General features: G+C 39.0%; 2 protein-coding genes across 3 annotated transcripts; both read right to left on the reverse strand.

Moving 5' to 3' along the window:
- Window positions 1-16,015: 16,015 nt before the first annotated feature.
- On the reverse strand, window positions 16,016-16,762 carry LOC145036247 (secreted RxLR effector protein 161-like). Its single transcript, XM_078984703.1, has 2 exons — window positions 16,318-16,762; window positions 16,016-16,131 (listed from the first exon to the last, which is right to left on the reverse strand). The coding sequence occupies exons 1-2, from the start codon at window positions 16,760-16,762 to the stop codon at window positions 16,016-16,018; spliced, it is 561 nt and encodes a 186-aa protein (XP_078840829.1).
- A 21,041-nt stretch (window positions 16,763-37,803) lies between these two features.
- On the reverse strand, window positions 37,804-38,936 carry LOC145037610 (protein NDR1-like). Of its 2 annotated transcripts, XM_078986316.1 has the most exons (2): window positions 38,327-38,936; window positions 37,804-38,233 (listed from the first exon to the last, which is right to left on the reverse strand). In XM_078986316.1, exons 1-2 carry the CDS (start codon window positions 38,556-38,558, stop codon window positions 37,902-37,904), a joined length of 564 nt encoding a protein of 187 aa, XP_078842442.1. In that variant the 5' UTR covers window positions 38,559-38,936; the 3' UTR covers window positions 37,804-37,901. The 2 variants fall into 2 exon arrangements, with proteins under 2 accessions (XP_078842442.1, XP_078842441.1); XM_078986315.1 differs by having other exon boundaries at window positions 37,804-38,935.
- Between the last annotated feature and the right edge of the window lie 33,153 nt (window positions 38,937-72,089).

Consider the following 72,089-nt stretch of genomic DNA (forward strand, 5'->3'; position numbering starts at 1 on the left):
TAGTCCCTAGTTACCGGTTGAAAGATACCGATGTTGATTACCGGTTGAAAGATACCGATGATGGTTATCGGTTGAAAGATACCGATGAAGGTTACCGGTTGAAAGATACCGACCATATTGTATGGTATGTGGTATGATGGGGGAACTCACTAATCTTTGTGCTTACAGTTTTGGTTTTGGTTTCAGGTACCTCTTCATCGAAGGCAAAAGAGTCGGTGGTGTAGTAGCACATCACACACACACACACACATGTTTCCGCAAGGAGTTTTTGTGACTGTACTCTGATTTTTAATACTTATGATGTTATGGTTTGAAATACAACATTATGATTTTGTAATGGAATGTTTTATTGACAAGGTTTTGGTAAAATGTTTATTAAATGCGTAAATTCAAAAGTGAAATTTTTGGCCTTGAAATTTGGATTGGTACAATTTATTATTCTTCTATTGTTTTTATTTATTTTGATTCACGTAATGAAAAATATAAACACAAAAAAACAGAAACTCAAACATCAAATTCTAATAAACTCTAATATATTAATACATTTTAAATTTTCATCTTTTTTTGGTTTTTTCGTATTTTTTTTTTAATTTTTTTGTATTATTTTTTTAATTTTTTTCATATTATTTTTTAATTATTTTCTATTTTTATTTTTTTTGTTTCGTTTTATTTTTCATCAACTTGGTAACTTTTTTTTGACCTTTTCCAAAAAGTGTAAAATGTATGAATATAGTAGAGTTCATTACAATTTTGGTGTTTGAGTTTTTTTATTTTTTTTTTTAGTTTTTTTAATAATTTTGGTTATTTATGGTTTTTATAATTTTTTTTATTTTCATTCGCGTAAATAAAATAGTTATATTTACAAATATAAATAAAGAAAATAAACATAACTTTTTTATTTACACAAATCAAAATAAAAAAAAAGTTACAAAAACCATAAATAACAAAAATTAATAAGAAAAATGCGAAAAAAAAAAACCAAAAAATATGAAATGTGTAAAATGTATCAATATATTAGAGTATTTTACAACTTTGTTGTTTAAGTTTTTTGTTTTTTGTTTTTTTTTTTCATTACTTGAATCAACATAAATAAAAATAAAAGAAGAATAACAAATAACTAAATATATATAAAAAAAACAACAAAAGGCGAAATAATAATAATGATAAATGCAAACATAAAGTTGCTAACAATATTAACTATAGAGCATTAAAGTGAAAAAAAAAACGTAACAACATAAAATTAAAAAAAATAAAGTAACATTAGTGTTTCATTTCATAATTAAGAAAAAAAAAGTTTCGATATGGTTTATCGAATTTAAGTTTATTTACTTGAATCAAAATAAATAAAAACATACATAACTAAAATTATAAAATAAAATGTTAAAAAGATTAAAAAAATATATATCAAGTTGTTGAATATATATATATATATATATATATATATATATATATATATATATACGAAATTTATATTTATAATTTATATATATATACAAAATTTCATATTTAAAAAATTACACGAATGGTTCTTGAGGTTTGTAGTGTATTGCAATATTGGTACAAGGGCAAAATAGTCTTTTTCCTTAAAATCTAACGGTAGAAAAGTTAGATTTAACGGCAGGAGGACCTTTCATGTAATTTTACAAACCACAGGGACCAGTCGCGTGACTTTTTGCTAGGAAGTCCTCAAAGTGCGATATTCTGTAAACCACAGGGACCAATTGTGAAATTTTGTCTTGTTTAAAAGATAATTCCATAATTGGATATTGAAGACCAGGTGCCTATTTAACATCTACCTGGCAATTATCTAAAGGGGATTGATTCTTCCACGCATCCATTGATATTTAAATTTAGGGAAAATGACTTAAGAGGGTAACTACCTCTTATGCGTGTTCACATATTAGCAACTTCTTTTTTGTACATAATAAAGCAACTAACTTGTTTTAACTGTTTAAATTACACCAATATTACCATCTAATATATGTTTTAACCGGTAACTCAAAGGGAAAATGACTTAGGAGGGTAACTACCTCTTATCCGTGTTCACATATTGGCAACTTCTTATTTTTTGTACATAAGAAAGCAACTAACTTGTTTTAACTGTGTAACATCCCAAAAATCATGACCAAAAAATTTCTTTTTAATTTAATACTAAAACCATAATTGTCAAACCATTAATTTAATACTCCGGCATCGGGCCCCGCCCGACATCAGGCCCCGCCTGGCATCGAGCCCCGCTCGGTATACAAATATATCTCTCTTAGGCCCCGCCTGTCTCCGGGGCCCGCCCGCTAAACACATATAATCCTATAACACGCTAACACAGAAAGAAACATACTCTGGTAATAATGAGATGCAGAACATCGTTCGTACTCAGCTAGTGATGAGATACGGGAGCTCGCCTACACTCACCTCTTTACCAGGTACATACAAGTATCACACATACAACAAGTATAATCTAACATGAAAACATTCCTTAGGCACCCGCCCGACATCAGACCCTTTTCTGGAATAACATACTAGAAAACAATGCCTATGGCTAACCCCCGAGTCTTCTTACTCATATACTACAAGGGCTAGCATTATGGACTTAGACCCATTCACACAGTGAGGAGACTCACCTTGCACTGTTGAAGCCCTGGCTGGAACTAGCTGAGTACGGATGAAGTTCTGTATCTCATTATTAACAGAGTATGTTTCTTAGGACAGGGATACAATAGAGTATGTTTCTTTATGTGTTAGCATGTTAGATGATTGTATGTGTTTAGCGGGTGGGGCCCGAAGACAGATGGGGCCTAAGAGAGACAAATATGTATACCGAGCGGGGCTTGATGCCAGGCGGGGCCTGATGTCGGGCGAGGCCCGATGCTGGAGCATTAAATTAATGGTTGACAATTATAGTTTTAGTATTAAATTAAAAACGAAATTTTTGGTCATGATTTTTGGGATGTTACACAGTTAAAACAAGTTAGTTGCTTTCTTATGTACAAAAAATAAGAAGTTGCCAATATGTGAACACGGATAAGAGGTAGTTACTTGTAACACCCCAAAAATACGAGCAAAAAATTTTATTTTTGAAAACATATATTTAGCAAAACATTCGAATTAAAACGTTTACTGATCATAACATTTTATAAAGATATCGCATGTCTGGAAAACATTTCATAAAACATAATAACGTCAGAGTACAAATCCCCAGGAAGATCTCATGATGCGGAATACGAAGCATATGTGTGATGGGCCACTACCGCGCCAGCTCTTTCCCCTTCGAAGAAGAGGTACCTGAAACCAAAACTGAAAACTGTAAGCACGAAGCTTAGTGAGTTCCCCCATCATACCGCATACCATACAATCACATAGCATACACATTGCCAGGCATTTCTGGGGTGCCCGACCTACCCGGTACGGCCAGTCTGGGGTGCCGACCTACCTGTGTCAAGCCATTCTGGGGTGCTGACGACCCATGTCAAGCCATTCTGGGGTGCTGACTACCCTTCGGTCTTGACGACCGAACCTCGTGGACTATTTCACCCCCTACTACTACTATCACATATATTATAACATAACATATTATCAGACATATCCGGGGTGCCTGAACTACCCTTCGGTCCTAGCAACCGAACTCGAGGACTAGTCCCCTCCTACTACCTCTATCGCATATAACATAAAAAGCCAGCATGCAAACATATCATCATATACTGTCAGACGTATCTGGGGTGTCTGACTACATTTCGGTCCTAACAACCGAACTCTACTGCTATCACATACAACATACCATGCTAGCATATAACATATCAGGTAGTAGCAAACCTAGATGATATCACAAAGACAATCATCTATCATACATCTCCTACTGGTAGGCCGGCATTGTGGCCTTAGACCCACCGCTACTGGAAGGTAACTCACCTCGTAGTAGTTGCTGATCTGTGTGGGAATGGTATGTATGTTGTTGCTGCTTCGGAAATCCTATGACTGCAATTCCCACCAAACACTTAGTCAAATACTGCTAACCGCCCTCAGGGTAAATTGTCCATTTACCCTTAACAAGTCATGAGTCAAGTCACAGTCAACTGCCAGTTGACCAGACTCGCCGAGTTTGCTTGCCAACTCGCCGAGTCCCTTTCTCTATACCCAAGTCCAATAGTCCTTCATCCTACTCGCCGAGTTCGCCTTCATCCGAAGAACACTCTAAGTTGTGACTCGCCGAGTTGTATGAACAACTCGTCGAGTTGTTCTTGAGACAAGAAGATTGCCATGAACTCGCCGAGTCATAGCATTGACTCGCCGAGTGACTTCATGAGTGAGTCTGGCTTCCAACCCACTGAGTCATACCCTATGACTCACTACTCCAACTCGCAAACACAAAAAGGGGAACAACCCGGGGACTCGCAACCCGACTCGCCGAGTCAGATGAACGACTCGCCGAGTCTGCCTCATGCAAAAAACTATACACGCGATTTTGCTTGAATCCATTCCATGCCATTCATAGATCTGGGTTCCTAGGGCCTGGTTTACACGTAAAGTTTCCAACTTTATGTGTAGGTAATCACCAATGAAGGTTTTAGGGATCAAAGTGCACCAAAAGGGGTAGATCTAGGACTTTCATGCAATATGACTCCATAAAGGCAGTAGATCCAAGCTCCAGGGACTAAATCATGCCTAGATCTAAAGGCTAACAACTTATTACAACCCACAAAGCACAAACAAGCTTGGAGAATGGCTCAAAAAGGACTTTCATGAAGCTATTAGGGACTATAAGCTTGAAAACAAAGGGGAAACGAGCTATACCTCAAGGAAAACGTTGAGATGTCACAAAAATGCTTGGCCTCCTTCTCCTCTTCTTGATCTACTCTTCTTTCTCCTCAAAAACTTCAAGAACACACCCAAAACACTTCAATCTCACAAGGAAAAAGGCAAAAACGATGTTAGGGGATCTGAGGGTGAATGGGGGCGAGCTTGGGGGGGGGGGGGGGAAATGAGGGTTTAAATAGGGTGAAAACCCTTGAAATTTAGGGTTTCATCAAACAGCGGTGAATCGCCGAGTCCAGAATATGGACTCGCCGAGTCGCCAACTTAAACGTACCCCCGGACCGCGTCCCTCCTCGGTGAGTCGGACCTACAACTCGCCGAGTCCAAGGCTAAAATGACAAATACTTAGATAAATTCTACGTACCAGGAACCAGGTGCTACAAATCTCCCCCACTTATTTTAGACTTCATTCTCGAAGTCTGCCGCTCGATCCTGAAACAGCTCGGGGTAGTGCTCCATCATTTCTTCCACCGGCTCCCAAGTCCATTCCGAACCCTTGCGGTGCTGTCATTGCACTTTCACTAGCTCCACCCTCTTGTTCCTTCAATCCTTCGACTTCCGGTCGAGGATTGCGACTGGGCGCTCAATATAATTCAGGTTGTCGTCAACCTGTATATCCTCTAATGGCACCACTGCTGAATCATCCACGAGACACTTCCGCAGCTGGGAGACATGGAAGGTGTTGTGGATCTGGCTGAGCTCGGCTGGCAGATCCAGCCTATATGCCACCTTGCCCACCCGGGCTACAACCCTGAACGGTCCAATGAATCTCAGGCCCAACTTGCCCCACTTCCTGAATCGAATGACGCCTTTCCAAGGTGACACCTTTAGGAGAACCATATCCCCGACCTGGAACTCCAGGTCTGATCGACGCTTGTCGGCGTAACTTTTCTGCCGACTCTGCGCAGTCTGAAGCCTGCTCCAAACCTGCTTGATTCTCCCGGTCGTCTTGAGCACCACCTCAGTGCTCCCCATGACCCTCTGGCCAACTTCACCCCAGCATATCGTGGTCCTGCACCTTCGACCGTACAACATCTTAAATGGGGGACGGTCAATACTCGCGTGGTAGTTTTTGTTGTACGAGAACTCAGCCAAGGGAAGATAGGTATCCTAGCTACCACTGAAATCTAACACGCACGCCTGCAACATATCCTCCAAAGTCTGGATGCTCGGCTCACTCTGACCATCCGTCTGTGGGTGAAAGGCGGTGCTAAAATGCAGACGAGTGCCCAACTCATCATGAAACCTCTTCCAAAACCTGGAAGTGAACCGCACATCTCGATCTGATATCACTGACACTGGCACCCTGTGCCACGCCACTATCTCCCTGATATAGATATCGGCCAACTTTTTGTTGGATTAATGTCTAAGTCTATAACTATATTTGGTATGTACTTGACTCGACCCGACATGGTCCATTTGGGTTGCACTTCACCAACACAATTTATATGGATAGTCTTTTGAGAATAGTATATTTATGATTAATATTAATATATTATAAGTTCTAATATATTAATATGGAATCTTATTATTTAATTAGTATTGATCAAGAATTAATTTAGAATTAATTAAGTGATCAAAATGAACTAATTAAATATGGACTCTTATATATATGGAATGGGCCAAGTTCATTTATGTTGGGCTAAGCTTTCATGGATAGTCCATGGAGTGTTTAACCCATGGATCATATGAAATGAAAGGTCATGGGTTTAACCCTAGTCTCCATGCTATATAAAGATGTCATTGGTTGGTGAAATTGGCACTAGTGTGGTACACTAAGAAGGGCTAGCTGATTTCACTAGAGAGAACCAAGTATCCATATTCTCTAAAGTTTTCCAAGGTGTTATGGTGATTTGTGATTCCATTTGAGGCTTCCACACTATTGGGGCAAAGCTCTTAAAGCTTGAAGATATCAAGCTACATCAAAAGGTATGTCATCTAACTACTATTTTGTAGTATAAGAACTTCATAATATGCTAGTTAGGATTAAAACCTTGGAAAGTTATTATTTGCATGTATAATAGAGAAAACATAGATCCAATGTTTATAGGGTTGCATGTACACCATAGGAGTGTTAGAATGCTCAAAACCCAACAGTGGTATCAGAGCCAGGTTGTTTTCTGTTATATTAATGCAAATGTTTTATTTTCAAAGTTGAAAAAAAGGGAAAAAAAACATGACGTTTGTCAAATTTTAAGATAATTACTTGTTTTTGTGAAAAACTAATTATTTGTAAAATTTGAATCATTTTCTATATGAGTTGGATTAGGTGAAATTTAGTAGAAGGTAAAATTATATGATTATTTTATTAGTTTTAAAAGTTTGATCTAAAGAGTTTTTTGAAACCTCCATAAGTTATGGATATGAAAAGGTTTTAAAAAAAATTGATTCAAAGTTTTTTATGGAGTTACAAAACTTGGTCTTAATGTTTTAAAGAATTCCATAACTTGTTCTTAAGTTATGGAACATGAAAAGTTTCATCATAAAAGAAACATTAAACACCATAAGTTATGGAATCCAAAAGTTTTTTTGTGTTACCTTGTTTTATGAGTTATTTTTTAGATTAAAGAAAAATATGTGTTAATAGTTTTCAATCCAAATTAATCTAAAAGTTGTTCATAAAATGTGTTTTTGTAACTTGTCCTCAAGTTATATGAAAAGTCACATTTATGAATCTTAAAAACTCATAAAAAATGCCTTAGGTTACAAAAAAAAATGAAAAGTCTTTCCTTATTAAATGGTTTTATGACTCCATAACTTGTCCTCAAGTTATGGAGAACCAAGAGTCTCTTCATTAAATAATAAATAAAAAAAGTGTAACCTTAATTAATTCCATAAGTTATAAAATAAAGAAAAGTTAATTCTTTTATTAGTTTAAAGTCTTCCATAACTTGTCCTCAAGTTATGGAACTTGAAGAGTTTTTGGAATAAAACTACTTTAAACACATAATTTATGGAATTAATTAGTTTTGAATAGTTTCAAAACTTGCCCTCAAGTTTTGGAATTTGAAAAAGTGTTCACTTATGAATACTTTAACTTTTAAAATTCTAAGGGCTAACTTGGAATTAAAGTATTCATAAGTGAACACTTTTTCAAATTCCAAAACTCGAGGGCAGGTTTTGAAACTATTCAAAACTAATTAATTCCATAGTCAACTCGGTTGACCAAATGGTAAAGAGAAAGGCTAAGTCTGAGATAGTCCCGTGTACCATTATCAAAGGGTCCATATGTTTATATTGCCAAAGGAAGGGTCATTAGTTGCGAAGCTGCCAAATTTACCTAAGGATGTTAAAGTTAATAAGTTTGACTCTACTTCAGGTAAAGTCCACTATCTAACTCTGCTAAGTTTCTATTCTGAGATTCTTGATACATGATGTGACTAGGTCACATGGTGATGTTTTAAGAATCAAAGAAAAGGGAAGAAACTTAAAGAAAGAATATGCTGAATCTGATCGGGTAGATAGATTTCTATCGCACAGTTTGAAGATTGGATTCTTGAGCTACTTCTTAGGAGTTATGAGATATTGCTTAAGAATAGATAACAACAAGTTTTCATATGGATTGTAAGGATAAGTTTTTCCGCAAAAATTTTAAAATAAAAGAAAAAAAGTTTATTTTATTTATTTTAAAATATCCTTACAATGGCATTTGAGGGAATTTGTTGCTTATATGATTCCATTAATAGCAAGAGTGAAAATAGGAAATTGATTCTTTCAGTTCTGGTAATGTCTAAATTTACCAAATAAGGAAAGATTCTCATCACCCAAGTTTCAATTGGACCGGAACTTGGAATCATGCAAGTTGTATAGCATGATGAATGAGAACTTTCAAGTATTGGAAAATTAAGACTAATTACTTATTCACATAGATGTGTGAATCAAGTGAAGGACTAAGGGATCGAGTACGCATTCTTGTGCACCGGTCAAGTCCACCACAAAAAAGATTGATAAAACTATTCGTCATAGTTTACAAAAGCTCAGTAAATATGATTATACTTACAAGCTTAAGTGTAATTCTGAGACATTGGGAAAAGATTCCAATGTATGACATAGCGAATAAGAAGAATCAAATTAGGCAGAAGGATAAAAGTTTCTCAAATCTGAAAAGATGGGAGAGTACTTTAGTATCAGTTTTGTGATCATCTTAATGATTAAGAAACCATAGCACAATTAGTTCTCTAAGGAAATCTTAGTGCATTCTTATGACTAAGAAGAGGGATCTTGAATTGTTGAAATGGTTAAATCAAGAAGATGAGTCATACTTCGTTCCAATACAAGTCTTAGAGTCATACTCCAAGATTGTAACTTGAGTGATATGTCTTAAAGAAGGTTTTAAAACACTTGTCAAATGTAAGAGTAAAAGTTTCCTACTCTTGTACATTTGAAATTGGTAAGTTGTGATGTTTTGGATAAAACAAAGACCAACTAAGGCCAATTGTGTGAAGTGTTTGTCTTGATTAGAGTCTGCACTATCTCTTGGATGTTTGACAAGGAAGTCTTATAGGTCAAGGAGACAGTAGGAGTCTAAAAGATCCTGAAAGTGTTCAAGAAGTAATCAAGAACAAAAACTTCTATTTCATCACTAGCACACAACTTGAGGTTTATAACCTATCATGTTGACATATTTTGTGCCCATTCCAGTTAAAGTTGGCTTTGCATATGAGTTCTTAGAGTTCTCAATTGGTTACAAAACAACTTGGAAGCAATGGCAGGCCCTTGAGCTGCCAGGTGGCAAGAAATTAAGATTGAGTTCAGTCCATATGAGCTTGGATTTGTCCTTATCCTTGTCTTGTGACTATGGTTTGACAACTCACATGGATAAGAACACATACACCATTAACTCTAAGTGTCATAAGGTTTCTCTCTGATTCATGAAAATGATGGTGAGGAAACACTTTCACTAAGTAGATTTTAGCTAGATAGCAATTGTGATATTTGCAGTTCTCAAAGTCGTTAGTGGAGCGTGCGTGGTTAACCGGCACACTAACATTGACTTATGAGAAATGGCAAAAGGTCTAAACAATTTAGACTATGATTACGAAATCCCTTTTCATAGTTTTGAAGTTCTTTAGATACACATGTGAGTTATCTAAGAGAGGTGTATGATATTGATAAAGTCTTATCAAGGCAATCTAGTATCAGAAATCTGAACTTTGGTAAGAAAGTCAATAAAGTATTGATTTCTAGAAGTCTAGTTGATTTTTGGGTACATGTCAAAGCTAGTGGGAGCATAAGTGCTATGCTATTAATCATCATGTTAGTGGGAGCATGATAATTATGATAAAGGTTGCAAGTTAGCAATGTTAATTATAGAAAAACAAAAGGTCTCAATTGGGAAAAAGTTGTTTTGCTATAATTAAGGGAGAGGATATTATACTTCATCTCAAATCTAAAAGCTTAGATTGAGGTTTTAATCGTATTTAGTCAACAATATATATGAATTTCATGTTGGAATGGCTCAACATAAGGAAATTCTATATATGGGTCCATTATATGCGTTCTAAAATTCGATTATGATTACGGCATCCCTTTTCATAATCTGAATTATGAGAACTTGATGAGATTTGGAATTGAGTTTGAATGTAATTCTAGAAGTAATTGAGTAAAGTATTGAAACGATGAACACGAGAGTAAATAGAATCTTTGATCAGCTCATATTATGCCTTTCAGTTTATAGAATACAATGAATAAACTGTAAAACTGTGAGTAAAGATCTCCCAGATCACTAGTACATACCCCTATTTATAGGAGAATAAAAGCATAACAAAAATACTAAGGACTAAACGTTAAGCCTTCACTTTATAATGCCTTAGAAAAATAACTATACATACGAAGACCCATACATACGAAGACACAAGATTCTTCGTAACAAACAAACTGACACTTCGACATATTACAACATTTTAGCCCTAACAATCTCCCCCTTTGGAATCAAGGTCGAAGTCTTCAAGTAGTCAGTGCTTGAACGGCATACAGCAGCACTCTTCAGATCTCCGTATACCAAGAGATAACCTTCTTTATCTCTTTCTTGTGTCCTTCTGAGTTTTTCTTGCAGTGGTTCATACGAACAATTAAGTTCGTATATTGAGAATTGTTGTATCTCTCCACTTCACAAGTTTGGAACAAAAATCGTTTAGCTCTTCCAGCTTTATCCTTCCCAGCAAAAACTATCCCTAATGGTTTTAAGCAAATTTCACCATCTTCATACTTCTTCAGCTCATTTTGCTTCTTTGTTGGTGCCATTGGTGCAGTTATATCAATTCCTTTGACTATAGCAAGTTCTACATCTGTTTGAGCCAAGCACTCGAAGTAATTTTCCAAGAATATTTTTATGTGCTTACACCCAAGGCTAAAAACATCAGGCTCAGTATCTTTCAGAAACGAAAATGATTTGTCTTTAAGCATCAAGGCGAAATTGATGACATCATAAGTATTCATCAAAAGAAAGTCTGCCACCGTAAATTCTTGAATTTGTCCGCTTGCTCTTGCAACAACGTATTTGACATTTTCAAACTTCCCTTCAAAAATGACATCTCTTTTGATATATATCACTTTTCTTATCTTCTCCAAAAACCAAATTTCTTCCTGAGCCTTTGCCAACACCGCATGAAATCTAATTTTCATCTTCTTTCCCTCTTCTGTTTCCAGTGACTTTGATTCAACTTTAAACTGTGGCATGACAAAAATCATCTCATTGATTGGAAAATCAAGTTGACTAAAATCAGTATTTGTCACCACGTAGCTTTTCTTAGGAATCTTTTCAAAAGAATACATATGATCAAACATCACCCTGGATTCAATGGTTTCGTAATTATACACTCTTGATGGATCTCCCTTATCAACATTCGAACCTTCTAGAGCCCTTTGTCTCATTATGCTCTGTACATGTCTCATTCTTTCTACTTTAGCTGCAACCTCAGCTTTCTTCTCTTCTTTAGACTTTTCAATAACTATCTCTTTTCCCTTATCCTTTATTTTTGATAAGTCAACTTTTTCTGAAGAAGATCCTCTTGTTTGCTTCCCAATTACTACTCCCTTTGAGATAGGTTTTGGAATTGGAACTGTTGTGATCACAGTTGAAGTAACTGGACCAGCAGAAACAACAGTTGCCTTTGCCACCACCTTCGAAGGGTATATCTTTCCAACTACCTTCGCATCTTCTGTAGTTGTCTTTATTCCTTCGCAAGTTTTCACTTGTTCCCCAGCCTTTGTTTGTTCTATCTTTTCTCCCCCTTGCACCCCTGTGAAAGCAGGTGGGGCATCTGATACTGTTGGTAAAAGGCTGGAAATGCGAAGCAATGGAAAAAGATTCTTGTGTAGAATTGCTTCGAAGTGGGAAAACTTCTGAGAAATAAATTCTTGTGAAATTATCGGAGAGATAGACTTCGAAGATAAGACTTTTAATTCTTTCAACAAACCGACCAACTCTCCAAAGTTTTGTTCTTCTTTGGCAGAAAGAGTTGTCAGCGTTGGATTCATTTGTTCGAAAAGTTTGACACATCTGGTGACAGCATCACAGATGATATCAATTTTCTGATTAGCTGAAGCATAATCCTGTTGTACGATTTGAACTTCCCTTTGCATTTCTTCACGAAGTTCTCTGATTTGAAGATTAACATCCTCCCGTACCTTTTTAACTTCTTGTACAAAGAGCACATGACGCTCCTTCGTAACCATCTTCAAATCTTTCACTTCTCGTACAAAATCAACATTCTGAAAATTAATTCGATTCTCAGTAGAAGTATGATGTTGATCAACTTTTTCAAGAACTCTACTTTCTGAATCCCGAATTAATCTAGAAGCCTTCGAAATTATGCGCCCTTCCATCAATTTCATTAATGAATCAACCTCCAAACTCGTAACCCCAACACTACCCACATCTGCTTGTGATTGCAAGATTGAATTTAATTTTGAATTCAGAATCTTGAATTGCTTCATCGTTATCAGCATGTGATCTGGAAAATCTTCTTCGGAAGTGTCAAAGTGAAGAGCTTCAAACGTTCCTCCAAAACCTTCGTTATTAGTTCCAACATCAGTAGCCATGGTTTCATCAACCGGTGAAGATGGGTTCGGTGGATCAGTAGATTGAGTAGAAAAAATTGTAGTGAACGGTTGATCCATGATATATTGAAAAGTTGGAGAATCAGTAGTTGATGTAACCTAGGGTAAAGAGATAACATGACCTTGTTCAACGGGTCTCGAATCAGCAGGCTTCGAAAGATTAACAGGTGGACTAGTCTTTGCTTCTTCTTGAATATGGACTTCAGGTGTTTCAGGAACTTTCTCTTCTTCCTCAGTCCTTTGGTTCTTCTTTATAAACTTTGCAAGATCCTCAGCCCTTCGCTTTTTCGACAATGGAGAAACACGGGCTGGAATTTCACGAACCATAACACCCTGATGTGTGATTTGAGTTTTCTGAAGAATCTGAGATGAAGATTTTCGCTTGAATTTGAGTCGGCGAAAAACCCCCGTCTTTGATGGAATAATCTCTTTTTCCTGAGATGCTTCGATGGTTGGTGTAGCAGCAACAGTCGTCGAAATGGGAGAAATAATCTGTTGAGAACCTTCTTCGACTGTAGCTGGTTTGACTGTAGGAGATTTCTTCTTCTCAACCTTCACTTTTCTTTCCGAAGACCCAACGTCTGTCTTCTTCGGTTTCTTTGATTTCTTCGTCTCTGCGTCGTATAAAACACCACTAACAACGGTTGTGTCAATTGATTGAAGATATGACACCAACACGTTATTTGTTGGATTCACCTTTTTTAGCATCACATCCGGAATACGAGCAACAGATGTAAAGATGGCAGGATCATCAACAACCTCCTTCGGACTGCCATACATATGGAAAATAGCTTTTTCTTCATCTTCAGGAACTGCAATCCTCTCCTTGGCATAAACATACTGAAGAATAAGACTCCAATATCTGGCACATGAAATCCCCTGCCTGACATTGGTCTTCGAAATGCTTGTCAAGAACTCTGTCCATAACTGTTCAGAGTAATCAACTTGCAAATCATAATAAAGCCCAACCACCATTGCATAGACTTCCATTCGCCCTTTGTCTAGACCCACTGTTCTTCCGGTAAGACAATGAAGAAAAATGCCAAATAAGAAATTCCATACCGTAGGTAAACCAGATTTCTTAAAATCACTGATACGCGTCAATGGAGGTTGATGACCCATTTCGTTGAACATGAACACAACTTGTGAAGAAGTGACTTCCACATACGGACCTATGTTCGGAATTCCCAAAATCTTGCAGAATAACCTCTTGGACACCCGAATACGTGTTTCATTCACCATTGTAAATTTGACACTCCCAATCTCTTTGTTGTACGACGCTGTTGATCCGGCTTTAGACAACCAAGACATCAGAACCGCAAACGAATTAAACATGGCTTTTGATAGAACAGAATTTTGTAAAGCAACCACCAACATCTTGAGTTCATCTGGATACTTGGATAAATCAGACTCCACTTGATAATTTGAACCCTGTATCTTCAATATTGGAACAGAAACAACTTCTTCATTTGTTGGTGATGATGGAATTGAATCTTGCCTGTGAGTCGCCATTGTTGAATGTGAAGAAGATGATTTTTAAAGAAGATGACTTTCAGAGAGAATTTGTAAGAAAGAGAATATTTGATCGCATAAAACGTTATGAACCTCTGAGTTCCCTTTTTATATGTAACCCTAGAATTTTGAATTTCAAGTGGGATGCATTAAATGCTTGCTGACATGGCACCTTGAAATATGGACCTCATTCATCAAAAAGTAACAAACGTAACTGTCAGCACACCTAAAACTTGTATCATATTCGATACGTCACCAAAAGACAAGACTGTTTGGTTTTCCCCAAGAGAAGTGTAATCGTCGGAACCCTTCGGAAGGAATAGAGGTAAGGCTCTTTCACTTTTGGGTTAAAAAGCGAAGTCATATGCCAGAGATTCGAAATCATCAGTCTAAGTTGGTAATACTCAAACCTCAAGGATTTCGTGTGTGCTGTGATCCAAAAATTTAGACAAGAAACAAATGTAAATTTTTTTTTGGAAAATGGTGATGTCAAAAATTTGATTTGACACAAAAGCAGTTAAATCCCGGGCAAAGATTTCTTCGAAAATTATCAAGAGAGATAATCAACAACTTGCTTGGTTTCCCGTGAATTACAATCGACAACTTGTAGAGAAGTTTCGAAGGGTTTCTTTTATAAGGCTAATGGGTGGCTTCGAAAATTTCGTTACATATCAGCCTTAACATAAGGTGATCAATTGTAACCGAAATTATTTGTATGACCAGTGTAGTCAGTGACAAATTGGTATGGAATGATATTCAACGTAACTAGGATTTTCGAAATATACTCACACGGAAATCATATTCATGAAAAAATATTATGCTGGATCTTGTTGGGAACAAACATCGTAGGTTTCGAATGTTTGATCAAGACCACTCAACAAAAATGAATACAACTTGGAGTATAAAAGGTACTAAAACAAATGTTTCGTAAGTTCTGGAACAAAGTTCCCCGTCAATTCCTTGATTTGTTGGATTTTAGGGTTTCACTTTCATCACGGACTCATAATTTCAGATCATAAACACAGAGTTTTTGTATGTCTAGATTTCAATTGGTTTGATCAAAAATCTCTGGGACATACGTCATTGTGTGTGAATTGTGTAAAGAAGTTTAGGATGAAAAAGATTGGTTTATAGATCGAATGTACCTCTGTTATATGTGGACAAAACAGAAAACTCTTAACTCATATGAGAAGAGTAAGGTAGCTATGTTGACTAATGCTAATATAATCCTTGTTGGGAAGCAATTTTCATGAGATAATTTCATCAAGGCTTTCCTCTCACACATTGAGTCATATGAGGCTTGAGTCAACATGCAGCAGCATGCTTCTAGGGACATCCTAACTATTCCAAAGTTTATTGAAATCATACCTTTGTTGAAATGTGTGTGAATGCAAAGATTTTGAATTCAAAGCCATGCAAAGATTTGATTTAGAACAATGACCTCTGAATAAGAATATATTCAAAGAACAAAACAAACGAACACGAAGCATTCGAACAGTTGACTTTGAACAATAGTCTCTGAATACAGACTTCATCAAGGAACAAAACATACGAATGCGAAGCATTCAAAGCGTTGACCATGAACAGTAGCCTCTGAATGCTGAACACCTTTCACTTTTGTCATTATGACACATCACTCTTCACTTTTGTCATATGAAATTGAATTTCCATCAAGCATTCCCAATCCTTCTAGAATGCGAAGAAATAATTTTTCATCCAATGCCTTTGTGAAAATATCTGTGAGCTGTTCTGTTGTTTTCACAAAATGAACTTCAATATTTCCTTCTTCCACATGGTCTTTTATGAAATGATATCTGAGATCAATGTGCTTAGTTTTCGAATGTTGCACAGGATTATGACAAATTCTTATTGCACTTTGTGAATCAAAATATAAAGGAATCTTTTTCATATTTATAGCATAATCACGTAATTGACTTTGAATCCAAATAATTTGTGATGTACACGCAGCTGCAACAACATATTCAGCTTTGGCTGTAGAGATCGAAACACATGTTTGCTTCTTCGATTGCCAACTGACCAATTTTCCATCTAGTAATTGACACCCACCAGTTGTGCTTCTTCGATCAATACTACATCCTCCCAGATCCGCATCTGAATAAGCTTGTAGAAAGAACCCCGTTTTCGAAGGATACCACAAACCTAACGAAGTGGTGCCTTTCAAATATCGAAAAATATTCTTCACCGCTGTTAGATGGGGTTCACGTGGATTCGATTGATACCTTGCACAATTACAAACAGAAAACATAATATTAGGTCGACTCACAGTTAAGTACAATAATGACCCTATCATGCTTCTATACAAAGTAATATCAACAGCAGATTTGTCTAACGAAGGAGTTAACTTTATGCCTGTTGTCATTGGTATTCGTAACCTTGTGCTATTCGTCATTCCAAATTTTTCAAGCAGATTCTTCGTATATTTCTTATGATTAATGAAGATGCCTTCTCTGCTTTGAGGAATACTCAAACCCAAAAAATTATTAATTTTACCCATCATACTGATTTCGAATTTGTTTTTCATCAAGTCTTTGAATTCTTTAGACAAAGCAAGGTCAGTAGAGCCAAAAATTATATCATCAACATAAATTTGAACAAGCATCAGGTGACTCCCAGCTTTCTTTCGAAATAAAGTGGGATCAACTGATCCTTGTTTAAATTTAGATTGTTTCAAAAATGATGTTAATGTTGCATACCATGCTCTTGGTGCTTGTTTTAACCCATACACAGCTTTATCTAAAATATAAACATGATCAGGATGTTCGTTATTTATAAAACCTGGTGGTTGTTCAACATAAACTGTTTCTTCAAGTTCGCCGTTTAGGAATGCACATTTTACATCCATTTGATAAACGTCAAAATCTTTATGAGCTGCATAAGCCAGAAAAATACGAACAGCCTCAAGTCTTGCGACAGGGGCAAAAGTTTCTTCATAATCAATTCCTTCTTGTTGAGAATATCCTTTAACAACAAGTCTGGCCTTATTTCGAATAATATTTCCATCTTTGTCGGTTTTGTTTTTAAAAATCCATTTAAGTCCAACAATTAAAACATTAACAGGTTTAGGAATTAATCTCCAAACCTTGTTTCTTTCAAATTCAGACAATTCAGCTTGCATAGCAACAACCCAATCAGAGTGTTCCATTGCAACCTTAACAGTCTTTAGTTCGATTTTGGAAATAAAAACATTAAACATGCATAGCTCTTGGTGAGTATTCAATACCTCATTTCTTACATGAAGTTGAGCCCTTGTCAATACCCCCGCTTGTGGATCTCCAAGAATTTGTTCTTTTGGATGATTTCTTGTCCACTTATCCAATGGTGGATAATCAGGATCAAAGTCCAAAGGTGCATCTTCGAACATAGCATCAGTTTCTGATCCATTTATGGAACATGCATCCTCAGCATCATCAAAATGCTCCCGTTCTAGTATTGGATCCTTCTCAAGTATTGGCTCCCCCTCGAATATTTGCTCCTCTTCGTGTATTGGCTCCTCTTCGTGGATTGGCTGCTCTTCAACTATTGGCTACCCTTCATCATCAATATTGATAGACATATTATCTGCTTCATAAGAATGCTCCTCCTCAACAAAATTGTTTGAACCCAAGTGCTCCCCCTCCACTGGATCATCAGATCTTTCATTTGGGTTCAGATTCGAAAGCGAGCTTGATTCATCATGAAGCTTCGAATCTTCTGATTGTTGATTATCTGGTGCATTTCTCTCTGCATCAATTGCATAATCTGAAATACCAAAAATTCATTCATAATCAGCATCATCCATTTCTATTGGTTCGTTCTCATTTGAAGAGTTTTGCAAAATAGGATAATTTGCAAATTGATGATCAGTCTTTTTAATATAATAATCATCAAATGTCAAATTGAATGTTTCTTCCACTTTGCGAGTTCTCTTATTTAACACTCTATAAGCTACAGAGTTGTGTGAATATCCCAAGAAAATTCCTTCATCAGCTTTTGTTTGAAACTTCGAAAGATTATCCTTAAAATTCATTATGAAGCATCTGCACCCAAAAATATGGAAAATTTTAACATTAGGTTTTCTATTATTGATGATTTCATAAGGAGTAGCATTAAACCGTCTATGAATGAATGATCGATTTTGAGTAAAGCAAGCAGTTGAAACAACTTCAGCCCAAAGATATTGAGGTAAATTCGAATATGCCAACATTGTTCTTGCGGCTTCGCATAATGATCGATTTCTTCGTTCAACTACACCATTTTGTTGCGGTGTGTATGGAGATGAAAAATTATGCGAAATACCTTTCTCCACCAGAAATGAATCTAAAACACGATTTTTGAATTCAGTTCCATGATCACTTTTAATTTTTCGAACTGGTTTCTTCAACGAAATTTCCATTTTCTTGATAAAATCATCATATGTGAGACTTCGGATTTTAACCTAAGAAAATAAACCCACGTAAATCTTGAAAAATCATCCACAATAACTAAAATGTACCTTTTCTTGTTAAGAGTAGCAACTGTTGAAGGACCACATAAATCAATATGCAAATGTTCTAAGGGTTCAACAATCTTCGAATCTATTATGACTGGATGACCTTGTTTGTGTTGTTTTCCTACTTCACAAGCTGCACACAAACTATCATTATCATATTTAAGAATAGGTAAACCTCTTACCAGATCTTGTACGACAAGTTTGTTGATGTTTCGAAAATTGAGATGTGATAGTCTCCTGTGCCATAACGAACTTGTATCGGCAGCAGCCTTCGAAAGTAGACACACAGCAGGTTTGCCTACAATTGGAATGATGTCCAATGTAAACATATCACCTTTCCATTTTGACTTGAGTAAAACTTCATTTGTCTCAACATTTGAAATGACATTCCCTTCTTCATTAAAAAGAACTTGATTGCCAGTGCCCACAACAAGTTGTGAAACACTTATCAAGTTATGTTGTAAGCCTTCTACATATGCAACTTGATTTACAGTGAATTTTCCATTCGTTATCTTTCCATAACCCTTGACTTTGCATTTATGGTTATTTCCAAACTTAACCACTCCACCATTCTCTAAGCTTCGAAAATCACGCAAACTTTCCTTCTTCCCAGTCATGTGACGTGAGCAACCGCTATCAATATACCATTTGTCATCATATTGCTCGTCATGAAGTACCTGCGATTATTGAAAGAATTTAGGTACCCAAGACTTCTTGGGTCCATTTATATTAGGTGTCCTTTTCAATTGTAAAGTATGACCATTAACCCAATCACAAACTCTAGTTTTGAGACTGTCAACAAATTTAACATTTTCATTCAAAGGGTCAGATATATGAGTTTTTATTGATTTCAAATTTTCACTGACTGTACTCTTCGCATTTTGAGTTTGTGATATGACAACTTTCTCTTTGGTGACTGGCTTCCAAACTTTAACTGAAATATTTGATTCCTTGGATGATAAACTGCCATTCATTAAAGGATTTACATACTTTTCGTATGCCTCATGTATCTGTTCTTTCGAAAACTTACTTGATTGATATATTTTTCCTTTTCCTTCCAACCAATGATCAATATGTCTTTTAGTTGTTATACCCTTCGCATTTGAGGCTTTGTCAGCTTGTTTCTTCGGAAGATTATAACAATTTGCTGAAATTGGAACATAATCCATTTTTGGTTTCGATAGATATGACTCATGATAAGACGTATTTATTTGTGATTTTGAAATTTGTTTTTCAACCTTTTTCTGAAAACTTTTTCTTGGAAGTATTGTTTTTGTTTGATTATTTGAAAACGAAGCATTTTTCTTTTCAAAAACTTGACTCTTTAATTTTCCTCTAAAAACTTTTTCTCCTTTTGAAAAATTTATTGATTTCTTATTTAATGACTCAATGGTTTGCCAAAAAATTGTTGTTCTTGCTTTTCTTTTAGAAATGTTATTTTCTTTTGAAAAATTTTCAACTTGATCCCTAAACTCTCCTTTGAATTCAATTTTATTACTTTGTTAACCTTTTTAAACACTGGTTTAACATCTTCGTTCTTTGGTAACTTATTTTCAGTTGTGTTAATTATCTTCTTTGCAACTTTCGACTTTTCAATCCATATTCTTTTTGGTTTTTGACGTTGAAATGTATATGAATTCTTTGTTAGATTGTTTTCAACCGTGCTTTGATTTGAAAAGAAACCTTCATCAGAAGTTTTCATATTGTCCTCCTCTACCAACTTTTTGAATTCAGGCTTTATATTTTCAACATTACCTGTTGTTACGAAGACTTGGTTTGGGAACACAATATCATCAGTGCATTTGAAGATTGGATAACCCACAATATTTGATTCAAGATAATGAGCACCTTTTTCACTAAGAATTTTCTCAAACTCTTGTGAATCCATATAAACCATATCAACAACCACTCGAGGAATTTCAACTTCTTTCAAACTTTCATTTGTCTTCAAATTTTTGTTTTCTTCCTCATTATCACTATCATCTGTTTGACTATCATGTATTTCCACAAAATCCATATCACAAACTTTCGAAGTTAAGAGTTGATCAGTGTCAATTTTTACCAATAATTCTTCACAATTTTCTTTCCCTTTAAAAGAAGTTGCAACATTTATTACAGACAATTGAGAACAATGTACATCCTCTAAATCACTAATTTCACTAATATTATCAGAATTATCTTCAATATCAGCAAAATTAGATTGAGAATTAGATGTAGAATTCTCAGTCTTTTTCAAAATTCAAATTTGTTCTGATTTAGTTAAGGTCTCATTCACAATTTTTACTAAATCATCAGCATCAAGATAATCTTCGACTTTTGCAATTCCATATCTATACCTATCATCTGGAACTTTGTTAAAATCAGATATTTTTTTTCACAATCATATGAAATACTATCTACCTTAGCTCTGTCATAAGCTAAAAATGGTAGCAACTTTCTATGTTGTTCCTTACTAATCTCACTAGAATGATGCAATTCAGTTAATTTTCCATAAAGTCTTTTTGCAGAATTACAAAAAATATTACGCTGTGCTAATAACAAATTTATTTCTTTAGCTAAAGTCTCCCTATCTGCCATAATATTTGAAATTGGCAATTTTAGATAATCAATCCTAGTGACTTTTGAATCTAACTTCTTTCTTGTCTCTAGTAATTGATCATTTAACTTTTTCGCTTCATTGCTAGCAGACACGACAAGTGAATCAAAGTAAGTAACAGTTTCATCAAAAGATACTAATTCAGAATTATATGCAGAAACTGGAATATTAAAAGATTCAAGAATGTTACGTACCTTTGTTGTCATAGGCGACCTATCAGTAGACTTCTATATGAAGCACTGCCCATGCACTTCGTAAGTCTGTTCTTTATCTGAATCCTCTTCAACCTTTGCAAACATGGCTCCATGTGATGGATTCTTCATATTTTCATCGTCAGAGCCTGAAGACCATATTTGATATGTATCATCTGATTCATTTTCTCCATAAGCCACCAGAGACAGATTCTTTGCTTTTGATTTCACTTCCTCCAACTTCTCAGTATAATAAGATTCATCCTTTGTTTTATTTTTCTTTTCTTCCTTCTTTCTTAACAAACAATCTATTGACAAGTGATTAGCACCATTGCAATAGTGGCAATTAATACCAATGTCACCCTTTAGCTTCTTTTCCATTTTCTCCTCTTCGCTCTTCAAAACCTTCTTTTCTTCTTTCACCTTTTCATCCATTCTACTTTTGTTCTCATAATTTCAATTCGAATCTGATGATTTGTTCTTTGTATTAAAAGGTTTCTTACAAAATTTCTTTACTCTATTATTTAAGTAAAATGCAACATCCTCATCATCAGAATTCATCAGAAAACCTTCTTCTTTATCAGACTTTGATTTTTCACTTTCTTTTTCTGAAACCTTCGAAATTAGTGCCAATGGACCACCAAGACTTGCCATAGCTTCCTCATCTATTTCATTAACCTCATTTTCATGAGATTTCAATTGATTGTACAAGTCATTTAAAGTCGAAGTGTCAAAAGTCTACTGATTTTTCACCATCATACTTACACTTCTCCATTCCTTTCGAAGTCCCATTACAAATATCAAGTTGAACTCCATTGATGACCTTGTGATACCATAACGATTACAATGGTAGATTAACTCGTTGAACCGATCATAGTAAACTTCAATGGATTCAGACTCCTTCTGTTTGAAATCCTTGAGTTCCACTAAACATTGTTTCACAGAAGTGATCTTCGTCTTTTCACTGCCTTGAAATTTGTCTTTGAGATTGTTCCAGATTTCTTTAGGTGTTGTGCAAGTCCTGACATAATTGTACATAACAGGAGGCAAAGCACCTCTTAATTCCCTCATGCACCTCTTCTCCAGCTGTTTCAAACGATTAGATTGATTATCAACCTCCGAACTGCTTGAAGATGCACCGATTGGTTGAACTCTTGCAGGTGGATTGATTTCTCCTGAAATGCAATTCCATAGTTCTTCATCCAATCCGTTCAAATAGTCTTGCATACGATCTACCCACTGATCGTAATATTCTGGAATTAACATCGGAATCTTTGTGGATGATCCAAGCAAATGAGAAAATGATGTCATGGAGTTAAGATTGAATGACGCCATTGTTGTACGGAACAAAACTCAAGAATGTTATGAAAACTTGGAGAATTTGAAATCAAATTGTATATTTCAGATTAGAATCACACTACAAACAAACGATTCACAAAAATTTTCGCAGAATCAAATCCTAGACCTAGATCAAGAAGTATTTTCCACACAAAAAGAACGAAAACTTTTTGAATCAAACAGTAGACTCAAAAACCTTTTTGAACATATGAAAAACAGATCATAGAAAGAATTCTTGCTCTGATACCAATTGATGAGATTTGGAATTGAGTTTGAATGTAATTATAGAAGTAATTAAGTAAAGTATTGAAACGATGAACACGAGAGTAAACAGAATCTTTGATCAGCTCATATTATGCCTTTCAGTTTACAGAATACAATGAATAAACTGTAAAACTGTGAGTAAAGATATTCCAGATCACTAGTACATACCCCTATTTATAGGAGAATAAAAGCATAACAAAAATACTAAGGACTAAACGTTAAGCCTTCACTTTATAACGCCTTAGAAAAATAACTATATATACGAAGATCCATACATACGAAGCCACAAGGTTCTTCGTAACAACCAAACTAACACTTCGACATATTACAACATTTTAGCCCTAACAGAACTTGGCAAATAGAAATAGAAATATTATAGCAAAAGACTGGTTTAGTCTTTATGTGAGACATCATGAATCGTGTCCCATATGCTTTGGATATAGGATCGATTACATGTGCTATATTCATCCGTTCTAAAAGTTTCAAAATGCCTGAGGCATTAAGAAGGGAAACGGTTTAGAACTGGATATGACTAAAAGGATTAAACAATTGTCGAGGACAATCTATGGTTTACCAAAGATTGGGTGCTCAAGGACAATTGGAAGTATAGTGATAATTATGGAAGGACCATATTGACGTAATCTGTAAGGAGGTAGCTCTTGTTCAGAAGTGAAAGTCAAGTGGAATCTAGAAATGTTTCAAAGTTAGAATTTTTCCAATCTGTTTAAGATTAGGAAACTTAATGCAAGAAGGATGTTTCTAAGGAGCTGATCTCCTTTGGAATGCTCTGTAATGGTTGTTGTCAAATCTTTCTGACTTCGTGCATGATCATTACAAAAGGATCAATGCATATAAGTTTAGAATCTAACAGATTTCAGTAAATGGCATGAAGTTGGAATTCTTGCATTTGCAGTAAGGAATTAGGACTGTGAAATGAGAATCATTGGAGTTATGTTCAATTGATCGAGTTCACAAAGTAAGGATCATAGACAAACATAGAGTGCATACTTGGTGTATGGAAAAGCTATTGTTTAAGAAAAACATAGTGTACATGCTTGGAGCATGGGACAACTAGTGTTTTTAATTCAAGTATAAAGTTGATAAAACCGAAACAATGAATAAAGAGTAATCAGTATGGTGATAAATAAAAGTGTTTATTTATATTCATAGGGTTTGATACCATATTAGATTCAATTATTCTTGTGTTTCATTTTGCATGTTTTGACTTCCAGAATAAACTAGGTTATTCTTCCGGAATGACTAAGTTATTCAAACCATCCACAGTCGGTCATATGTTGGAAGTAGATATGAATTACGACTGTCATGGGTTGGCTTGTAGAGGTCTAAGATGTTGGACAAAGGGCTACAACACTCATGAGTGCTCATAAGTTCTGAGTATTGGATTAAACCCACACTCATTGGAATCACTTCATGAATTTTATCACGAGTGATCATGCGACGATAATATCTTATATTCTTCAAACCTAGAGATATGAGTTGTTACTATGAGTTGGTTGTACATTGATTGCACGAAAACGCATTCGGTAACTCGGTGTTATAAAACGTGCCTTTGTGTATGATTCAACAAGTAGCAGAACAAGCCATATGAGTTGAAGTTTATCCATTCCTTTTACCTTCGGGATAAAAGCGATATCTGTGGGCCCCTCGATGATTTAATGATGACACATGTGAGTGCTTGGCCAAGCCAAGACTGATTTGATTTGTTCAATCAGTCATTCGTCATGAATCGGAAATCAGGAAACAACAAATGGACAGAGAGAATGATTATAATCCATGTCTCGGTCCATATGATATCTAGAATGGAGGAATATATGATCCCTTATCTAATGGACAAGTTCGTTGACAAGATCAGAGTTCGATAGCGGCTTTAAGAGCTACGATTGCTAGTTAGGTTTTGAAGTCATACTCAATAATAGTTTTAGACTTATCCAAGTGGGAGACTGTTGGATTAATGTCTAAGTCCATAACTATACTTGGTATGTACTTGACCCGACCTGGCATGGTCCATTTGGGTTGCACTTCACCAACACAATTTATATGGATAGTCTTTTGAGAATATTATATTTATGATTAATATTAATATATTATAAGTTCTAATATATTAATATGGAATCTTATTATTTAATTAGTATTGATCAAGAATTAATTTAGAATTAATTAAGTGATCAAAATGAACTAATTAAATATGGACTCTTATATATATGGAATGGGCCAAGTTCATTTAGGTTGGGCTAAGCTTTCATGGATAGTCCATGGAGTGTTTAACCCATGGATCATATGAAATGAAAGGTCATGGGTTTAACCCTAGTCTCCATGCTATATAAAGATGTCATTGGTTGGTGAAATTGGCACTAGTGTGGTACACTAAGAAGAGCTAGCTGATTTCACTAAAGAGAACTAAGTATCCATATTCTCTAAAGTCCTCCAAGGTGTTATGGTGATTTGTGATTCCATTTGAGGCTTCCACACTATTGGGGCTTAGCTCTTAAAGCTTGAAGATATCAAGCTACATCAAAAGGTATGTCATCTAACTAGTACTTTGTAGTATAAGAACTTCATAATATGCTAGTTAGGATTAAAGCCTTGGAAAGTTCTTATTTGCATGTATAATAGAGAAAACATAGATCCAAGGTTTATAGGGTTGCATGTACACCATAGGAGTGTTAGAATGCTCAAAACCCAACACTTTTCGGCCGAGATACTCTCCGGAATCGGAATAAAATGGGCGCTCATGGTCAACCGATCCACGATGACCCAAATCGAATCTACTCCTCGCGCCGTTCAGGGAAGCTTTGTGATAAAATCCATCATAATATCCTCCCATTTCCACAACGGGATATCCAACGGCTGCATTTTGGCGTGCGGTCTCTGATGCTTGGCCTTGACCTTCCTGCAGGTCAAACACCACTTGACGTACCACGCCACATCCCACTTCATGCAGGGCCACCAATAGTCCAGGCGAAGATCCCGATACATCTTCGTCGCCCCTGAATGAATAGAGAATCGGGATTTGTGCGCCTCCTCCATCAAGATCTGGCACACGCCTCCCTGATACGGCACCCACACCCTACGGTGTAGTGTCAATAATCCCCGACTATCATAATCGAAGGAGGTGACTTGTCCCACTATTCGCTCACTCTTCCGATGCTCCTCCTTCATAGCCTCTTGTTAAGCCTCCCGGATCTGCTCCAACAGGGGAGTCACCACAGTCATCCTCATGCAAACATCCCTGATCGGTGCCGCCTTGCGGCTAAGCGCATCGGCCACCACATTGGCCTTCCCCGGGTGGTAAAGGATCTCGCAATCATAATCCTTCACCACGTCTAACCACCGACGCTGCCTCATGTTCAGATTCGGCTGATCCATGAGGTACCTCAAACTCTTGTGGTCTGTGTAAATGGTATAACGAACCCCGTAAAGGTAATGCCTCCATATCTTGAGGGCGAAGACCACCACCCCAACTCTAAATCGTGCTTCGGTTAGTTCGCCTCTTGAGGCTTCAGCTACCTCGAGGCATAAGCAATGACATGCCCCCTCTGCATCAACACTGTGCCTAAGCCTAAGATCGACGCATCGCAATATACCACAAAATCCTCCACGCCCTCGGGTAGGGATAAGATCGGCGCCTTGCACAATCTCTGCCTCAGAGTCTCGAATGCTGCCTACTGCTTAGGCCCCCATCGAAAGACCACGACTTTCCTAGTCAATTGTGTCAGGGGTACGGCTATCTTGGAGAAGTCCTGAATGAACCTCCAATAGTAGCCTGCTAATCCTAGGAAACTCCGAATCTCAGATGGAGACTTTGGAACCTCCCACCTCATCACGGCCTCCACCTTGGCCGGGTGTACTGAAATCCCGTTCTGGTTGACGAGGTGCCCAAGGAACTGCACCTCGCGCAACCAAAACTCACATTTGGAGAACTTAGCGTACAAGCTCTCCCTCTTCAGGGTCTCCAAAACCTCTCTCAGATGCTCCTCGTGCTCCTCCTGAGTCTTGGAATAAACCAAGATGTCATCAATGAAAACTATCACAGACCGATCCAACATCGGTCTACACACGCGGTTCATGAGGTTCATGAACGCGGCAGGAGCATTGGTAAGCCCAAACGGCATCACCACGAACTCATAATGGCCATAACGCATCCGAAACGAGGTCTTCTATATATCCTCCTCTCTAACCCTCATCTGATGATATCCTGAACACAAATCAATCTTGGAGAACCAAGATGCTCCATGCAACTGATCAAAGAGGTCATCAATCCTCGGGAGTGGGTAACGGTTCTTCACTGTTACCTTATTCAGCTCCCGGTAATCAATACACATCCGGTGCGACCCATCCTTCTTTTTCACAAATAGGATCGGGGCTCCCCAGGGTGAACTGCTCGGACGAATAAATCCCTTGTCTAGCAGCTCCTGCAGCTGCGTAGACAACTCCTGCATCTCGGGAGGAGCCAACCGATAGGGTGCCTTGGCTATCGGAGTCGCACCAGGAACTAGGTTGATCCTTAACTCTACCTAACGCTCCGGAGGTATTCCAGGAAGCTCCTCCGGGAACACATCAGCATAGTCTCGCACCACTGGAACCTCACTCACTGTCGCCTTACCCGTCTCCCAGGTATCCATAACGTACGCGACATACCCCGCGCTTCCCTGCTGAAGGTAGCGCCTAGCTCTCGCTGCTTAACATACTATAGGTCCACGCTCTGGCCTCTCTCCGTGGATCACCAACTCTCCCCCGCTTGGGGTCCTGACCCGCACTAGCTGTTGTGCGCAATCTATCACCGCCCCATTAGGGCTCAACTAATCCATGCCTATAATCACCTTGTTCCCCCGCAATGGTATGGGAACCAAATCCACCAAATAACGCTCCTCAAATAACCTCAAAACACAATCCCTGAACATTGTTGATGCTTGCACCGATCGATCATCGGCAATCTCTACCTCTAAAGGGCAATCCAACATGCCCGAGGACTCAGTAAACCAATTGCTAAGCGCAAGGGAAACAAATGACCGGGTGGCACCCGAGTCGAACAACACCTGAACCGGAATACCGTTCACATGGAATGATCCTAATGCATATACACAGAGCACATATCAATAACATAACATCATAAAATAAAGTAGAGGGAAAGAATCATACCCGTCACCAGATCGGGTGCGGCGCGTGCCTCTTCTGCAGTCAGCTGAAACGCCCGGCTCCTCACCACTGGAGCCTCTGCCTTGCCCTGCTGGCCATCTGTAATCCGTAGGGTAGCTGGAGCTGGCGCCTTAACCGGTGTTGGTGATGTCAACTGGGGGAAATTGGCCTTCTTGTGGCCCCTCTGGTTGCAGTGGAAACACAGCAACTCAGACGTATGTATCACAGGTGCAGGGTGGTACAATCCCTACTGAAATATCCCATCTTACCGCACTTATAGCAGCCCGACGATCCCAATCTACATGCCCCCTCATGAGGCCTACCGCATTTCCTGCAACGGCTCGGTCCTGACTGGCCTTTCGGCCTACAATTTGATCCCTTAGGCTTCTTCCCCGAAGCCCCTTCTGTCTGTCCCTCCTCAGTCTTCCTCTTCCGAACGTGCTCCAGATCTATCTCTCTCTCCCTCGCCCTGGCAATCGTAGAGTCCAAGGTAGGGCAAGCTGAAAAACTGACATGCTCTCGAATATCAGCTCGGAGCATGTCATGGTAGCGGGTCCTCCTCATGTCCTCATCACCCGCATACTAGGGCACTAATAATGCCCTCTCCCGGAACTTGGCGGTGATCTCCGCCATAGTCTCCGTCATCTGTCTCATATCCAAAAACTCTCTGTCCAGCTGCTAAAGCTCGACAGCCGGCGCAAACTCTGCCCTGAACCTGGTCGCAAAGTCCGACCATGTCATAGCCTCGACAGCCAAGGCTCCCAACGAGTCGCTTACGGACTCCCACCAATCCCTAGCTCGATCACGTAAACACCTTGCTGCATATCTCACCTTCGAACCCTCAGGGAAGAAGCTAATCGTCTGTGCAGACTCAATGTATGCAATCCATCGTCTGGAAGCTATAGGGTCCTTCGCCCCATGAAAATATGGTGCACCACTGCCCCGAAAGTCCTTGAAGGACAGTGTGCGGGGTCCTGACTGGCCAGATGTCATGTCGCTCCTGAATGCCCGGAGGCGATCCTCCATCATCTCCAATATCCCTTCCTTGATCGACCCGAAGATAATGGGGGTCGACTCAAGGATGCCTCTGGTGATCTCTGACGCGATGAACTCACGTAGCCCCTCATCTACTGGCTCGGAACCTGGTCCCGAACCCGATCCCTCTCCTGTACTGCCAACTGTTGGCCTCGGGCGTAGTACCACCATTCTGAAATACAAAGAAATAACATTTGTTTGTGATATTGATACCCCTAGAGGGATCACACCCACTACAAGTTCCCTGGTCTTATCTTAGCCTTCCTCGGTTCGGGTACGGATCCTCTGCTTTCAGTATTACGGGCCTATACTACCTTCCACATCTATCCGTACCTTCCCTAAAGACCGCCTTGACTCAACCAGGTCCCTTCCATTACCGTTGATCACTGCTACTCTTATCCTAGGCTTTCCCTAGGAAACCTTTGACCCACCCATCCCAGTCCTCAGCTGTTGATGGTCTCTTTGTGATGCCATTTAGCTATTACCTAAATACAATCACATGTGACGAGGCTCGGATAATCCTTCGAGTAAAGGACTCATCCCTACAACGGTTAGGACTCAAACAAGAGCTACGCAATAGGGTCAAATCCAACACTCTGAGATTATTCAACCCTAATCACATGTAACTTTAATGTATCCACTTAACAGCTAACTCCCATCACTCAAAGCCCATATAGCACAAAGCAAACAACATTTAGACATAAAGAAAACAATCTCAAGCAACTCTATCATCGTAGAGAAAAACTGAACTAGCATACAATGCTAAACTCGTACTATCAGGAATAACCTAAACAGGCTACCCTACTATTGTCTACTCAATTCTAGCATGCAACTCTTTCATATACTGAAGCACATAAAGCAGGCACATAAGGCATCACTCATAGATCCTTAGTCCTATTCTAGCATGCTGTTCTACAGAAACTGATAAACATAAATAACTTGTATGGGTACATTGGGGAATACTTATTTGAGCTCGGTCGGTCGCGCACATCACACACTTTGTTCTTTCTTAAAACCCTTTACTTAGCCATTTAGAAAACATTTTCTCTTTCCAAAATCTTTTAATCCCTCGATTTGAGTTCAAACACCCCCGAAGGTGTGTCCGAATCCCTCAAACCAGGGCTCTGATACCAACTTGTAACACCCCAAAAATATGAGCCAAAAATTTCATTTTTTAAAACATATATTTAGCGAAACATTCGAATTAAAACATTTACTGATCATAACATTTTATAAAGATATCGCATGTCTGGAAAACATTTCATAAAACATAATAACGTCAGAGTACAAATCCCCAGGAAGATCTCATGATGCGGAATACGAAGCATGTGTGTGACGGGCCGCTACCGCGCCAGCTCTTTCCCCTTCGAAGAAGAGGTACCTGAAACCAAAACTAAAAACTGTAAGCACGAAGCTTAGTGAGTTCCCCCATCATACCGCATACCATACAATCACATATCATACATATTGCCAGGCATTTCTGGGGTGCCCGACCTACCCGGTATGGCCATTCTGGGGTGCCGACCTACCCGTGTCAAGCCATTCTGGGGTGCTGACTACCCTTCGGTCCTGACGACCGAACCTCGGGGACTATTTCACCCCGTACTGCTACTATCACATATATCATAACATAACATATTATCAGACATATCTGGGGTGCCTGAACTACCCTTCGGTTCTAGCAACCGAACTCGAGGACTAGTCCCCTCCTACTACCTCTATCGCATATAACATAAAAAGGCAGCATGCAAACATATCATCATATACTATCAGACGTATCTGGGGTGTCTGACTACCCTTCGGTCCTAACAACCGAACTCTACTTCTATCACATACAACATACCATGCTATCATATAACATATCAGGTAGTAGCAAACCTAGATGATATCACAAAGACAATCATCTATCATACATCTCCTACTGGTGGGCCGGCATTGTGGCCTTAGACCCACCGCTACTGGAAGGTAACTCACCTCGTAGTAGTTGCTGATCTGTGTGGGAATGGTATGTCTGCTGCTGCTGCTTCGGAAATCCTATGACTGCAATTCCCACCAAACACTTAGTCAAATACTGCTAACCGCCCTCAGGGTAAATTGTCCATTCACCCTTAACAAGTCATGAGTCAAGTCACAGTCAACTGCCAGTTGACCAGACTCGCCGAGTTTGCTTGCCAACTCGCCGAGTCCCTTTCTCTATACCCAAGTCCAATAGTCCTTCATCCTACTCGCTGAGTTGTATGAACAACTCACCGAGTTCTCCTTCATCCGAAGAACACTCTAAGCTGTGACTCGCCGAGTTGTATGAACAACTCGTCGAGTTGTTCTTGAGACAAGAAGATTGCCATGAACTCGCCGAGTCATGGCATTGACTCGCCGAGTGACTTCATGAGTGAGTCTGGCTTCCAACCCACTGAGTCATACCTTATGACTCACTACTCCAACTCGCAAACACAAAAAGGGGAACAACCCGACTCGCCGAGTCAGATGAATGACTCGTCGAGTCTGCCTCATGAAAACAACTATACACGCAATTTTGCTTGAATCCATTCCATGCCATTCATAGATCTGGGTTCCTAGGGCCTGGTTTACACGTAAAGTTTCCAACTTTATGTGTAGGTAATCACCAATGAAGGTTTTAGGGATCAAAGTGCACTAAAAGGGGTAGATCTAGGACTTTCATGCAATATGACTCCATAAAGGCAGTAGATCCCAGCTCCAGGGACTAAATCATGCCTAGATCTAAAGGCTAACAACTTATTACAACCCACAAAGCACAAACAAGCTTGGAGAATGGCTCAAAAAGGACTTTCATGAAGCTATTAGGGACTACAAGCTTGAAAACAGAGGGGAAACGAGCTATACCTCAAGGAAAACGTTGAGATGTCACAAAAATGCTTGGCCTCCTTCTCCTCTTCTTGATCTACTCTTCTTTCTCCTCAAAAACTTCAAGAACACACCCAAAACACTTCAATCTCACAAGGAAAAGGGCAAAAACGATGTTGGGGGCTCTGAGGGTGAATGGGGGCAAGCTTGGGGCGGAAATAAGGGTTTAAATAGGGTGCAAACCCTTGAAATTTATGGTTTCATCAAACAGCGGTGACTCGCCGAGTCGCCAACTTAAACGTACCCCCGGACCGCGTCCCTACTCGGCGAGTCGGACCTACAACTCGCCGAGTCCAAGGCTAAAATGACAAATACTTAGATAAATTTTACGTACCAGGAACCAGGTGCTACATTACCCTCCATAGTCATTTTCCCTTTGAGTTACCGGTTAAAACATGTATTAGCCGGTAATATTTGTATAATTTAAACAGTTAAAACAAGTTAGTTGCTTTATTATGTACAAAAAAGAATAAGTTGGCAATATGTGAACACGGATAAGAGGTAGTTACCCTCCTAAGTCATTATCCCTTAAATTTATTAACAGTTATACCCTGATACCATTTTTACTTTCTTCCTCTATCCCTCACACACAAAACAACACAATCTATTATTTCGTTTTAAAAACCTAGATTTATCTACACAATACTATTTCATAAGTTTCACTAAGTCACTTGTATTCACCTCTTTAATTTAAATGGAAGAAAAGCCGACGAGCTCACATCCTTACAATCAATTCTCCGGACACAATCAATTCCATGAGAAGTTTAACTGAAATCAAAACATTCACAATCGATCCAATTGATTTTAAATTGAACAATTGGTCTCCAATCAAGATGAACTATTTCACATGGCGTGCATTTATAGACAGAATTCCAAACTGTACATCTCTTGCTTTGAGATCCATTAATTAATGGCATGCATTTATAACTGGTTCAACTTTGTACGCTCTCTGCTTTTCTTCGTAGGAAACAAATGACCATCTCTTAGCCTCATGCACATTCACAAAATCAACATGGGAGAATGTTCTATCTCGAGTATCATTGGTGAAATCAAAACCACATCTTTTGTTTGGTTTAAAATATAAAAGATAATAAATTTTGTTTAAGTATAAGAACAAATCACACAGTATTGATTGGAATAGTGAAATACCAGGTGTTATTCCCCTTTTTCTCCATTTCACATGTAATTGTACGTTATTCTCTTTTTTTGGCACTATATAATCTCGGTCGTTCAAAAAAAATGCATTCACCGAACATACAGAGTAAACGACTACATATCAACTACATAAAGAACTAAAAAAATCCACCAAGTGGGAAGTAGTCGGAAGCATCATTTGATGGTGTAAATGAGGCCATGGTTTGTTGTCCTTCCCTTGACTATCTCCCTTGGTTCCATTACTTCGAGGTCTGTTCCCTTTCCCATTGATATCAAAATTATAGATGAAGGATATACTCCATGGCGGTGGTGGCGGAGTTTGCCAAAAAAAATCATTTGGGTTTTTCGTGGATTAAAATAAACCCATAACATCTTCAAATCGTGAAGAGAGAGGTGATTGATTTGAGAGTCTTTCTAGTTATTGTTGTTGTTTGATCAAATAAGAGGATGAGGGAAAACAATTGCTCACAGCGAATGAAATGGTGATGGAAAAGAGATCTATCTCTATGTGTGAGAGAGAGGGGAGTAGACGCAGATTTTGAAACAAAAAGGATGAAGCTTTATCATCCTTTGATAGTTATAATTAAAATAAGGGTATAATTGTCAAATAATATAAATATCAGTGGAAGGATAAAAAATTAACGTGGAAATATCACCCCCCCCCCCCTTTCCCTCCTTATCTAAAGGTTTATGAATTGAAAGAGATCTATCTCTATGTGTGAGAGAGAGAGGGGAGTAGACGCAGGTTTTGAAACAAAAAGGATGAAGCTTTATCATCCTTTGATATTTATAATTAAAATAAGGGTATAATTGTCAAATAATATAAATATCAGTGGAAGGATAAAAAATTAACGTGGAAATATCACCCCCCCCCTTCCCTCCTTATCTAAAGGTTTATGAATTGAAAGAGATCTATCTCTATGTGTGAGAGAGAGGGGAGTAGACGCAGGTTTTGTAACAAAAAGGATGAAGCTTTATCATCCTTTGATAGTTATAATTAAAATAAGGGTATAATTGTCAAATAATATAAATATCAGTGGAAGGATAAAAAATTAACGTGGAAATATCACCCCCCCCCCCCCTTCCCTCCTTATCTAAAGGTTTATGAATTGAAATAGATCTATCTCTATGTGTGAGAGAGAGGGGAGTAGACGCAGGTTTTGAAACAAAAAGGATGAAGCTTTATCATCCTTTGATAGTTATAATTAAAACAAGGGTATAATTGTCAAATAATATAAATATCAGTGAAAGGATAAAAAATTAACGTGGAAATATCACCCCCGCCCCCCCCCCCCCCCCCCTTCCCTCCTTATCTAAAGGTTTATGAATTGAAAGAGATCTATCTCTATGTGTGAGAGAGAGGGGAGTAGACGCAGGTTTTGAAACAAAAAGGATGAAGCTTTATCATCCTTTGATAGTTATAATTAAAATAAGGGTATAATTGTCGAATAATATAAATATCAATGGAAGGATAAAAAATTAACGTGGAAATATCACCCCCCCCCCCCCCTTCCCTCCTTATCTAAAGGTTTATGAATTGAAAGAGATCTATCTCTATGTGCGAGAGAGAGGGGAGTAGACGCAGGTTTTGAAACAAAAAGGATGAAGCTTTATCATCCTTTGATAGTTATAATTAAAATAAGGGTATAATTGTCAAATAATATAAATATCAGTGGAAGGATAAAAAATTAACGTGGAAATATCACCCCCCCCCCTTCCCTCCTTATCTAAAGGTTTATGAATTGAAAGAGATCTATCTCTATGTGTGAGAGAGAGGGGAGTAAACGCAGGTTTTGAAACAAAAAGGATGAAGCTTTATCATCCTTTGATAGTTATAAAATAAGGGTATAATTGTCAAATAATATAAATATCAGTGGAAGGATAAAAAATTAACGTGGAAATATCAACCCCCCCCCCCTTCCCTCCTTATCTAAAGGTTTATGAATTGAAAGAGATCTATCTCTATGTGTGAGAGAGAGGGGAGTAGACGCAGGTTTTGAAACAAAAAGGATGAAGCTTTATCATTCTTTGATAGTTATAATTAAAATAAGGGTATAATTGTCAAATAATATAAATATCAGTGGAAGGATAAAAAATTAACGTGGAAATATCACACCCCCCCCCCCCCTTCCCTCCTTATCTAAAGGTTTATGAATTGAGAGGGTAATCGGTTGTTCTCCATGTACATATTTTTTTTGTACCAAATACCTCTAAAGTGATCAAATCCTTTCTAATAAATAAAAGTTTTTTGTCACATGTCACACTCTCATTTAATTTGTCAAATGTCATTTTCTGATTATGAGTTTTCTATTTTATTTAATTCCACATAATATTTTAATTTAATACTTGCAATAAATGGATATCAATTTCATTAATGAACTTAACTTTTAATTTCAAATTTCTCAAAATTAAAGCTTATTAGTTTTTTTATTTATTTAAATTAGTATTTGTTTAAATTTAAAAGATAAAAAACATTTCTATTATAATAATTCTATCTTTTTTATTTTCTTATAAATTCAAAGTTCTCACATATTTTGACATATATATATATATATATATATATATATATATATATATATATATATATATATATATATATAACCCATGTAATATATGGGTCTCACATCTAGTTTATTAAATAAACACCATTTTTATTGATGATATATTGTAGTGCTGGTTGTTGTCTCTTGTTTTTTAAATTGTATGCAAATGATGTGGCAAAGCGTTGGCTCCCATTTACATATCATTAGACAGACGTCGATGATCTCCACCAAAAATGGAAGTTCCCCCGGAGCATCCGTAAACTTCTTGCTAAGCGCAAGAGACACAAGAGATCGGGGAGCTCCAGAATCAAACACAACTAAGGCAGAAATACCGTTCACACAGTACAATTCTAAAACAATAACAAAACATAAGTAGTATATCATAAACATAAATAAAAAGTATAAGGAGAAAATACATACTTGTGACCACATTGGGCACTACTCGTGCCTCCTCGGTTTTCAGCCAGTCATGCTCCTCACAACCAGAACATCCGCATTGTCCTAGCGGCCATCAGTAATCCTCAATGTCACCGGGGCCGGCGCTGCAACTAGACCCACCGTTGTCAAACTCGGACAATCGGCCTTCTTGTGGCTCTGGTTCTCCTCCTTGGGTGCCTCGTGACTGGGCAGCTAATCGAGTATTGCTTAACTTTCCTTCATGAATTTTTCTACCTAATCCGCTCAAAATAAGCCTTAGGGCTCTTAATCGAGTATACCTAATCCACTCAAAATAAGACTCCAATTGTTGCCAAATCAAAGATAATCGCGAAGAATTTTAATAAAGGTATGTTGTATGATCCAATATTTAACAAGGCTTCTGTGTGTTTGTTATCAATTGTTCCAAAATTGGGCTTCATTTTGATAGTGATTTTAACAAAGTATCATATTTTAGTCATATATTGATATTGATTTTACTTTATGTTCAATCTTTATATTATGAATGGTTCATGTGTGCATGTTTCAAGGTTATTTGTATGTTTGTATGATTGTATCTACTTCTATGCTTGAAATCCATTGTGAATGCTTATTGTACACTTTGATCAGGTTACTAGATTTAAGACCATCCATAAGAACTACAAATTATATGTAATTTCTTAATTACTTTTGGTAATTGTGTAAAGTTGTTAATGTCTTCAATTTCTTTTAATATGTTAACATGAATTACAGCTAATTTAGCTTTCTATTATTCTTATGACGTTATCACTTATCATTAATGGTTATAATAGGTTCCAAATGATTCATAAAACTTTATCGAAATGTATGAATACTTTTTTTTTTTAATTTTATTTATTTATAACCAATACAAGATTCTTATTTTGAAGATATTAAAGAATTATACTTTATCTTTTGGACAAATGATATTTTTGGATACATTCAACATAAATCCTCGAAATAAAAAAGATAGAATCTTTAAAGCACTCTTGGTTGAATTATCATTAAGACAAGCTAGAAGTAATACTGATATCTTTGTTTGTATTTGTACGCTTGTTCATGTAAGTAAATTATATGGAACTTACATTAAACTAAACTCTATTCTTTATTCCTAACGATCAACAACAAAGTTAAAATGAACTTCATCTTAAGTCAACAATAATGTTTACATTTTACGCATAATCGTATAGCAAGATCTAAATCTAATAACAGAATTGCTTTGAAAACGTAAATCCACATACAAAAATATATAAAAATAATAACACAAAATAATACAAAAAGACTTACATTCCCCAATACCAAGATAAAATAAAAACAACCAATGAAGAAACTATACAATACATAAAAATAATAATAATAATACAAAATGAAGAAGCTATACAATACATAAAAATAATAATAATAATAATAATAATACAAAAAGACTTGCATTCAATTCAAATGAACACCAATACTAATGTACAAAATACAACCAATGAGGAAGCTATACAAGAATTACCGGAAAACAACTCCGGTGCACCGGATTTTAACCGTGTACCTTTCTTTTGCACTTTCTGCCCCCTGTCACTAACTTCAAAATCAGCCCCAAGTATGAGTCGATGTCTCTTTGTTTTCCAAAATAATATCTTAAACCTAACCGCCGTCGCCAAATCCACCCTGAATACCGGCGGTCTACCACCAGTGATGTTCACGGCTGCATCCCACGGCACTCCTTGCGTGTCCGTCCAGTTTTTCCGGCGTGTTTTTTTCTGATGTCCTTGATAAAACCCTTTGAGCATGTAATTCGAAATAGGGATTCCATTTCCATTTGATTGGTTGATGTAATAATGTAAAGTAATGTTGAGTGGGTCGTAGTAAATACCTTTGTCTTTGTTCTCGTTGTCGAGCTTCAGATCGAGGTAGATGGATTGATCGGAGGTTGAATTTCGGGTTTTATTGAGGGCGGGAATGTAAACGTCTTGGATGGAGCAAACTGGATTTGAAGTGCGTAAGCTTAGCCACAGGAAGAGTGAAGTGAGACCTAAGGTTAGTATGAAGCTGAAACAACACCTGCAACAGCCTGATCCGTTGTCGGGGCGGCTGTAGTCGGACATGGCTCAGTTGGGGTTCCGGCGATGAGAGAGAGAGAGAGAGAGAGAGAGAGAGAGAGAGGTGGCACTGTTTTGAAGGTAAATTCTGCCCAATGATGGGGAAACAGCAGAGTAATTTACAAGTGGCTTAAATAATAAATATCTCGTGTGAACGCAGCCATTCATTCTCAACAATGGAAGCTTACAAGCTTATGTTGTATGTCTTCATCGTTAACATACCTCAAGGGTACGAGTCAGGGTTCAGTGTATGGGGTTGGGAAGCCTACTCCTGAAGACGATTGGCGTGAACGAAGGAAGAAAGATATACGGATTTTAGGGTTAGATTTTGGTGTTTGAGGCTTTGAGATATGTGGATCGATTCACAAAAGAAGAATAAAAGAAAATAGAGGTTTGGGTGGCCAGAAATAAAAACGAAGGGAAGGAAGAAATAGGTTGGGCTAAGAATTTTAATTCTTGGGCTCAAATTTAATGGGCTCATTCTGAATTGGGTTGTCATGCTACGAATTCCCGACGTAAGTATACTCGACAACGAACGAACATGAGTTTTCTTATTGAAAAAATTCATTAAATGGCCAAAAAGAAGCGTTTTCCGAAAGAAAATGACCATGAAAAAAATCTGACCAATAGGATCCGCAGAGCACCTTCTGCGGATCGAGTTTGAGAAAATGGAACACCTCTATCGATATTGGGTTTTGTAATTTTCTTTTCATTTTTTTTGTTTATTAATATTATTATTATTATTTTATTCACGTAATGTATTATGTGATTATTATGTAATAAAATTGACAAAAAAATGATAAAAATAATAAACTTATGTTTAATATCAGTCCATAGAACTATTTGAGAATCCACAGAACTGTTATCAACGAATCAATGTACACTTATAAGGATAAGTGTACACCTATACGGTTCAATGTATAAATTGTCATACCAGTTAAATATTATATCAACTCATCCTGGTATTGAAAAATATAAAAATGGCTTCCAATGCACCAACTTCTAAAAATGCAAATATAGAAATTTGAAGATGAGCTCATGTTATAAAAAAATGCAACTCTTTACAAAAATTGAATGAATGATGTTTATTTTAAAATGTGTTTATTATGAAGTTTGTATAAGACAAAAAAAAAAAAAAAAAAAAAAAAAAAAAAAAAAAAAACCTAATATTCCTACAGAGTATTGTTAATTCCGTAGCAAAGTACTATTAATTCTGCAGCACTGGTTCGATTTGAATTACTATTTTATCAACTCCGCAGCATAGTACTGTTAATTCCGCAGTACTGTTTCGTCTACTATGTATCAAATAGTGTTCGATCCGCAGTACTAATATTTTACTATAAATTCACTTTAGTATGCGTATGATTTTATCTAATTTTCACCATTTCTTTCATTCATTTTTTCTGGACACCATCACATTTTCACTCACAATGGGTTCGAGATCGTACGTCTAACACATGTGTATATTACTGTGTACGAGAGCATCAGTGTGAATGATCCAAGTTTTTCGACCCGTTTAACTTATACCTACAACGCTGATCCTCAAACCATTGCAAGAAACTATCGTAACATTGTTGCTGTCACAGCTAAATGGTATGAAGTAAAAAACAGAAATTTTGATAATCAACGATCTTTATAACAAAATTGATGATGAATGGCTCAATGAAGACGGTGAAGTGATATTGGAGGCGTCGAAAGAGGAATACAAATCCATTAGTGATGGGTCGGAATTCGAGTATGAAGCCTATTGGAGTCTTATAAAAGATCTCCCGTACTTTTAATGTTTTTTGTAGTACGTTATTTTGATGTAGTTGGTTTTATTAGGTTATTTAGACGTATTTGGTTATTTTAAGGTTATTTATACGTACTACTTTGTATAAGGTTATTTTTATGTAATTGGTTTTTATTAGGTTGTTTTCATCGTCTGTGTAATACATGGAAACAGATACAAACACTTTATTCCAAAAACTATAAACACTACAAATACATGGAAACAGATGAGACAACCCTTACAAATAATAAGATAATGTAGTAGCAAACATTACGCATAAAATATTACAGTCTACATGAAATACTTGTTTTTTTTCACTACATTCCAAACGTCATCATATTCGAACTCACTTTCATCACGCTCCATAATGTAATGCTCTTTAACAACTTGTAAATTTTTTCATCATCTGCGTAAAAATGTGGCATATTTTTAATATAATTATATCAACGATTGAACCATGTGACTTTTTCCTTTAATTCCATCCACTTAGTAACAACATCTTCTTTAAGGCGGTGTTGTTCTTTTCCCATCTGACCATCTCATGGTTGAACAAACCTGTGATGCGGGTCCATTCATCACCTATAAGGCAATGAGGCAGAGCTATTGGTGTCACATCCTTGTTAACGTTCATCCAATATCATGTTAGGATCATCACCTCTGTTGTCGTCCATGGACGTGGAGCATCGGCTGATGGCGCTGCATTTGAAAAAGTTGGTACATTAGTGGCCATTTCAGAATAAAGGTGTGAGTTTATTGAAGAATGAATGATGATTTAAATAAGATAAAGGACCCTGCTTTGACAAACAGCTATGCAGACTAACAATAAGCTCTGCAAACTTGCAAACAGCTCTGCGGACTGACCAACAGCTCTGCGGAATGACAAACAACTCTGCAGACTGACAACAAGCTCTGCATACTTGCAAACAGCTCTGCGGATTAATGGATACAAATTTCATTTAAATTGGACAAGCCTTTTAATTTTGAGAAATTATGTAAAGTTGTGAAACTGAGTTCCTTCAATGAGGTGTTAAAAAATGTTTCTCCAACCTACTGATTTTCTTTCATAATCCGCAAATAACCAATCCTGACACCTTCACGTGCATTAAGAAAGATATGTACTGTCACACCCCCGAACCAGACGGCGGAAACGTCCGGGGGCTGTCGTGACTCAATTGAATACCATAACATTGGATATATATGAAACATAACAACATTCGTCACCATTCATCAACATAGTACAACCAGTAGTGTTTACATATCATACATTGTTAGACATTACATTCCCCAAAAATTAATTTGTTCAATTCATACAAAAATAAACCGCAACCGTCACTGAATACGATCTCTCTTGATTCACTGGTTCCCTGAGAATACAAGTATTTTGAAAAACGTCAACATATGAAATGTTGGTGAGTTCATAAGTAGTGTTTGAAATCGAATGTTTGTATTGTTTGAATAACCACCAGAAAATCCGATATTTTCTGAAAAGATAAGTTTTCGAAAACGTTTGTGAAGATCCATAGGTATGCTTGTTCGTTTCTATACTTGTAAAAAAAAATGTTCATTTAGAATGTATGCATTTCAAATTTGTAAGTATTGAAAACCCTAGGAAAACCCGATGTTCTCCTAGTTCCTTGAATTACGTGATGTTACATTGAAACCATTGCATAGCGTATAGTGTCAGTCCCAGGCGACGTTGGAAGGTTTTCGAGCAGGATTATTTACTACAAACCCGCGTTACACAAACGCCCAGTTTATAGTTATACTAACGACTCCGAAGGCGTCGTCAGTACTAATCGCGTTATCCAATCGCCCTGACTAGGTGAAGTCCCACATCCGAAGAGAAAGAGGTCACGAAGACCCCGGTAACTCCATTAGCCGGTTGGGGATAAAATGTACGAGGGGTCCCAGACCCGCCTCGCATGAAATGTAGACCTTACTAGCAAGACCAAAGGACCCTTGGGGACCGGTGGTATACAAGCCATTGAAAGTCCATTTACGTTGTGTCGGATCGGTAAAACCCAACACTCCGTAAAAAAAATGTCTTCGGGCCTTAAGATCAGGTCATTGGGCTAGCTAGGCTCAACAAACAAGATTTTACACTTGTGGGGCCCAAAGATGGTGCATAGACGTCTGTGCACACTCGCATGTGTATGTATAACCAAACGTTACTTGTATGAATCGTAGTGTTAGTAGTTGTAGATTTTTATTGGCTCGAGACCGAGCCAATTCGTTTAACAACGACTTTTGGTATTGTAATGTATTGTATTTCGTTGATAGTCGTGGTGCCATCATTCGATCAAATTGTGTATATTGAACTAGCCTTGAAATACTCCTGTTTTCAGCCCCTCATCATTTGTAAAATTTACATTTTTAACCCTTTATATTAAATACTTCCCGGTTTAGTCCTTAAACTATTTTTCTTGACATTTTAACACCAAAAATTATTGAAATTAATATTTTTCAACATGTTTTTCATAAAAACAGTTTAAGTTCTTAAAAATGCAGTTTTCACGGTTTTAACCCCTTCTTTTCGCAACTTTTACAATTTTGGCCCAATTTGGAAAATTTTTGCAACTTTGGTCCTTTTTAAATTTAAAAAGCATTTTTAACCTTTGAAAAGGGGTTGGAACACTTATAGTCCACTGTTTTACAGAAAGTTACAGTTTTGGCCCTCCAAAACAGAAAAATTCGCATAATGGGCCTTATTGGGTCGAAAGTTACATTTTTAGCCCATTAAGCTTAAAATTTATGATTTTAGTCCCCTAAATGAGTATATTTCCAGAAATTTACTTATGAAAACTGTTTTGGCACACTTCATCCATCAGAATCTGTGAAATGACGATTTGGGCCCTTATTTTTGCATTTTTCACATTTTAGGCCCAAAATTTGTGTTTTTAACCCAAAGAAATTATTACTAAACTACTTAGCCATTTTTCTTGAAGCACTTTGTGTTTAGAAATATATTTGAAGTAAAAATCATGTAGCACAAGTTATATCTCGGTTTTGATGAGTTTTGAGGCTAGATCCAACATAAAAACACATAAAAGCATACATATAAGCATGGAAATCATACAAGGCATACAAACACATATAGATCTACACTTTCACTTGTATTCCCCCCCACAAAACTCATAAAAACAGAAAATAGGGGTATGAAGCTCACCTTGGGGTGTTGGTTCGGTTTTTGCAAGGAAAATGGAAGGAAAAATGAAGTGTTTTTGGTCTTGGCTCCCTTTGATGAAGATCTCGAGTTTTGAGATGGTTCTAGGGTGCAAGATCACGATTTTAGCATAGATTAGGAAAGGATTTTGATAACAAAAGAATTTAAACCATAGATCTATGCATAATCTTACCTTAGATGATGATTTACTTGCAAAATCCTCTTGGAAAGTCCCTAATTTTCGAGATTTTTGGAGAGGGGAGGAAGGAGAGTTCTTGAGTGAATCTAGAGAGAAATGAAGATATTTTTGGTGTGTGTGGTGTTGCTCTCGGCCGAACAAGAAGAGAAGAGAGAAAAGAAGTGATCTTTGACATGATGTTTGCTTGGAAACATGAGTTATATGCATGGAAGTCCAACATGTAAAGGTGAGGTGGCAACCCAAGGTCAACTCTCCCTTTTCCTTGGGCTTGGGCCGAGAATGGGGAGGGAAGAAGGAAAAATTGGGCTTTTTGCCCCTAAGCCCAACATTAGAGGTAGTTTAGGGTATTTATTGGCCTTATAAATTAAAATTGTGATTTTTATGCTTTATTAAGCTAGGTTAGGTTAAATTATGGATCAAAACTTGTGTTTTATTTCATTCTAGGTTCTACCTAGCCCAAAATATTGCAATAAACGAATGTGGGTCCAATTAGAACCCAATTAGGGTCCTAAACCCATGATAGTCCAATTTGGAAATTCATTGGTCCATTTGGATCCAATAAGGAAGTCCTAGTCCTAAATGGACTTAACAAGAACTTCTAGGGTCTCCAATTGTTTGATGACTACTTATAGTACTTGTATCTTGTATTTGATTGAAGTTTTTGATTCACATGTACTTGAATGCATAGATTACATGGCTCAAAATTTATAGTTGTGACATCATCCCCCCGTTAGAGGGAATTTCGTCCCGAAATTCTGTTTGAAAGCTAGATTTGAGAAAACTAGAATAGGTGAGGGTACTTTTGCTTCATTTGATCTTCGCGTTCCCACGTGAATTCCGGCCCACGCTTTGCGTTCCACCGTACCTTCACGATCGGGATGCGACTCTGCTTAGTACGCTTCACCTCCCTGTCCATAATTTCGATTGGCTCTTCGACGAACAGGAGATTCTCATTGATTTCGATTTCGTCAAGAGGAATGACTAGGGTTTCATCTGATAGGCACTTTTTCAGATTAGAAACATGAAACACGGGGTGTACACCGTTTAGCTCTGCGGGTAGTTGTAGTCTGTATGCTACTGGACCTATTCGGGCGACGATTTCGAAAGGTCCAACGTATCGCGGGTTCAGCTTTCCCCGTTTTCCGAAACGTATAACCCCTTTCCAGGGTGAGACCTTCAACAATACTCGATCACCGACCTGGAATTCTAAGGGCTTTCACCGTTTATCAGCGTAGCTCTTTTGCCGGTCACGCGATGCCTGTAATCGAGCTTTGATCTGGACAATCTTTTCTGTGGTCTCGCGAATAATTTCCGGTCCCGTTAATGCCCTGTTTGACGTATGTGTTCTTGCTAGCTGGGTGTCACCTACTTCAGCCCAACATAACGGTGATCTACATTTATGCCCGTACAGTGCTTCGAAAGGGGCCACCTTAATGCTCGAATGATAACTATTGTTATATGAAAACTCGATCAACGGTAGGTGGGTATCCCAAGACTTTCCGAAGTCTATCACACATGCACGAAGCATGTCTTCAAGCGTCTGAATGGTTCGTTCGCTTTGACCGTCCGTTTGTGGGTGATACGCGGTGCTCATATCAAGATGAGTTCCCATTGCCTTGTGGAGCGACTGCCAAAAGCGTGACGTGAATCTACTGTCCCTATCCGAGATGATAGATTTTGGTACTCCATGAAGTCTTACAATCTCTCGTAGGTACAACCGCATCAGCCTCTCCATCTTGTAGGACTCTTTGATCGGCAGGAAATGGGCAGATTTCGTCAGTCGGTCGATGATTACCCATATGGTATCCAAACCGTCCGACGTCTTAGGCAGCTTGGTCACGAAGTCCATAGAAATCCCCTCCCATTTCCACTCAGGGATTGCCGGTTGCCGTAACAATTCGGAAGGTTTCTGGTATTCCACTTTTACTTTGGCACACGTAAGGCACTTACTAACATAAGTTGCGATTTCCGCCTTCATGTTAGGCCACCAATAGTGCTGCTTAATGTCCAAATACATCTTGTCCGAACCAGGATGAATGGAGTATCGTGTCTTGTGGGCTTCCTTCATAACGATCTCCCTGAATCCTCCGATCTTTGGAACCCAAATACGGTTCATGAAGTAGTATACCCCATTCTCTTTGACTTCCAGGTTCTTCTCCATTCCGCGTAATGCCTCGCTAGTTCTATTTTCCGTTTTCATAGCCTCTGCCTGGACTGATGCAATTTGAGCGGTCAGATGAGACTGAATGGTTATCGAGTGCGTTTTCGTACGGCGATTTGTGTACTCCTTCCGACTTAATGCGTCAGCTACCACGTTGGCCTTGCCTGGATGGTACTTGATCTCGCATTCGTAGTCGTTTAACAACTCCACCCATCTTCGTTGTCTCATGTTCAACTCCTTCTGATTCAAGATGTGCTGGAGGCTCTTGTGGTCTGTGAAGATGGTGCACTTTGTACCGTACAGGTAGTGCCTCCAAATTTTTAGGGCGAAGACCACGGCTCCCAGTTCTAGGTCATGGGTTGTGTAATTTACTTCGTGCGTCTTTAGTTGACGGGACGCATATGCTATCACTCTTCCACGTTGCATGAGAACGCAACCTAAACCTTGATTTGACGCGTCACAGTAAACTACAAAATCTTCCGTTCCTTCGGGTAGAGATAGTACATGAGCGCTACAAAGAGCTTGCTTCAAGGCTCGAAACGCAATCTCTTGTCGGTCTGTCCACTTGAATGGCACACTCTTTTGCGTAAGTAAGGTAAGTGGCTTGGCGATTTTAGAGAAGTTTTGGATGAATCTCCTATAGTAGCCTGCTAGGCCTAAGAACTGACGAATTTCTGTGGGCGTAGTCGGAGTTGCCCATCCTTCCACAGCTTTGACCTTAGAGGGATCCACATGAATTCCATCTTGGCTAACTACGTGACCGAGAAAATTCACGCTCCGTAGCCAAAACTCACACTTAGAGAGTTTGGCGTAAAGCCTTTCCGATCGCAGCGTCTCTAGGACTTGTCGGAGATGTTGGCCATGCTCCTCTTTGCTTCGAGAATAGACGAGGATGTCATCGATAAACATAATGACGAAGTTGTCCAAGAACGGTCGACAGATTTGGTTCATTAGGTCCATAAATGCGGCGGGTGCATTTGTTAGACCGAAGGGCATTACGACGAATTCATAATGTCCATAGCGGGTTCGGAAAGCGGTTTTAGGAATATCTTCTTCTCGGACCTTGAGTTGATGGTATCCGGATCGTAGATCAATTTTAGAAAAATAGCTAGCTCCTTGGAGCTGGTCGAATAGATCATCGATCCGAGGGAGTGGGTAGCGGTTTTTAACAGTGAGTTTATTCAACTCTCTGTAATCGATGCACATTCTGAAAGATCCGTCCTTCTTCTTGACAAAGAGCACCGGAGCTCCCCATGGCGAGTAGCTAGGTCGGATAAATCCCTTGTCCAGAAGCTCACTGAGTTGGCTGGACAATTCCTGCATTTCAGCAGGTGCCAATCGATATGGTGATTTAGCGAGAGGAGTTGCTCCTGGGACGAGGTCGATTCGGAACTCAATCTGTCTCTCTGGGGGTACTCCTGGGAGATCTTCAGGAAACACGTCCGGGAATTCACACGCTACCGGAATGTCTTGGATGTTAATTTCTTCTTTGGTCTTGTCCACTATGTGGGCCAAGAACGCTAAGTTGTTCTTTCGCAGATGTTTTTGTGCTTTGATGCACGAGATAAGACGAAGATTCGTGCTAGGCTTTTCTCCGTAAATTACTAGGGTTTCGTGATTCGGGAGACGAAGGCGAACGGCCTTCTCGTGGCACAAAACCTCAGCATGGTGGGGGCTTAACCAATCCATGCCGATAATCACATCGAAACTCCTAATTGACACTGGCATCAGATCTATTCGTAAGACGTGTTGGTTAAGGGTTAGGGTACATCCAGTGTAGATTTCTCTAGTGGATTCGGTCTTCCCATTGGCCATTTCCACCATATAGGTTTCATTCAGCTTTTGGGCTTGTTGTTTTAATAAGTGTTTAAACTTCTCGCTTACGAAACTTCGCTCCGCTCCGGTATCAAATAAGATGCATGCATAAGTGTGGTTTAGGAGGAACGTACCGGTCACAACTGCGGGGTCCTAAACTGCATCACTCTGACCCATAGTCAGCATTCTTCCTGCTCCTCTGTTTCCTGAGTTGTTGTTGTTGTTAGGGCAGTCTCGACGGAAATGTCCCGTCCTTCCACACCCGAAACAGGTGTGGCTAAGCCCTGCATTGTTGCTACCGGCATTGGTGTTGTTGTTATTGCGGGGGTTGTTGTTGTTCTGATTGTTTCCCTGATTCTGGTTCTGAGAAGGATAAGTCCTGCAGAACTTTGCAGTGTGTCCCTTTCGGTTGCAACTGGTGCAATGGAACTCCCTACATTCTCCTTGGTGATGGAAACCGCACTTGTTGCATTTGGGATGAGTACCATAATAGGGTTTTGAGGTATTTGAAGCAGCTGAGGTTGGAGCATGTGATGTAACTGGTACCGGCGCAGTGACAGCGTGAACTGCCACCGTTTGCTGCTTTTTAGAGGCCTCGGGGCCCTGACGCCCCTTTCTCTTGTTGTTCCATCCTTTCTTACCATCACCCTCCTTTTTCTTCTCAGCCTCTACCGGTTTCTCGCCCTTTTTGTGGTTATGATCATATAACCTCTTTGCCAATCTCTTTGCACTGTCAAAAGTTTCAGGATTCGCAGCTATCACATTTCCTTGAATGGGGGATGTCAGTCCCCAAATGAATCGTTCAATCTTCTTCCCCTCTGAAGTGATCATACCCGGGCACAACAGAGATAGTTCGCTGAATCTCGATATGTAAGCATCGATGTTCCCATTCTGCACCGTGAGATTCCATAGTTCCTGCTCCATCTTCTGTATTTCGCCTCGGGGGCAGTACTCAGCCGTCAACATCTCTTTCATCTCTGCCCAGGGAATAGAGTTGGCGACCGGGAGTGTCATGGCTTCCACATGACCATTCCACCAAGTGAGTGCTTGGTCCACCAAAGTGCAGGCCGCGAACTTCACTTTCATCTGCTCGGGGCACTCGCATATCTCGAATACCGACTCTACCTTCTCGATCCATCGCTTTAGGGCGATCACTCCTCCGGTACCGTTGAAAGTTCGGGGTTTAGCGTTCGCAAAATCCTTGTAGGTGCACGTTTTAGTGAGTCCTTGGTTCGCCCCGTTGTTCGAACTTCCGGATCCTTGCCCGTTACCTCCTCCGTTGTTCCCTCGGTGAAGTTGTGCCATAGCCGCTGTGACTGCAGCAGACACGGCTGCCTGGAAAGCAGTGGAATCAGCTTCGGGCGGGGTTGGTTCGGGATTTCCGCGAGTAGCTGGGCGAGGCATCTTTCTGTCACGAAACGGAAAGATGTTGAGTGTACGTGGTTTCCGTGAGGTGGCGACTCTACTAACTAGGTGTATGGTACGAACCTAAACGTTACTATTATCAAGCATACAATCATAACGTCTCAACACATAACAACTGAGAATATCATAGCAAAACACACAGAAGTTTATTAATATTATCCGCATTTAGTACAAGAAAATTTGCTCGTAGGAGCATACATAAGTAATGCTAATCCGACAGCATAACGGCTCCATGAGTAGTGTAGTCACTTAAACATAGAGCCGGAGTACGTAACATAGTTCCTAATGATCTACTATGATAAGTCTACCCCTAACCGCGATGAGCTGTGTCCGAAGGTGGTGCCGAAGTCACATGCCGAAATGTTGCGCCAGTAACTGCGCCATCTCTGCCATGTCTCCAATAACCTCATCCCTCTCATGCTCTGTTCGCACCGCCCGAGCTTCCATAGCATAAAGCTGTTGTCGCAGTGCGACGACCTCAGCTTCGAGGGAACGGTTCTCTCTTGGGGGGTTCACTGGTGGAGCGGGGTGATCGTGTTGTGCTACGCCCTCATATGGCGGGATGGGGTCCTGGTCCCCAGCCTGACCTTCCTCGTCGTCACTGTCGATTCCTCCAAACTCGTAGTCAGTGTCTACGTATTCATTGGGTCCGACATCGTGTGCTTCACCTGGATTCTCTCCTGGCTCATCCACAAGCATCCCGTGAGCTACTAAGGCCTGATAATACTGGATACCCTGCTGCTCCCCCTCCTCCTCTAGCCACCCGTTGTTTCCCTGATTAGGGAAGTAGGGGTCTCCCGGGTGATGAAAACCAGCCATGCTGTCTGCGCGAGTACGTAAATATACTACATTATCCTAGGATGCTATATCTATCATACATACTAAGCAACATTCTCTTTTTGGGTGCTAAGGGTATAGTTTTTGGTTCTCTGGCTATCCCGATCTCTTCAAGACGTGTGTTAGTTTTACCTTGGAGAGAATGTAGTTGATCAGGCTACATTCACTCCTTGGTATCCCTAAGAACAGTCCCGAATTAACCGAGATACCAGTATTATTGTGTTTGATTCGACGTTAGGTTCTTATCCCTAATGCAAGCAAGTGTGTTTTATTTACTTGTGTTGTTCAGAGTTATGTTAGTCCCTCTTTTTGGTTTATAGTTGCATATCAATGTATGGCTCGACATGCTAGTTCACTATAAACAAAGCTCTGATACCAACCTGTCACACCCCCGAACCAGACGGCGGAAACGTCCGGGGGCTGTCGTGACTCAATTGAATACCATAACATTGGATATATATGAAACATAACAACATTCGTCACCATTCATCAACATAGTACAACCAGTAGTGTTTACATATCATACATTGTTTAAACATTACATTCCCCAAAAATTAATTTGTTCAATTCATACAAAAATAAACCGCAACCGTCACTGAATACGATCTCTCTTGATTCACTGGTTCCCTGAGAATACAAGTATTTTGAAAAACGTCAACATATGAAATGTTGGTGAGTTCATAAGTAGTGTTTGAAATCGAATGTTTGTATTGTTTGAATAACCACCAGAAAATCCGATATTTTCTGAAAAGATAAGTTTTCGAAAACGTTTGTGAAGATCCATAGGTATGCTTGTTCGTTTCTATACTTGTAAAAAAAAATGTTCATTTAGAATGTATGCATTTCAAATTTGTAAGTATTGAAAACCCTAGGAAAACCCGATGTTCTCCTAGTTCCTTGAATTACGTGATGTTACATTGAAACCATTGCATAGCGTATAGTGTCAGTCCCAGGCGACGTTGGAAGGTTTTCGAGCAGGATTATTTACTACAAACCCGCGTTACACAAACGCCCAGTTTATAGTTATACTAACGACTCCGAAGGCGTCGTCAGTACTAATCGCGTTATCCAATCGCCCTGACTAGGTGAAGTTCCACATCCGAAGAGAAAGAGGTCACGAAGACCCCGGTAACTCCATTAGCCGGTTGGGGATAAAATGTACGAGGGGTCCCAGACCCGCCTCGCATGAAATGTAGACCTTACTAGCAAGACCAAAGGACCCTTGGGGACCGGTGGTATACAAGCCATTGAAAGTCCATTTACATTGTGTCGGATCGGTAAAACCCAACACTCCGTAAAAAAAATGTCTTCGGGCCTTAAGATCAGGTCATTGGGCTAGCTAGGCTCAACAAACAAGATTTTACACTTGTGGGGCCCAAAGATGGTGCATAGACGTCTGTGCACACTCGCATGTGTATGTATAACCAAACGTTACTTGTATGAATCGTAGTGTTAGTAGTTGTAGATTTTTATTGGCTCGAGACCGAGCCAATTCGTTTAACAACGACTTTTGGTATTGTAATGTATTGTATTTCGTTGATAGTCGTGGTGCCATCATTCGATCAAATTGTGTATATTGAACTAGCCTTGAAATACTCCTGTTTTCAGCCCCTCATCATTTGTAAAATTTACATTTTTAACCCTTTATATTAAATACTTCCCGGTTTAGTCCTTAAACTATTTTTCTTGACATTTTAACACCAAAAATTATTGAAATTAATATTTTTCAACATGTTTTTCATAAAAACAGTTTAAGTTCTTAAAAATGCAGTTTTCACGGTTTTAACCCCTTCTTTTCGCAACTTTTACAATTTTGGCCCAATTTGGAAAATTTTTGCAACTTTGGTCCTTTTTAAATTTAAAAAGCATTTTTAACCTTTGAAAAGGGGTTGGAACACTTATAGTCCACTGTTTTACAGAAAGTTACAGTTTTGGCCCTCCAAAACAGAAAAATTCGCATAATGGGCCTTATTGGGTCGAAAGTTACATTTTTAGCCCATTAAGCTTAAAATTTATGATTTTAGTCCCCTAAATGAGTATATTTCCAGAAATTTACTTATGAAAACTGTTTTGGCACACTTCATCCATCAGAATCTGTGAAATGACGATTTGGGCCCTTATTTTTGCATTTTTCACATTTTAGGCCCAAAATTTGTGTTTTTAACCCAAAGAAATTATTACTAAACTACTTAGCCATTTTTCTTGAAGCACTTTGTGTTTAGAAATATATTTGAAGTAAAAATCATGTAGCACAAGTTATATCTCGGTTTTGATGAGTTTTGAGGCTAGATCCAACATAAAAACACATAAAAGCATACATATAAGCATGGAAATCATACAAGGCATACAAACACATATAGATCTACACTTTCACTTGTATCCCCCCCCCCCCCACAAAACTCATAAAAACAGAAAATAGGGGTATGAAGCTCACCTTGGGGTGTTGGTTCGGTTTTTGCAAGGAAAATGGAAGGAAAAATGAAGTGTTTTTGGTCTTGGCTCCCTTTGATGAAGATCTCGAGTTTTGAGATGGTTCTAGGGTGCAAGATCACGATTTTAGCATAGATTAGGAAAGGATTTTGATAACAAAAGAATTTAAACCATAGATCTATGCATAATCTTACCTTAGATGATGATTTACTTGCAAAATCCTCTTGGAAAGTCCCTAATTTTCGAGATTTTTGGAGAGGGGAGGAAGGAGAGTTCTTGAGTGAATCTAGAGAGAAATGAAGATATTTTTGGTGTGTGTGGTGTTGCTCTCGGCCGAACAAGAAGAGAAGAGAGAAAAGAAGTGATCTTTGACATGATGTTTGCTTGGAAACATGAGTTATATGCATGGAAGTCCAACATGTAAAGGTGAGGTGGCAACCCAAGGTCAACTCTCCCTTTTCCTTGGGCTTGGGCCGAGAATGGGGAGGGAAGAAGGAAAAATTGGGCTTTTTGCCCCTAAGCCCAACATTAGAGGTAGTTTAGGGTATTTATTGGCCTTATAAATTAAAATTGTGATTTTTATGCTTTATTAAGCTAGGTTAGGTTAAATTATGGATCAAAACTTGTGTTTTATTTCATTCTAGGTTCTACCTAGCCCAAAATATTGCAATAAACGAATGTGGGTCCAATTAGAACCCAATTAGGGTCCTAAACCCATGATAGTCCAATTTGGAAATTCATTGGTCCATTTGGATCCAATAAGGAAGTCCTAGTCCTAAATGGACTTAACAAGAACTTCTAGGGTCTCCAATTGTTTGATGACTACTTATAGTACTTGTATCTTGTATTTGATTGAAGTTTTTGATTCACATGTACTTGAATGCATAGATTACATGGCTCAAAATTTATAGTTGTGACATGTACGATCATTTCCAATTTTATTTTGTGGCATTAGGGTGCGTGGTATGTAATCATTTATACTAAATTTTTGGTTATTTGAAGTTATTAACCGGCTACTATTCTTATATTTTCTTGCAGATTCATACGTTTCTCAGGTCTATGATACCAATCATATTCGTTTGTCGCGTACCGCTAATTGAGACTTACATAACATCCATGTACATTGCAGTTGCTTTAGATGGAAATCATGAACCCCTACTTATAGCAGTTTCTTTGGGAACCATACACTGTGACGAATCATGTGTATGGTTCATGAGGAGGTTGAAAGAATGTTTAGGTGACAGTATGGAAGTTGGTTTCATAAGCCATATGTTTGACTCTATCGACTTCGCAGTACAGAGAGTCTATCCTGGTTCATATCATGGTTATTATTGTAAAAATATAGCTGAGAAAATACGGGCTTCCACCGGAAACATTACAGTTGTGGAGTAGTTGTTCTGGAAGACATGCAAAACGTATAATGTGTGATTTTTATAGGAGTTTGAACACCTTACAAAATGAGGTGGATGAGAATGATCTTCACTGGGTTGACAATATTGTCATTGTAAAATGGGTACGGGCATTTTTCCCTAAGTACGTTTCAATGTGAAATTCATTGACATTCCCGATGTCGCCAATTGGATAATGAGAAATAGGCATGAGTTACAAATAACAACAATCATTCAAATGATCCATGACTTCATGCAAGGAGTGTATTGTCAACGTGTTGCATTCGGATGTAATAGTGATATGTTTTAATATAAATTATTGCATCATAATTTTTATTTGATGATTCAGTTATTTCACAGGGGAATTTCATGGTCTTTTGACCCCTTATGCACTTAAGGTGCTTGAAAAAAGATTTATCAACTCCGATGGTTGTAGGGTTAGGCATATTGTTGGCGAAAAATATGAAGTGAGTAAGTATTTAACCACTGAATCCGTGCAATTAGATCGTGACATTTGTACTTGTGGGAAATGGAAAAAGTGCGGAATACCTTGTCATCATGCTATAGCATCATTACAAAGGCTTGAAATTGAAGAAATCCAACTTATGGTAAATTATAAGTTAACTACTGCGGTGTATCGAAATGCTTATCAAACTGAGATGGTGAATCCTATTCCAAACCTTATGCATTAGGAAATACCAGTTGAAAGTGTTGTCATCTTACCTCCACAACAATTTACTTGAACTGTAATGCATGGATGACAACTAATATTAGTGTCTATTTACTTTTATGTAAAACTTAGTTTTGGTAAGTTGACATTGTTATATTTTAATAAATAATGTGTACATTTTAATTATTAATATTTACCTTTTAATAAAAAATTGTAATATATGGATCACAATTATTGGTTAAAGACAGCTCTGCGGACTGATAAAAAGCTCTGCGGACTGACAAACAACATTGCGGACTGACAAACAAAATTGCGGACTCGCAAAAAGCTTTAAGGAATTGAAGAGTGTATGAATAGTCATAAATGATCGTTGAATTTTTTGTAAAGAATTGCATTTTTTTATTTATAATATGAGTTCATTTTCAAATTTCTATATTTGCATTCGTAGAAGTTGGTGCATTGGAGACCATTTTTATATTTTTCAATACCGGAGTGAGTTGATAGAATATTTAACCTAAGTTGCACGGAAACGGATACAGCAACGGGAAACGGATACGGAACGGAAACGGAAAACGGAAAAACTCAAAAATTCAAGATACGGATACGACACAGATACGATAATATAATATATTGATGTAGTTGATCCTTGTGTTTCTTGTTCTTGAGAACTAGAAACCATAACAATCGATTTCTGAATTCGTGAGTGGTGAATTCTTTCTTGTTCTTGATCGTCGACAGCCAAGTGCGCAAGCAGTAAACTGTAAATGGTAATATATTGAATCGATTAAAAATTTAAGGACTTAGGGAGGCAGCGATCGGTAATAGACTATTATAGTTGTAGGGTAATCTCGTATAGCCCATTACACCATTATCCTATTTGGACCCATGCAAAAAAAAAAAGGAAACTTTGTGGAAACTTGCCCTATACGTTTCTTGAAACCCTTGATATGTTCAGGAAATGTTTCCTGCCGTTTCCGTTTCCTCCAAGTATCAGATACGGGTACGACTACTTGAATGGTGTTTCCATGCATCATTGTATTTAACCGATATGACAATTTATACACTGATCAACAGAAGTGTATACTAATTCGCTGATAACAGTTCTGTGGATTTCCAAACAGTTATGTGGATTGATATTAAACATATGTTCATTATTTTTAACCTTTTTTCTTGTCAAATTTTGTACATAATAATTACATAATACCTTATGTGATTAAAAAAATTAATATTAATAAACGAAAAAAAAAACAAAAAAAAATAATAAAAAACCCAAGATCCGCAGAGGTATTCTATTTCCTCAGAAGATTTACTTGATCCACAGAGGCTCCTCTCCAAATCCTATGATCAGATTCCGAAATCCGTTTTTTCATTGTCATTTTTTTTTTCAAAAGAACCCCTCTTTTTTGGTCATTTACCGAATTTTCTCCTTAATCTCTTTCTTATTTATTTTTAAAACGTGTTTGTGTGATTTTTATTTTGTATTTGATTTTTACCTGATTTTTATGGAGGGTATATTTTGAATTTAGTTGACTCGGTAAAATGTTGAATTTAATGTAGTTAATAGGTTTAACCCCAATCTTTATGAAAACTCGAATGTCATATGCTAACGTGTGCTTAATTTTAAAACTATTAATTTTCCAAATAAATTTGATTTTTAACTCGCACTTCAAACTAAAACTAATTTAACTAATTTAACGATAAAGAGATTATATTAAATACCATTCAAGTTGTTCATTAATATTATTCATTTTTTATTTTATTTTATATTTAACGATAAATAAACTGTGCTATTAAATATATCATTCAAGTTGCTCACTATTACTTATCATGTTTTATTTATTTATTTTATTTAATGTAAGTCTTCTATAACACCCCGTCTCAGGTATACATTTAAATTCAAGTCAAACTTCATATTTTACTCTTGGACTTGGCGAGTTGGAGGCTCAACTCGTCGAGTAGGATCGACTCCGGGTCGGGGAATTAAGTGACCTACTCGACGCGTCGGTAGACCGACTCGGCGAGTAGAAGCTGTCTGAGTGAAACCCTAAATTGGAGGGTTTGCACCATATTTAAACATCTTATGAGGCTTCCACCCCAGCTTTCATCACCTCTAGAGCATTACACCTGAAACCCTAATCCTCCATAAGTGAACTTGAGCTTTCTTGGTTGTTTTGAGTGTTATTTGATGTATCTTGAAGCTAGTGGAAGAAGTGGAAGATAGAAGACTCAATGGAGAAGGAGTAGTTCCGGGAGCTACACCCCATTTGCCATCTTTTCTGGTAATCATGCTTACAACTTGGTCTTCTTTCTCTTAGATCTATTTGTCCCCATATTAAGAGGGTTTTGGCTCAAAAACCTTGGTCCTTGATGTTGGGATGTCCCAAGTGGTTCATATCTCAGATTGAGGTTCTAAGGAGGAGTACATTGCATAAAGATGCAAGCTTTATAGCTATGATAGCCCCATGCATCTTGTAGACCACATTTTTGGGTGTTTTGAGCTTAAAGTCCCATGCATGGACGTAAAGTTCATGACTTTATGTGTTATATCGATTGTAGGAGCCCAGATCTACCTTTTGAATGAGTTTTGCACAACATAAATCAAGTTATGGACATGGACATTAGTCGACTCAGCGATTCGTTCTTGGGACTCGGAGAGTCGAGGGTTTGGTTTCCCCAATCTTTTATGATTCGATGGAATCCAATTTAGTTTAGACGATATTTAGATGAGCCCATAGGAAGGACTCAACGAAATAGACATAGTTATGGACCTAGAAACCATGGGACCCGGCGAGTGTATGAACGTACTCGGCGAGCCCAACACAATATCCCAACCCATGAAGATGGACTCGACGAGTTGTTCATACAACTCGGCGAGTCACAGACTAGACACGCTCATATGATGAAGATGAACTCAACGAGTTCAAGGAGGAACTCGACGAGTAAGTCAAAGATTGTCCCGATGATATGATTGAAGGAGAGCTCGTCGAGTTCTTGCTAGACTCGACGAGTAGAGTCGGGTTGGGGACAGGTGAAAGAATAGGGACTCGGCGAGTCGAGTCAACTGGAAGTTGACTTTGACCAGGATGTTGACTTTAGCCAGGGGTAAAATGGCCGTTTTACCCTAAGATTAATTATCAATTTTTGACTTAGTGTCTTTATGGAAATTATAGTCTGACAGTCGCCGAAGCAGTAGACAGAGATTTCTCACTCAGAGTTTTAGCGGTCAGACATACGAGGTGAGTTTCCCTTCAGTAGGAACGGGTCTAAGGCACCAAGGTCGGCCCGTTTATGTAGTTACAGTATGTCAGGGTAAGTCCGATGTCTGGGTTATCCCGATGCAATTTATATGTGCAGTTTATGTGTTTAGTTTATTCCGGACTTCGGTCTGATGTCGGGGTGGTCCCTAGAAGTAGTTAAGTATGCTTGAATTCTTTGTGATTCATGTATGTTTATGTTATGTGTTATATGTTTCGGACTCCGGTCCGATGCCGCGTAAGTCCGATGCAGTTTATGTGAATATGTTATATGTTTACGTTTATGTTATGCTCAGTCTATTCCGGACTTCGATCCGATGCCGGACGAGGCTCAAGTTATTCCAGACTAAGTTTGATGCCGAGCGGGGCCCGATGCAGTGGGCGAGGCCCATTAGTTGTATATGTGCTTTGTATGGTATGTGGTAGTTTGGTAGAGCTCACTAAGCTTTGTGCTTATAGTTTAAGTTTTGGTTTCAGGTACTTCAACTAGCAAAGGGAAGGGATCGAGCTGATGGCATGAAACACACACACCACAGTTGATTAGCCTGGGCGTTACTCTGATATTTTATGAGACAGTTATTTGTTGACAGATTTTATGAGATTCGAAATATATGTTTGATGATTTTATTGTATGATGATGAGACTATGTGTTGTCAAATGATTTTAAAAACAAAATTTTTTGCTTGTATTTTTGGGATGTTTCAAGTTGGTATCAGAGCCTTGGTTTGAGGGATTCGGGCACGCTTTCGGGTGTGTCTGAACTCAAACTAAGGACTTTGTATAGAAATTTTCAAAAGGAAAATCAATTTTTGCAAAACAAAAGAGTTTTAGAAAAAGCGAAAATAATTTTTAAAAAGAAAATAACTTTGAAAAGAGAAAAGGGTGTGGTGCATGCAATCAGCCGAGCTCAAGTAAGTAGTCCCAAATTACCCATACAAGTTTATGCTATGTTATAATTATCAGCTTTTTTAGAGCAGCATGCTAGATTAGGACTAAAGGTCTAGGAAGGATGCCTTATATACCTGCTATATGTGTTTCAGCTTTATGAGAACTGCATGCTAGTACAGATTAGTCAGGATGATAGCCTGAGTAGTATATGCTTGATTATGTGTACTCGATGTCCGAATGCTTCTTGCTTTGTGCTTTTAGGTGTTTTAGTTGTCTTTCACTAACTAGTAAATGGATATTTTACGTTTCATATTGCGAGGATTAAATAATTTCAAAAGGTTAGGTCTAGCTCTTTTTCGCAGCTCCCGTTTGATTCCAACCGTTGTAGGGTAGGATCTCTCATTCAAATAATTATTTAGTCTGAGTAATATGTAATAGTATTCGCGAGCTAGTTAGGGGAAGAAAGAAGGGACTTATTATGCAGCTGATGGCGGAGAGTGAGATGGTGATTACCCTAGGGCAAGCCTAGGATGAGAGTAGCAGAGAACAATAGCAGTAGAAGGGACTTGGTGGAGTCAAGGCAGTTCTTGAGGAAAGTACGGATAGATGTGGAAGGTAGTATGGGCCCATACTACTGAAAGAAAGGATCCGTACTCGAATCAAGGAAGGCTGAGACAAGACCAGGGAACTTATAATATATGTGATCCCTCGAGTTGTAGTAGTATTCTGACGTTTGTCATTATGTGTTTTCAGAATGGTGGTTTTACGCCCGAGACCAGCAGTCGGTAGTTCAGGTTAGGGGTGGCAATCCTCGACCCAACCCGTAACCCGACACCAACTCAAAACGAAAATAAACGGGTTTGGGTTGAGATTTTTGACCCGCCAACCCACCAACCCGGCAATCCGTTTATTTCATGGGTTGGGTTGGGTTACCCGTTTGGGTTCGCGGGTCAACCCGCCAACTCGATTATATATATATATATATATATATATATATATATATATATATATATATTATGTTTAAAAAATATATTTAATTATTTATCAGTTTTGAATATTTGATTATTGTTTAATCGTTTCCCGATTTCAAAAATGCAAAAACTTCTTTGAGTCGACTTAGCGTGCCCTAACCCCTAAGAAGCCCCTAATCAAAAAGATATTCACTCTACAGTATCCAAATTACAAGTCCATGCCTCTCGTCTCGTCGATTGAGGCATCGAGCCATCAACTGTTGTAGTGTCGCACGCAGTATACACCACTCGTCTTCTCGTCCTCCAACTGTCGCACACCACTCGTCGTCGTCACTCCTGTTTATGAATTTATGTTGAATATTTAAGACTTTATGACTTCATTTTATTTTTATTTTTTAATTTCATTTTAAAATGTGTTGCTTATTAAATGGGTTATACGGGTTGTGTTCGACCTACAAACCCACGAACCCATATACTTATACGGGTTATATGGATTGGGTTGGGTTGATGTTTTCAACCCACCAACTCATGACCCGCTAACATAACAACCCACATATTATATGGGTTGGGTTGGTTCAATATATTCTGAACCACCAACCCGCCAACCCGAACCCAACTCAATTGCAAGGCCTAGTTCAGGTGTCAGGGAGAGATCAGGTCCAGGCTATGGAGTTGAGCACTTGGATGAGCAGACTAGGGAGTTCATCTCCTCAGAGATCACACGTAACATACTTGAGCAGACTCTTGTGATCTTCGGTTTGATCAAGGAAGGTATTCTGGAGCTCATGGATGAGACGTTGAGTGCGTTTCGCACTGATGTGGCGACCACGATAGGGTCGCACACGCTTACGTTCAAAGAGTTCAGGGCATGTGGAGCTCTTGATTACCAAGGGGCACGAGACCCCACTACTAGTACCAGATGGTTGGCAGACGTCGCCAATGCATCCCGCACCAGCAGATGTCCCGATGGGGACAAGGTTAGGCTCGCGTCCTATCTTCTGAAGGGCAGGGCAAGTGACTGGTGGGAGGAGGTTGGTAGGGCCACTAAAGATGATACTATGTTAGATGCTATGACCTGGGGTGATTTCACGACCATGTTCAGAGTCGATTTCGCACCTGTTATTGAGGTGCAACAGGTTGTTAGGGAGTTTCAGGACCTCCAGCAGACGACAGAGATTGTGGAGGAGATTACCGCCAAGTTTAGGGTGAGGGCCCTCCTTGTTCCGCAGTATGCGGCAGACGAGGAAATGAAAAAGGCCCGATACTATGAGATGTTGCGGAGCGATATCTGCTAGTTTGTGAGCCGGTCCAGCTGCAACACGCTGGAGGATATGATAGTGAGGGTCGTGAGAGGGAGATTGATTTAAAGGTAGAGAGAAAGAGGAAGCCAGAGATGACGTCTGACGCAGCAGATTCAGGTAAAAAGTCCAAGGTGTCTGATCACATGTCGAGGGGATAGCAGAGCCACACTCGGTGTGGCAAGTGTGGCAGATTGCACGATGAGGTGCGCAAGGCAGGGAGTTCCAACTGTTTCAAGTGCGGTCGGACCAAACATATGAGTAGGGATTGTACAATTACCACCTCTACCACAACATCTGATCTGATCTGCTTTCATTGCAATCAGAGGGGACACAAAAATTCTCAGTGTCTGAGTCTAGCATCAACAGGACAGGTGGTGGCACCCGCTCCTGCTAGCTTGAGGATTACATACAGACAACAGGGTCGGGCCGAGCCGCCAGTGGCAAAGAGCAGAGCTTTCCAGTAGACAGCTGAGGAGGCACGAGCAACTCCTGATGTGGTTGCGGGTATGTATTTTGTCCATCACTTCTTTATTGTTATTGTTTATTTCTTATGTTTATGTGTTTGGTTATAGGGTCGTTCTTAGTGAACAACATTTCAGCTATGGTATTGTTTGATTCGGGGGCTACTCGATCATTTGTGTCACTCGCTCTTAGCAAGCGGTTTAGTAGAGCTCTGGGGGAGCTGGATTGCCCACTTGACGTTGAGATAGCTAATGACAGGACCGTCAGGGTCACGAGAGTTCATAGAGGTTTTACGCTTCGATTTGTAACACCCATTTATTTATTAAATAAATAAATAAAATAATGAACGATTAATATCCCTAAAATAAATAATTATATGGCAAGGCGTTGGTTTCTAGGAACCAAAGGCTACAATGTTAGAAGGCAGGGACTAAAAATGTTAACATGGCTGAAGTTTGAGCATTGGACCTTAATTGAAAAGAAATTGTTAAACAAGGGGTGGTTTAGTAAATTCTGGATTAGTTTTGTATATTATTGAAGGTAGGGCTATATGGTAACTTGTGGGACTTCATTGAACAGATCTTAGAGGCTAAAGGAATAACATGTGAATTATTGGGACTTTATTGAGAACAAATTTGTAGAGGAGGGGAAAAATTGTAATTATTGGAGCTGATTAAAAAGATCCCAAGGGGGAGGGACCGAACTTGTAAAAACGAGCAAAGGTGTGATTGAAGCGGGATTAAAACCTGATAGTTGCTTCTTCCCGGTTATCAACCCTAAACCTATCACATTTCTATAGCAGCCACCATTTCTTCTTCGGGCCTTTCCAGCCGCCATGTGTGAAGACTGTCGCCCCCACTCCGTTCGTTGTTCCGACCAGTCAGGGGCCCGTTGCCGCTCCTTCACCGCCTAACGACACAACAACCTCATTATCATAGACTTCGTGTGCATCGGAGGTTGCTGAGACCGAGGAATACTGGCGACGTTGTCACTGCATGATTCATGAGCAGTTGAGAGTTCTCGGTTGGACTATCACCTTCCATCTACACCTTTTTCTTCGTTACCTGGTGGCCGACGTCGTGTATGTCGACTGAGATGGACGGTGTGCTTTGGCCGTTGTTTCTAGGTTCCGGTCGTCACTTTTTGCGGCTGAGTTGAGGGATATTGGTCTTCAGATCGGGTTTGCTAGCATGTGTAGGTGCTAGTTCGGGTGGGAAAAAGAAGGACCACCAACACCACCGTGAGGTGGTGGCTGTCATTACCAAACACCACTTGGTGGGTGCTGGTGGGTATTCTGCATTTTGGAGTGCGTATTTGTGTGGCTGAGTGATTTCAACCAGAAGAATGGGTGGGTGTGTTTCTGTTTTCCTTGGTGGGTTTGTGTGTGTATAGTGTAGCTTGGCCGGAAAACCGAGAACCACTACCACCGGCCACCACAAGGTGGCTGTGTGTGTGTGTGTTTATGTTAGAGTAATTTAATGGGCCTAGGGTAAGGCCCATGTAAGGGGCTTGGGCCCAATTTGGAAAATTAGGCCGTAGATGGGCCATAGTTTGGGCCTTAATGATTATATGATGTTGGGCCTTAGAATGAGACTATGAATAGGCCTAGGCCCAATTTGGAAAATTGGGCCATGTGTTGGGCTTTGATTCCTAATTGACTTTGGGCCTACGGATTGGGCCTTGGGCTTGAATAAGTTAAGCTAAGGGTAATGTAGTAATTATCCAAAGAATGTACATATGGTTATGTATTGGGACCCAATTATTAATTAGGTGTTGATAGTTCGGGAATCTGTCAGCCAGCAACTAGGGTTGAGTCTGCAGGACTTCAGCAAGTAGGGGATTGTATCTTCGGGACTTCAGCAGTGTGAGGTGAGTTACCTTCCAGTAGCGGTGGGTCTACGACCACAATTCCGGCCCACTAGTAGGAGTTGTATGTTAGATGATTGTCTATGTGATATCATCTAGGTTTGCTACTACCTGATATGTTATATGTGATAGTAGTAGAGTTCGGTTGTTAGGACCGAAGGGTAGGTCAGACACCCGAGATATGTCTGACAGTATGTGATGATATGTTTATATGCTGTGATGATATGTTATATGCTGGCATGATATGTTATATGTGATAGTAGTAGAGTTTGGTTGTTAGGACCGGAGGGTAGGCCAGACACTCCAAATATGTCTGACAGTATGTGATGATATGTTTATATGTTGTGATGATATGTTATATGCTGACATGATATGTTATATGTGATAGTGGTAGTAGGAGGGGAATAGTCCCCAAGTTCGGTTGTTAGGACCGAAGGGTAGTTCAGACACCCCAAATATGTCTGATAGTATGTTTATGTTACGATATATGTGATAGTAGCAGTAGGGGTGGAATAGTCCCCGAGGGTCGGTTGTTAGGACTGACGGGTAGGTCAGCACCCCAGAATGGCTTGACATGGGTAAGTCAGCACCCCAGAATGGCTTGACACGGGTAGGACAGTACCCCAGAATGGCCGCATGGGTAGGTCGGCACCCAGAATGTCCGTACGAGTAGGTCGGCACCCCAGAACGGTCGTACCGGGTAGGTCGGGCACCCCAAAATTGCCCGACAGTATATATGTTATGTGCTTTTATGGTATGCGGTATGATGGGGGAACTCACTAAGCTTCGTGCTTACGGTTTTCAGTTTTGGTTTCAGGTACTTCGTGTTAAAGGAAAGGAGTCGGCTTGATCGCAGCGCATCACACTATGGTTTTCCGCACGTGAGATCTTTGGGATTACACTCTGATATTGCTTTATGATAACATGTTTGATTATTTCTACTTTGGTTTTGACATGACATGATATCATAGATGTTTTATTACACTGTTGGTTTTATAATGACATTTAAAAATGAAATTTTTAGCCTGTATTTTTGGGATGTTACAAGTTGGTATCAGAGCCTTGGTTTGAGGGATTCGGACACACTCTCGGGTGTGTCTGGACTCAAACTGAGGACTTGGTATGAAAATTTTCAAAAGTATAATCATTTTATAAAAAGAAGTTTGAAATTTTTTTTTGAAATAGAAAAGAACTTTGAAAAGAACAAGATGTGTGATGCGTGCAATCAGCCTAGCTCAAGTAAGTTTTCCCCAAGATACCCATACATGTGATGCTATGATATGATATGGCTATGAGAACTGCATGCTAGATTAGGGCTAAGGATCTACGAGGATGCCTTATATGCCTATTATATTTGCTTGTAGACTTGCATGCTAAAACTGATCAGTTAGTGAAAGGATAGCCTGTTTAGGTTATGCCTGATTGCATGAGCCTTTGAATTGCATGGACAAATTCTTGATTAGAGGATAGAATGATTTGATTGGAATATGATGGTTAGATTTTCCATTGTCTGAATGTTGCTTACTTTGTGCTTTGTGGGACTCTTAGTAATGTGAGTAGCTATTAAGTGAATATGCTAAGTCACATGTTGCACAGGCTGGATAATCTCAGAGTGATAGATTTGACCCTATTGCGTAGCTCTCGTTTGAGTCTAACCGTTATAGGGATGAGTCTGTTACTTGAAGGATTATCTGATCTCTGTTGCATGTGGCTATATTCATGAGGTAGTTAGTTGACATTACTGGGAATCTTTCAGCAGCTGAGGACTGGGTGAGTTCGGGAACCTAGGGAAGCCTAGGATATATTTCAGTGAGTTTGTAGTGAGGCTCAGTTAGACTTGGGTGTACCAGTTAAGGAAGTGACTTGGAGGATCCGGGAGGATTGCTAAGGAAAGTATGGATAGGTGTGGGTGTCACACCCCAAAACCTAGAACGACGGAATACGTTCTGGGGTGGAGGACGTTATGTACCGTATCATAACAATTGCATAATAGTAAAAAAAAGCAACAACAACCATTGCATTAATATAATGATTGTAAATACAAGCGTGTTATGTACAGTTAATAGACACCAAAAGTATAAACAAAATAAAAGATGGGTCTTGTATATGCTCCATCTTCCCAAAAGCTGCACCAGTACTTGTCTATTTTTGACATGAGAATACAAGTTATTTTGAAAACGAGTATCAACATAAAGTTGGTGAGGGTGCAACCTATGTAGATTTCGTTAGAGCTCTCTGTCTTTCCGTTAGCCATTTCTACGACGAATGTTTCTTTTAGTGGTTGTGGGGATTGCTTAAGTAAGTGTTTAAAGTTTTGGTTTATGAAGCTTCCTTCAGCTCCACTATCGAATAAGACACAAGCATAAGAGTTGTTGAGAAGGAACGTACCCGTGACTACTATGGGGTCCGCTACTGCTTCATTGTGGCCAGTAGCGAGTAGTCTTCCTGTTCCTCCCTTATTCCCAGCCGTCGGACAGTTTTTCTTGAAATGGCCAACTTCGCCGCAGCCATAGTAGGCCTGGCTCACTCCTGAGTTGGGGACTTGAGTGATAGGTTTGGGTTGGGATCTGCAAAACCAGACGGTATGGCCCTTCCGGTCGCAGTTGGTGCAGTGTAATTCACGGCAGTGGCCGTTGTGATGGAAGGGGTACTTGGGACACTTAGGTAAGTTTCCAGCATAGGATTTGGCTGGTACGGGGGTAGCAGGAGTGGTGGCAGCATGGACGGCCATGATCTGTTGGTTCTTAGAGGAGGATTGAGTTTTCTTGCCCTTCTTCTGATCCCAATGCTTCCTCTTGTTATTGGTTGATTTGGGTGGTACAGTGGTAATCGTCGTGGTTGTTGATGGGGTGGAGGGAGTTTCATGATCAATTAACCTCTGGGCCAATTCCTTGGTGCTATCAAAGGTTGTAGGACGTGATGCTAACACGTTCCCTCGATACAGGGGAGTAAACCCCAGATGTATCGTTCTATCTTCTTGCTTTCAGAAGGGATCATGTTGGGACACATAGCTACCAGGTCACAGAACCTGGCAGTGTAAGCTATTATACCAGTCCCCTTCATCTTGAGATTCCAAAGTTCTTCTTCGAGCTTCTGAACTTCGCCCTTAGGGTAGTACTCACTCATCATTAGGTCCTTCAGTGTGTCTCAGCCCATGGCGTTGGCTGTTACCAAAGAGAGTGATTTGACATGGCCATTCCACCATGTCAAGGCCCTTTCAGTGAAAGTGGCAACAACAAACTTTATTTTGCTTTCTTCAGGGCATGAGCACATTTCGAAAACAGCTTCAGTCCTTTCAATCCATTGGGACAAAGCAAGGATTCCTCCGGTCCCATTGAAAAACGTCGGTTTGCAGTTCATGAAGTCCTTATAAGTACACCCCTGCGCACGTGAGGGAATTTCTCCATGTTTGGAGTTGATGCCCATTCCAGCTCCGCTTGCATCACCGGATTTCATTTGAGCCATAGTGGCTGTTACAGCTGCAGTCACAGCGGTTTGAAACATCACAGGATCAAACTGTGGAGGAGGAGGTGGTGGAGGTGGAGTTTGAGTTGCATATCTGCCTTTGTTCGGACGCTTGCAGGGAGGCATCTTTTACTGGAAATTTATAAAGATGAAGATAATAGTGAGAATCGATTGTAAATAAGTTGCGAGAGTTTCACAAACCAAACTGACATAGTTCAGTTATCAGATAGAATCAAAGCAATAGAGTAGAAAAACACAAAACTTCAGACTTTCTCACAAAGTGTGTAGCTGCCAATATTACTGGTATTAATGATGTAAAATGAATTCGGAAAAAGCGACCTAACAGTAGGTCTTACATCAAACCATAAGGAAAATGTTGGCAGCCTAGAGGCCTAATTAGAGTACTTTCAAATTTAGGAATGTTTACAAACAAGTGCTCTACCGAGCATAGAAAGAGAAAGGCTATTCCTTCAACAAAAGGGAAAGATAAGTAGATATCTTCTACTGATGACGGGTACTCATTGGGCGAACCCTAAGATCAGCCAGTTGGCAAACAACTTCCTGAAGATGTCTCTCTTGAACCCTCTGACGTGCTTGGAGTTCCCTAACTTTGGCTCAGGATGCAGCTAGCTGTTGTTGCAGAGCCTCATTTGTCCTCCTAGTCCTATCCATGGCTTCTTCCAATTGGCGGATGTGGGTAGTGTTAAGGTTGAGTTGGCATCAATTTCCACGACTCTGTCAATGGCTGCTTGACCTTGTTCGGTGTTCCTGGCAATCCTACGGACCATGATGGGCAAGACTCGGTCCGCTGATCCTCCTTCGCTTATGTTGTAGAAGCTTCGATCTCCGTCGAAAGGTACAGGCTGACCCTGCTCATTGCTTCATTGGTTCAAGGTTATTGCCCATATGGGGGTGGGACCTTGAAATGTCGGACAAGGATTAGGGTTTGGAGCTACTGGGGGTAGATTGTTGACTTCTGGTTGGGAGTCGGAGTTATCTGAAAAGCCTTCAGCATGGTGATCATCCAAAGGGATCGGGTGATCATCTTCTGGTTCCTCATCGAGCCATCCTCCATTGCCTTGGTTCGGATAATACGGATCGCCGGGATGGTGGAAGCCAGCCATGCTATCTACGCGAGAATGGGGAAAGAAAGGTTAATAGACGTACTAATCTAGGATACTTATAAGATGATCGTTATTAGTCGACCCAATACTTGCATAGTGCATACCAATTACATGTAACCGAAGCAAGATAGTCCTTCGAATAAGCGACCCTAACTCTAGATCCCCAATTAAACAAGAACATGAAATGAAGCAAAGGTCACAGATTCTAAGTCTATAGTCACATGTAACCGTGGTGTATCCACTTAGCAACTATTGACCTACTAGTAACGACCCTTTTAGTTATCACATATGTAGTTAGTAGAAGGCAGAATACTCCTATAGTATTCTTGTTCTAACGTTCTTGTGGTAGTGTTGGTAAGTTTTTAGACTTGTTGCAACACCACAATCACTCTTAGGCACATGCTAGTCACTCCTGGAAAAATGTAGTTGAGCAGGCTACATCCACCCAGATGTGACTATATGTCTCTAAGCCTAATTGTATTGTTCAACAATCTTAATACTTTTGTTCTGTTCTAGTATGATACTGACCCTTTGTATTGGTGAATGTGTGTGTATATATATATATATATATATATATACTTAATTAAATATTTTAGTATTTAAAAGTATATATTCTTGTTCAGAGTGTTTTAGTCCCGAAGTGTTTATAGTTCATATATCTTTTATGGGTTGATATACTTGATTCACTATAAACAATGCTCTGATACCAATCTGTCACACCCCAAAACCTAGAACGGCTGAATATGTTCTGGGGTGGAGGACGTCATGTACAGTATCATAACAATTGTATAATAGTAAAAACAAGCGACAACAACCATTGCATTAATATAGTGATTGTAAATACAAGCGTGTTCTATACAATTAATAGACACACCAAAAGTATAAAAAAAAGATGGGTCTTGTATATGCCCCATCTTCCCAAAAGCTGAACCAGTACCTGTCTATTTTTGACCTGAGAATACAAGTTATTTTGAAAACGAGTATCAGCATAAAGCTGGTGAGTTCATAAGAATTTAGTGTCGTTGCTTGTATAAAAGTGTTTACAATCATGTAATATAAGAGCTGTAATTAACGTCTGAGAATAGTAGAAATCCCTAGAAAATCCTATATTTTCCAGAATTTAGCATTTGTAAGTTAAATCCTTCAAGTGTGTAAAAGTATTTCCATTGAAACTTTCAGTTATAAAAATAAGGTAATAAATTTCATTCAAGTAACGTAGATGAGGAAAAGTATTGCCGGCTGGCTGAAATAGTGTTGCAAACTTCAATTAGTAATATATATTTATTTACTTCGGGAAGTTAGTTTGGACTTTAATTCTTAGTGTGTTAATTTGGATATGGATGTAATCTTTCATGTAACCAAACTGAGTAATAATAGAGAGTCCGATGACCTTCCCGGTCATAAGTATCGTAGCGATGTTTTGTCGCCCCTGGGCTTGGTCGGCTCGGACTCTAGTTAACAGTCGGGATGTAATAGCGTCCGTCCTGTATAGATCTATACATGTAGTGTTGCTTTCCTTCTGGGAAGCTTTGGTTACATGGTATTTGCACAGTAGAGTGCCGTATAAAGGGATAGTGTGTCATATTCTGGATTAGTGTATTCTCTTGTATTATAGTATAGTAAACTTTTAGTATAGTATAGAGAGTGTTCTCTTTAACGTGCCTTAACTCGTAATGGTAGTAATTATAGTGAATATCATAGTGATAGAGGTAACGGGCAATAGTCTTAACTATACCTATTATAGTTAAATAGAGTATGGGATTGCATGCCTTTGATTTACAAAGGTATTGAATAAGATGAAGACTTTTATATCTAACACAAATATATATGATATATAACTAAGAATTCAACAACAGTCAAACGGATAACAGTATACCCTAAGACCACAATCAAACAAGAACAGGAAGTAAGGCTAGCTATCGGTCCTAAGTCCTTCAAGTCTTATATAAATATATTGGTGTAGATATAGTTTAAAAGAAAAGTAGTTTAAAAACAGTTTGAAACTAGTTTAATAACAATTTAACATAGAAAATACATTTGATAATTATCTAAAACAGTTTTGTTGACAAGTAGTTAAAAGTATAGAAAAATCCTTTTTGATTGCAAGTTATAAATCACATATGATTTGATACTATAACTTGTTGTATTTAACTTGTATCCCCCCTAAAACATGTAAAAACATTTGAAAAGGTTAGTTAAGGGGTATGAACTCACCTGAAGCGAGTAGATCGGGTGGAAGTGTCGGGTGAGCGCTTGGTGTCAAGTGAAGACTTGAACACACTTTATGCCCCTAGTAACATATGAAGACATATGTTTACATGTAATTAGTGAATAAGACACTAATTAAAAACATGTAGACATTATAATGTGAAGAAAACTCTTTGGTCAAGGGCTAGGAGGCTATTGGGTTGCAAGGAAGGAGTGTTAGGCCTCACTATGGAGTTTACTCTTCAAATACTCACCTTGGGTGAGTTTATGGTTGAGGGACCACTTCCCCCATGATTTTACGACCGTAAACTCATGGGAGGAGTGTATTTGTGTGTCTTAAAGTCTCTTGTATCACTAGGAAGGTTTCCAAGGTAAATTCCAAGACTTGAGGGGTGTTTAGGGTTCAAAAGGGGCACTCCCTTGGAGTTTGCGGTCCTAGGACCACTCCTTGGGAGTTTACGGTCGTGAACCCCATGGTTTATGGCCCTAAACCCTTGGACACCCCTTATACTTCGTTTTTGAGGTCCTTAGCTCACTTCTACAAGTTTCTATGTGAAGATCCAAGGCTAAATAGGGGGTTTAAGGCTCAATTTGCATAATTTGAGGGAGTTTACGGCCTAAGAGTGTTCCTGGGCCGTAAACCCTCTTTCAAGCCTCCAAACATAATGTTTAATGTCTAAAACACTTCAAGGGTAAGTTCTAAGTTAGCCTCTAAGCCTAAGGAAGAGATTTGGGGGCATTTTGGCACACTTTTAGGGGTTTACAGCCTAAGAAGGTTCTTGGGCCATAAACTCCTTGTTCTTGGCCTTCTTGGATGATTTTCAAGCTATATTGACATGTAGTGACTTTTAGAACAATCTAGGGTAAGAGAACTTACAGTTTGGGAGCGGAAACTTGCGGATTTTTGGAAGAATCGGGCCTTGAAAAGAGAGAGTAGAGAGAGTGTGACTAGAGTGGTCAAGAGTCTAAGTTGGTGACCACTCAACCCTTATATAGGGTTGAGTTTGTGGCCAGGTGGAAGTCTACCCGATACCGATGTTAAACGGGGCTTATGTTCGTACCCGATTAAATGGCCGTATTTTAACTTGTTTGCAACTAAAACTTTCTAAAAGAATATTGAGGGTGTTTCCCGTGTTTCTAATTTATTCCGATCCTTATGAAGTCATAATAAAAGTTCAAATTTTAATTTTCCTGATCCCAATGTTAACAGAAAAGTTTAATAAGAACGAGTTCTATTAACAGAAAACGGGTTACGGTGATGGAATAAATTTCAGGTTGTCACAGTGGGAGGTAGTATTGGGCCCGTACTACTGAAAGCACATGATCCATAATCGAATCGGTGAGAGTCTTGGAGAATCTAGGAAGCTTCAGGGAAGAGTTTGTGACCCAGTTTAGGGACAGAGGATGTTCCAGTTATTGCAGCTTAGCCATTGGCAAGTGAGTTAGTAAGCATGGCAGGGTGTCAGACCCTGAAGGATAAGATTTCCAGGAGGTTGCAAATGCGATATCAATTTGGGGTGCTTTGAGAGGAGAGGTTTGTGCCAGATGCGTACGGTAGAGGGTCCCGGGAAGAGACCCATGACTTCTGATCATCAGGTGAAAGGCTAGCAGGGCCTGAGTCAGTGAAGCATGTACATGACAATGGTCACGGGAGTCTGTCACTTCTAGGGTTTAGGCTGCTACAGGGTAGCGGGAATGGTCATGTCAGCAGAAGGTGATCAGTAATCCTCCAGGTGTTGCGAGTATGTCATCTTCTACTACTACTAGATGGATGTTGGGGATACGTATCACTTTGGGATTGTGAGTGAGTTAGGATAAGTCAGATCTCGGGTCGGTTTCCTACTAGTGTTTGGGTTATCAAGGATCATATATGCCATCCTACATGCCGAAAAGTCCTTGATGAACCCACAGAGGAATTCATCTTGCGGAGCGGGTTCAGTGTGTACCGTTATCATTCCGGATCTTTGCCGAGATCTGTGCAGGAGTATTGTTTGGAAGGTCCTCAGTCAAGGTTAGATGGATAGTTCTCCAGTGAAGTCAGCGTTCAGGGGTTCTACCATGGTTCAGATATGGCCGGTAATTGTCTATGGATGAACTTTGGAGTTCAAGGCACTACCGTTGCTAGGACAGAGCTGGTGA

The sequence above is a fragment of the Lactuca saligna genome, chromosome 3 (assembly GCF_052625555.1).
Source record: "Lactuca saligna cultivar CGN05327 chromosome 3, ASM5262555v1, whole genome shotgun sequence".
Classification (NCBI taxonomy): domain Eukaryota; kingdom Viridiplantae; phylum Streptophyta; class Magnoliopsida; order Asterales; family Asteraceae; genus Lactuca; species Lactuca saligna.

Coding starts and splice junctions, on each gene's coding strand:
- LOC145036247 (XM_078984703.1), bottom strand. CDS start 16,762: ATGACAACAGGCATAAAGTTAACTCCTTCGTTAGACAAATCTGCTGTT. Junction 16,132..16,317: donor ACAAATTATTTGGATTCAAA/GTCAATTACGTG, acceptor TGAAAACAACAG/AACAGCTCACAGATATTTTC.
- LOC145037610 (XM_078986315.1), bottom strand. CDS start 38,558: ATGTCCGACTACAGCCGCCCCGACAACGGATCAGGCTGTTGCAGGTGT.